This window comes from Centroberyx gerrardi, chromosome 23 (assembly GCF_048128805.1).
Source record: "Centroberyx gerrardi isolate f3 chromosome 23, fCenGer3.hap1.cur.20231027, whole genome shotgun sequence".
Lineage (NCBI taxonomy): Eukaryota > Metazoa > Chordata > Actinopteri > Beryciformes > Berycidae > Centroberyx > Centroberyx gerrardi.
This window is the reverse complement of record NC_136019.1, coordinates 7,025,365-7,093,818: the sequence shown is the minus strand read 5'-3', so window position 1 is coordinate 7,093,818 and position 68,454 is coordinate 7,025,365. Positions and strand designations below refer to the sequence as shown.

The following is a 68,454-nucleotide window of genomic DNA, read 5'->3' as shown; positions in this document are numbered from 1 at the left end:
AGGATAAGTTAATTGATTTTGGACCTATATATAATTTGTCTTTTAGTACTTGGACCTGCAGAGAATATTAGCTCCAGAGTCAGCTGTCGAAGCGGCGAGTTCCCGTTGCTAGGCCTCTTGCTGCCAACACTCAAACAGGGTTTGTCAAAATATCTCCAAAAAAGCCATTTGTAGGCTCCACAGGGGAGTTGAGAGTAAATGGAAAAGTTACAAAGTACATAAATTAAAATTAGCTCTGATTTCATGACACAGTTCCTCCATTATGCAACATTTACTAATCAGGAAATCACAGAACTAATTTTCCCTGACGCAGCACAGACTGCTGTGGAGCGAAAGTGCATTACAGGCGGAATGATCTAGCTTTGCGGAAAATTGTAAACAGTAGAGTTTGTTAGAAGATGATCCACTGAGTGGAAATGGTGCGGTGCTGCTGCTTTCCGGGCCATGGATATAAATATGTCAGTTGGTCAGCATATCGTTTTCACAGACTGGCTTTTTTGGAGATATTTTGACAAACCCAATTTGGACTGCTTCTTAGCAGCAAGAGGCCTAGCAATGGGAGCTCACCATTTCAACCAACAGCTGACTCTGAAGCCAATATTGTCTGTGGGTCAAGTAATAAGAGGCAAATTATTTATAGGTCCAAAATCAATTAACTTATCCTTTAAGCCCACTTAGACCAATGAATTTCAAAAAAAACAATATGCAAAACCTAAATCAAGCAATTCAATGACTTAACTAACGACATAACTGTAGCTCCTCGTCCTTCTGCCAAGCATAATAATAATAATAATAATGATGATAATAAATAAATAAAAAACTACACAGTGCTTCACAATCAGGGTGTAAATAAAATGATGAGTAATGGGTGTCAATGAATATAAAATAACAATAACGGCCAAAAATTGACATCAATGATTTGTTCAATCATCTTTCAACAGGAATTCAGTCAAACTTGCACACTACCAGAAGCAAAAAATTGGCCGAGCATCCCTGTTTACGAAGTGGATTTCCTGGGTTTTATACGAGCCTCCCTGATTAAGGCAAAAGATTTCATCAGCCTGGAAGTGAGACAGCAGTCAGCCGTTGGTAAGTTGTTTTTTACATAATGCTTTAATTTTCTGAATAATGAATGGTGGGTTAATGGTGCAATGGCATACATTTCCCAATGGTGGAGAAAGCATGCTGGGATAGGCTCCAGCCCCTTGTGAACCTGAGAAAAAGATTAAGCGAGTAGAGAAAATGAATGAATGAATGAATGAATGAATGATAATATTGGTTGTTCAATAGATCTGATATGGTGCCACTGAAATTATAATGGGTGATTTGATCAAAACAGAGCCATTTTTATCATTTATCTTTTTTTTGTCATTCATCATTTATCATATCAACATTGTTTTATCATATTCAAATTATGTTCTCCTATCTTCCCTTGCAGAGCTCAAGAAAGTGCAGCAATTTTCAGGTATGACATTTTTTCTTGCTAGCACTAATAACTACTACAACAAACATACTATAAGGTTTCTGGACGGGCCTTGAATGGTCTAGAAATGCCTTCATTAGAGCTCCACTACCAGCATCGCGTCGCGTTGCCATCAGCGGTGTGCCAATGTGACGTTCTCCCTGCTCCACAGAGCGCGTTGACTTTTGAATGGATATACCAGAAAACAATCAATTCAACTTTATTTCAACTAGTGCAGTGCCCGTTTGCGCCGCTGCTGCACAGAGCGCTGTTCACCCCGGCCCGCTGCTGCACAGAGCGCTGTTCACCCCGGCCCGCTGCTGCACAGAGCGCTGTCCGCTTGTTTATTCAAAGTTTATTAATATAGAACATGTCGCAATACACCCGCCAAGTGTGAAGTCGATCGGACGAACGGTTCTCGAGAAATGCGAAGAACACACAGACAAACAGACAGAGATTCCTTGCTTTATCGTATGATGAGGGAGAACGCGTGCGTCAGCCATCGAGAATTGAACCTCGGCGATTTTGTAGCTTGGACGCAGCCATCGGACGCAACACAACGCAACGCAAGCAGTGGAGCATCTTTCAGTGCTTGAATCATTCTTTCGATGGCAGACGGCTGATGGCAATGCCTGACGCCCGATGGCTGTAGTGGAGCAGGGCCGTTAATAGGTCTTCAGAACACATAACTATTGCCTTTTAGTCCTAAATACCAGTGTGTTGCTCAAAGTAGTATATTAAAAAAATACTTTATTCTCAGAATTCTGAGTTTAAAGTCAGAATTCTGAGGAAAAAAGTCAGAATTCTGAGGAAAAAAGTCAGAATTCTGAGATTCTAAGAATAGGGTCAGAATCCTGAGTTTAAAGTCAGATTTCTGAGAATAGTCAGAATTCTGACTTAAATCTCAGAATTCGGACCCTATTCCCAGAATCTCAGAATTCTGACTTTAAACTCAGAACTCAAATACATTTTTCACATGTGGCCCTAATCCTCTTCCGTACTTTTCAATACAATATGCATATGGTGTTTGTTGGACCCTGATTGTACTAATAGGAAAGTATGGACGTAATCAGTTATATAAAAAAAAATTAAGAAATAAAAAGAAATATATACACAGATATCGAGACTATAGCACTGGGTTTTGAACACCACAAGGAAAACAGAAAAAGCTGTACATGAGTTGCAATGGTACATAAGAAGAGTATAAATAGGTTTAAATATGTAACTGTACAGCCAGTATTGACTTAAAAATGATGTTTCCTCTATGTTGTGTACCATTTTCTTAACGAGAAATCAACTGATTGGACTATGCTTTTATTATTTGTACTAAGCCTTGAAAAGTCTTACATTTAACCCTACAGACAGTCATTCTTACTCCCTGTCTCCTGTCCTAACAGAGGACATCACCATCGACCCCGACACCGCAGGACCCTGGCTTATCGTGTCTGAGGACGGGAAAGAAGTCAAACAGTCTCCAAAGAAGCATAAAGTTCCCAGTAACCCGGCGAGGTTCACAGAGAACCCGTGTGCCCTCGCAAAGCAGGGCTTAAACACGGGCAGGCACTACTGGGAGGTTGGGGTTCAGGACAAATCCAACTGGGCTCTGGGGGTCGCTGCCGACACCGTGAAGAGACAAGAGCATGTGACGCCCTCCCCGGAGAAAGGCCTGTGGACTGTAGGTCACAAGGACGGAAGGCAGTACGTGGTGTTTGCCCAGAAAGCGTTCCCGGTAACGCTGTCTCCCCGGCCCAAGACGGTAGGGGTGTTTGTGGATTACGAGGAGGGTCAGGTGTCTTTCTTCAACGTGGAGGCCAAGACTCACATATTCACGTTCACAAAGTGCAACTTTGCCGGGAAGGTTTACCCCATATTTGATCCCTGTTTGGCCACAGAGAAAAAGGAGACCGCTCCTCTCCAAATTAAGACCTTAGAGATCACAAAATGCATAACTCATCGAGGTTCACTATCCTAGGCAAAGGTCAAGGTCGCAAAATGAACAAAAACAAGATCACTTTTATCCGTATATAATCAGAAACAGATTTGCATAATCAAGTCACTGAAAGCTTGAGCCAAGAATAGTGGAATTGCATGTAAAGGCTGTATGTTTTTCATGTAGCTCCATGGTGTTAAGCATTTATTTTCAATGTGGTAATGGTTTTGTTTGTTGGAATTTTCTCAGTATTTTGCTAACTGTTAATATAGCCAAGATGATGGTGACTGTACATATGTGGGCCTATATGCTGCATGGATATAATGTAATCATTCTGAGGAGGGAAATCACTACTACTCTGTACTATGTTGAGTTACTGTTTTCACGTTTTAACAGTGGTTCCTTATGTTCCAGTGTGTATATTCATTAAAGGACCACCATTCAGTCATATACTGTGCTACAAGGTACAAAGTGCAGTACCTGACAATTTTGTCAACTGATGTTTTTTTCTTGAAAATACATATATGACATGTTTTCTATCTTGTTTGTATCTTATTTTGACTTTATCTGATGCTGAAACCCCAAAGTTAAAAGAAAAATACACCCTGAAACACTAAAAAATAAAACGATTGACGATGTGCCTTGCAATTCCGTGCCCATTTTGTTGTTTGGTTTGTCTATTTTTCTTATTCCTGCAGATGACTGGCCAAATTTAGATGATCTGGCATCACATAGAGATATTTCCAGTGCAGCTACAATGGAGGTTGCTAGTGGAAAATGCTTCAGTTATCTAAAACATCATCGGTAAATGTCACATTTTGAATACAATGCAGCAACAAGACATGTAGCGTTTTGAGGAAGGGGTACGACCAACATCATAGACATGTCCTGATGTTCACGATACGCACTCCTTTGATTGATAGCAACAAGTTCACGTCCCTCCTCTGTGGGTTGTTAAAAGACATTCTGGGAAATGTAGGAAATCACTAAATGAAGGAGAAGTAGACAAGGCAGGTTGAGGGAAAGTGGGTGCACCAAAAAAGTCAATTACAACACTTTATCACAAAATAACTCCTGGAATATAATTACAAATTGATGATATCTGACAGTGTAAGAATATCAATTGGTGGATTTCTCTTTTTCTTTCTTTTGCACTAGTGGAAACTTAAAAAGCTAAACTTTTTAAGTAGCTGCTGCAGTCTGTCTTTGATTCCCATGCCATTCATTTAGCTGTTCAGATGCCCCATTGATAACAGCTATTATAGCAGCAGCCTTTTCATGTGTGGACCTATTCAAATGGAGAGAATACGTCACGTCCTTTGGTTTAGTTTTTGCATATCTGCACTGAGGGGCCGCAGAAATCAGAGCACGATAACAAAGGGAGGGCATGTGTGGAGGTTGGGTGTGTCACACTGAAAGTGGGAGGGCCACCTGAGTTTCAGGAAGACTTACCTGTTGATGATTGACTCACAGCAAAGCACACAGCGAAAGACTGCACTGCTACAAATCAGAGGAAAACATGCAGAGTGAGTTATATTTCATCTTTTCATTATTGGATTATATCTCTTGGTTTGATTGTTGGTCATGTTATTTTTTGTTTACAGCCATTTTGCCTACGATCATATTTCTCTGTTGATTTGGTCACATACCGTATGTAGAAGTGAGATGAACAATCGGTGCAAAATGAAGTTGGACACACTTATTTAAAATAAAACCTTGAGAAAAGCAGAGTAGAAGAGTACTTAGCATTCAGAAAATTCCTATGTGGCTTATATGACATGATCAATACCTGATGATTTTGAAACAATTGCTCATGTTATGAAGCTGTCTTAATGTTCTGAAATGATACTATGGTGGCTTATATGGATTGTTTCAGGTTTTAATTTGGTGTCCTTTTAGAGTTTCAGTGGCTGTTGGATGAACAAAGGGATTTGTTCATTGGACTGTATTCTCAATAACCTACCTTAACATAGTGTGTTTTTATATTCAGTTTAGTCACTTTTGTTAGATATCAAAACAGTCAACATATGAAAATATATGACTTGTTTGTGAGGAAGATATTCTCATATACTGATTTGGTAAAAATCAAGCTAATTTGGACTAAACTGATGAGCTATTGAGGCCTAAATGAAAAATGAATCACCAACAGTGGTTGTTTATTGTATATGGTAGACTGTAAAATGCCAGTGGACGTCATGTGTTTTCTTTTAAACCTGCAGTAGGTGCTCTCAAGCAGAAGGTCCTGCATTTCTGCATTCCGTAAATAGTTTCTTACCCACCGCTGGAAAGAATGACTCTTTCATAACTGCTTCCTGCTCACAGTGAAACAGCATTGTTTTTTCTGATGCATTTTATTGGTATTGTATGTTAGATAACTTTTAATTATCTAGGTATGTCACTGAGATCAAAGAGCACTGGCCAATGTAGCAGCACTGTATATAGCACATGTAGTCACAGACAGAAAAATAGAGAAAAAGACAGCTTCTCCTGTCCTCTATCACCCATCATTCATCTTTTTTTTGTTCACACTCTCTCTCCCTCACTCCCTCTCAAAGTATACTTTAAATTTTTGAGCGTAGTCACATTTGTCTTTGCTGTCTTTCCCCATACATGCATCCAGTTCCTCCCATATCTATCTATCTATCTATCTATCTATCTATCTATCTATCTATCTATCTATCTACCAACCTGTCTAACTACATGTATGTATCGTCTGTCTGTCTGTCTGTCTGTCTGTCTATCTGTCTTCCTATCTCTACCTACCTACGTACCTATCTTCCAACCTGTCTATCTGCATGTATATATCATATGTCTGTCTGTCTGTCTGTCTGTTAGACAATAACTATTTTAGAACTGTAAGATTTATTCTTAGAACTTATGTCGTTTGCTTCTTCTTGATGTTATTGTTAATGTTTTATCGTATTATCAAGATGAATTTCCTAAATGGATATTAAAGTTAAACTTACCTTAACTACCAACTTATCCAGCTCCATCCCTGAGTCTCTAACCCACACAGCCCCCCCCCCCCCCCCCCCCCCCCCCTTACTGTCTGCCAGGCATCAGCTCTCCGGGAGGCCGGATCCTCTCCGAGGAGCAGTTCCAGTGCTCCATCTGCCTGGAGGTTTTCGTGGAGCCCGTCTCCACCCCCTGCGGCCACAGCTTCTGCAAGGCCTGCCTGCAGGGCTACTGGAACCACAGCAAGAAGTTCACCTGCCCCATGTGCAAGAAGAGCTTCTCCAAGAGACCCGAGCTGAGCGTCAACCGGGTCCTGGCCGAAATCTCCTCCCAGTTCCAAGGGCTGGTGCTGGCCGAGGGGAGCGGGGGGGCCGGGGCCGCCTCACGGGGATCTACGCTGAATCTGAGTTCAGCTCCCGGCCGTGGAGACTCCCCAGCGGTAGACACCGGGGAGTTCGCCCGGGCGGGGGAGGTTCCCTGTGATGCCTGTATTGGCAGGAAGTTGAAGGCGCTGAAGTCTTGTGTGAACTGCCCCGGGTCGTTCTGCGAGGCCCACCTCAGGCACCACAAGAAGGTCAGTTTGTGTCTTCACATTTTTTCCCCATTTGTCTTTACACAAACACAGAAAAGTAAGGATACTGTGCCTGTGTGCCATATATACACAATATATACATGTATATGAGCTTGACATTCAAATTAATGTACATGACTACACAAGAAGTAATCGGCAGTGAATATCTACTGTATGTCAAGATTACTTCCTCTTGAGTTACTAATTATTACTTTATTAATTAAATTTTTTTTTTTACAATTTTTTTGTTTGTTATTTATTATCAGTATTGTTATAGTTTTATACTTCATCACTGTATTATTTATGTTACATTTGAGGTTGGTGTCTATATTATTAGCAATTACCTACACTTAATGCCAGAAGACATAGATACAGATAAATGTTTTATTGTGCAACTCATTATTTCAGACCTTATACAATTTTCCTTCAAATGTCTAAAATATACTCCTTTCAACATCTCCAATATGGTAATTTCATCATTCCTGCTCACTCATCCATTCATTATTTAGATTACCATCCTCTTCTCTTGTTCATATATGCATGTTTTTTTTACCTTTATTTATCTAGGGAAGGCTTGCTGAGCATGCATGCTGTTTTTCATCAATGCCTTGCTCCATATTTTTGCACTTCAGACACATTCAGGCCTGGGAGCTGCCTGGCACAAACAGCCTACTGCTGTTAGCCGCTGAGCAGCAGATTCACTGGAGCTGTTGGGGGTTAAGAGCCTTGCTCGAGGGCAAATGAATGCAGTTGTTGAGGGATTTGTTCCCAGACAGTCTTGCAGTCACAAGCTGGCTTCACCCACATTTATGAATTATTCGCTCACCTCCCTCCATGCCATTCTCCCCAGGTGAAGTCGCTGACCTCCCATCGTCTGATCGAACCCACTTTCCACCTGGAGGACAAGATCTGTAAGAAGCACGAGCGCCTGCTGGAGGCGTACTGCCGCACCGACCACACCTGCATCTGCACCGCCTGCGCCGACGCCACGCACAAGTCCCACGACATCGTCTCCACTGACCGCGAGTGGAAGAAGAAGATGGTAAGCTGTGGTCATTCATTGAGTAGAGTTATGAAATCTTCAATTAAAATCACAGGTACCTCATCTAGATGATAAAAACTACTACTACTACTCATATATTATTACATAGATTTTCTAACAGCCAATCTGTAAAAATGTGTTCAAGAATTGATTTTCCACATTAATGATGGCCTTTGTAGCAACCTGAAACCATTTATATTTTCGACATTTACTGCCCTTCTTAACCAGAGCGCCTTACAATGAATGAACAGGTATGGATTCTATGTGTTGCTCAAGGGCCCTTTAGCAGGACCCATGCCTGTTGATGGCCACACTGAATGACCTGCAACCTTCAGGTCATGGAACTGTATCCCTATTGCAACCACTAGACCACACTTCCAAACCACTGTTATATATTTTACGCCATTTCCCATTATCTAAAAAAAAACAACATCCTGGCTGTTTTCTCTTCTTCTTGCAGAGTAATTTGGGAAAGAGGAGGTCGGAGCTGAAACATTTGATCAAGGAGAGGGCCAAGAAACTGGAGGAAATCAAACAATCCATCAAGGTCATCAAGGTGAGTGACTGACCTGAGTGTTGCAAAGTGCTGCTGATAAAGGGCAAGTGAGCTCAGTCAGCCTAGCCAAGGTAAATAAAGGAAAACAGAGGCATGTTTGTAATTTTTGGTGTCAGTTTTCAGCTGTTCAGGGTTTGACCAGTACAGGTTTTTGAAGGCTGATACCAATGCCAATCTTTTTGCCTTGAAGCTGCTGATAGCCCTTACATGAATTCACTGTTTCCACCAGAATTTTAGCTATACATATTCATGCATTTGTTAGATTCCAAAACATTAGTGCAGAATCAAATTTTATAACAATAGAATCAATACAGGTTGGATTCCTATAGACAACCAGTGTAGCATTAATCAACTATAAAATATATATACAAACTGCATCATATCAGAGGGGGACGATTCTGACTGACCAATATCCGAATTTTAATACATAAAAGGCCAATATCAGCTACCAGCCATAGTAGTTTAGAGCAGATACATGCAAGTTTGAAATCTGTGTTTGTGAAGTAGCTAGTCTCTAAATAAAGATGCTGTTCGAGCATTTTTATGAGCATGAGCATTTTTTTTGATTTAGGACAGATTTTGATCTTTGTTTACGTTTCCCTCATGTACTGCATGTTAAATATTTGCCTAGTCTACTCTACTACTTAAGTCATTTGCATTTTACACTGCAAAAAACACTCTTAAACAGACAAACTTACAAATAGTGAGCAGGTAGGGGTTCAGGGTGCCGCACTTTGACAGGACACACAGCTGTCGATGGGATCAAACCTGTGACTTTTAAGTTACAGGACATTGTTGCCCACTAAACTGATACTGGAGGTCTATGTTGGATAATAAAAAACACATTTGGCAAGAAATCTGTCCAAGTATGATGCAGCACATCTTTCTCATGCCTCTCATGCTTTGTGGTAGCGGAGAAGGAGGCCTGCCTGTGCGGTTTGTTTTTCTCTTGTGTATATATGCTGAGATCCACGGCTGAGGCCGTCAGACTGGTGTGACCAGTGTACACATTTACCTTCAGTTTCCCACACCCTGTTTGTAACTACAGCCTGTCTAGAATTCCCTCAAAGATAAGTTGGGCAAAAATAATAGGATTACACTGCTTTTGTTCATATACACCAAATACAGAGCATTGTTTATACAGGAAATACAAATAGAGATAGCAACAGGCTGAAATGTAATATGATTTAATCATTATTGAGAATTTGGATGGTTTACATTAGTGTGTATGCATGAGAGTAAATATGAGAGTGAGAAATTGTATTAAAAGTAAAAAGTTAATTAAAGAAAATCAATTACATAAAAGTAAAAAGTATCAAAAGAGTATTTTACTATAAATCTGTACATTGACCCACTCTTCATCAAATAGAAACACATTTCCTCATATACCAAACGAACAACATGATGCAGAGTTCTTCAGAGCATACAGTATATTTAGCTACAATTCTGCTGATTAGCAAAATTTCCCAGGATCAATGCTACTCTTGTTTGCTGGTTTCCTGCTTGGTTATTGACTGTAAATAGAACAGTGTGAGAGAGTGAGGTCAGCTTGATCGGCATTTCAAAATACAATGAGGATGCAGTTACTAAGGGATTGGATATCAGCGTGTGTTGTGTGTGTATGTCTGCGCATGTGTGTATGTGTGTGTGTGTGTGTGTGTGTGGCCGCAACTGCATGTTAGTAGAGTCAGAGAGATAAAGAAAGAAACATATCATCGAATAGTTTTAAATTTCAAGACACCATGAATGTCATTCTACACTCCATCAACTTACAACTTTACAATGACTCTTATGCACTTTCTGTTAGGGAGGGTTGAGCATGTAATTTGAGCAGAGAAAAATGTTAAAAACCATGCAGGGGTTCGTCTGACATGAGGAGCTAGGTGGTTTCCTGTGGCTGGGTGGGGGAAAGCGTAACCTGTTTGGCCAGTTGTACAACACTGAATCACACAGGCGAAATTTCTCAATCTCACAAAAGACCCATGATGGTTGCTGAAACTACAGCACTTCACAGCTTCATCTCTTACTGTAGAAAAGTGTGAATTGTGTTTTAAGGTTTTAACAACAATAGGTGTGGTACCTATATGAGTCACAGGTTGGAGAGAGAGACAGACATACAGACAGACAGACAGACAGAAACAGAGAGTGAGTACTGTGCAGACAAATGATTTAGATTAAACTTTAAAGCTGCACTAGGCAAGATTTTTATGTAAAAACACACCCATCTCATTAACTTAATCACAAAGTGGGGCTGCAATAGAGAAGAGCATCCCATCCAACCCAATTGAGAACCCATAGATTTGCCCTTTTAGCCTAAATTAAATTCAGGTATCAGGTTTTCTTTACCTATAGGAAGTGGGTAAATTGAAAAGTGGTCTAGAGAACATTTTTTTGACGTCTTGGACTCATCTTGTCTTGGTCTCGGCCACTATTGGATGTTGACTTGACTATTTCCCGCCTATCCGAAATTGTTCAAAGATCCGTTTTTCTCCACGTGATCCACCTTTGTTTATTTCGTCTTTAGTATAGTACGGAATGCGTCCTCAAACTTCTGTGCATTGATTAGCTAAAATCCTATGCATGAATTAGTTGTAGGATGTTGAAGAGGATAGTACAGAACTACTACAGATCTACATCTCTATAATGCTTAAGAAAGTCTTTAAGCATTTTATGTACTTTTGGAATCTTGTTCTTTTGGAATTTGGAAAGACGTGTGCAGTGCTTATTGCTTATTTTGGTCTTGGTATTGAATAGGACTCGATTTGCTGAGGTCTCGGTCTTGACTTGGTCTCAACCCCCTTTTGACTTGGTCCCGACCCCCTTTGGAGCTGATCTTGACTTCAACTCGATTGGATCTGGTTTGGAATTGACTAATGTGGTCTTGACCCTAATGTGTATTCACATTAACCTGTCCCTTGTGTTCCCCTCCTCTGCAGACCAGTGCTCAGAAGGAGTTAGAGGAGAGCTGGCAGGTGTACGCGGACCTGCAGCGCCTGGTGGAGCAGAGTCAGGCCGAGCTGGTGGAGCAGATCGCCACGCGGCAGCGCGAGGCGGAGCGCCACGCCCAGGAGCTGGCCCGCGGCCTGGAGAACGAACTCAGCCAGCTCAGGAGGAGGAGCAGCGAGCTGGACGCTTTCGCACAGACCCATGACAAAGTGATCTTCCTCCAGGTAGCTTTGATGGAGAAATACACACAGAAAAGTAAAGGTGCCGAAAATGGTTCTTCGGAGTGATGCCATAGAAGAACCATTTCTGGTTCCACAAAGAACCTTTCAGACCAAGGTTCTTTAAAGAATCATTTCTGCACTTATTTGCTTAGACATCTGCATTGTGTTTATGTTTATCTGTTCTTGTATAGTCTCATTTGCAATTGCACAATATATACTATGGAGGGGCTTGGTTATTTTCCACATTTATGCCATCACCCACCATCCAATAGAAGTTCTTTGTGGAACCGCTCCGAAAAAAAAACATTTTCTGTTCTAGTTCAACACAAATGAATAGGTGTAAACAAATACCCTTTCCCCATTTTTCAGCCATAAGTATAAGTCTGATAATGTGAACAGCCACACAGCACACTGTCACGTCTGCTCTGTAAATCTCATAATACAGATAGCCAATGATGCACATTATTATCACACTGCAAATTGATAGATCTGTATAGTATCGACATCTGTTAATCTGTGAAACTGTAAACCTTTAAATCTGCCAATAGTCAACATAGAGAAAGAATTGGAGCTGTGTGTTAGCCTGATATTCAATATGTTCTGTTTGTTGTATTCTCAGCTAGATCCTATTCTCTGCTGCCGGAATGACCCAGTTTCCCCTGAAGGATCATTAAAGTTTCATATTATCTAACCTTTCCTCTTCCCCTCCTGGACTTCCTGTAGAACCTGACGACGCTTCCTCCCGCACCGGAGCCTAATGACTGGTCGGCGGTCAGCATCAACACCGACCTCTACCTGGGAACCATCCGCTCCTCTGTCAGCAGCCTCATCGACAAGTTCCAGGTCGAACTCAAAAGACTCTACGGAAAAGGTGAGGGCATGCGTGGCCAAAGTTAATTTTCCGCTCCGTTACGGTCAAATTCGGTGATTTGTAAAAGATTCACTGTGTCTGCAAATGGAATAAAGAAGCAGGAGTGTCTGTGCAGGGGACATAATGACAAAGTACAGGGTTTACAGGACATACTGACACATACTGTATGATACAAAGACAACAGGACAACACATACAGTGACAACAGATAGTGCAAGGCCTACTACTGATATATAATGTGTGACAAAAAAACATTTTACATAGAAAAAGATCAATTAAAGGCACTTTAATTTATTGACCCCTATTATGTAATATGCTATTTTAAAGGTCTGCATGCATAGATCAATAACCTATTAACAACAAAAATCTATCCCCCGAAATGGGCCTGTTTTTCCATGTTGGGTCACATGTACTACCGTAATTGAATTATATATGGAAAGGGTCTATACATATTGTATACTGTAGGCCAGTGATTCTCAACCTTTTTCATATCAAGGACCCTAATTTAGTCCACATTAGGGCCACGGACCCCCATTTGATGAGAATCCAAATCTGAGAATATTTTGATTGTTAGATATGATTTTGCCCAGAATTCCATGACTATCTGTATTGTAGGTAGAGAGATAAAAGCGAAACTATGATCAAAACAGTGTTTCTTCTACATTCTCTAATTGTGTTAACTTCTTGTAAATTAAATAATGGTGAAGTTTAACAATTTATCAATTTGCTTTAGACCCCCTGGAATCCCCTCAAGTTGAGAACCACTGCTGTAGGCTATACTTTCAACATAAGAATGGGTACAATTCAAGAAAAAAAGGTTTCACTGCTGTATTTTAACAATTTGGTGTTGTCAGTGCCAGTGTCAAATGTAAATCCTTCATATCAAGCATGCATCGCTAGGTGTTCTGTAGCATTATGTATGCAACGTTAGCATTCAACATCCACTTCCTCTGCTTAACCCCACTTCTTGTGCAAGATTCAGAGCAGTGATATGTAGGTTACTAGACTACCACTTTGAAATAGAAAAGTGACTCATCATTGCACCCCCACATGCACAAACACACACACACACACACACACGCACACGCACACATTTACATATGCAGGATCACTGGGCAGATGGAGATAGTGCTAGATGCCAGAGTTCAGCCATCTGGAAATAATGAAGAGGCAGTAGCAGAGGGCTGAGTGACAGCACCACATGTCTGGAGCATTTAGAGCACTGGATTAGCACAGTATGTTTACCTCCCACACGTGCCATCTGCTTTGACTTTGACTCTTTAGACTTACTGACTTACTGACTCTCTTGGTCTCTCTCTGTCTGTCTCTCCCTGTCTCTCTCTCTCAGAGCTACGGAAGCTGCAGAACTATTCGAGTGAGTACGACCTCTATTACTTTCATGAAAGTGGTGGTTCTTGAAAATTCGACGTCATCGGCGGTTTGCAAATATGCTTTGCTCAGGGAAGAGTGTCATGAAAAGAGCAGGACTATTTGGCAATCATGCCCCAATATCAACTCAATATGACGTTCAGTCTGCTCAGTTCCTCCTTTGTCCACAGGATGGCAGCACTGAACAATTCATAGAAACACAGTGACAAAAGCCATTTCTCCACAGCACAGACAAGTGGGACTTGTGCAAGCCAGGAGCCCACAGCCGAATACGATTGCTCATGCCACATGATCAGAAGTACCATCAACAAAGCAACAAATTTCAAAAGATTCACATTCACAAGTTTGTTTTCGGTGAAATTCAGTGACACAGTTAGCCCTGATTAACACTGGAAACCAGACTAGTGAAGCCTTCAAGGTTCAAGATGAAAAAAATCCCCTTAATAGAGTTGAAATTATAGGGTGAACTAGGGTCCAAGCACATTCTGTACAATCATGTTGAGTTTTGGGGGTTTGTGATTATCTATAGTGCCCATCAGGCTTTCTTTACCCATTCTCTCTGAAGAAATGGTCAGTTTTAACTTTTTAGACAGGTTTGCAGTCCCCTAAATGACTGTTGAAGGGACCGATTCTAATGTATGTTGTTTCATGCCTCTCTCTCTTTCTGTTTCATTAACGTTCAGGCATAAGAAGTACACTCTTAGTAATCTCCTGATCTTCTCATAATAAATGTTAGTAACTCTTCTCCCAGTCTCTTATTCTGTCCTGTTCTATTATTTCCAGGTGAGGTGTTCCTGGACCCGGCCACGGCCCAGAGGAACCTGGTTCTGTCTGACGACGGTCGCCATGTGCGGTATGAGGAACGCAAAACGTCCCAGTCTGAGGGTCCAAAGCGCTTCAGCCCCGCCCTCTTTGTCCTGGGCCGAGAGGGCCTCAGCTCGGGACGTCACTACTGGGAGGTGGAGGTGGGGCGCAAGACGGCCTGGACGCTCGGCGTGGCCAGCGCCTCGGCCCGCCGCAAGGGTGAGATCAAGCTGAGTCCCGAGGGCGGATACTGGTGCCTGTGGCTGAAGAACGGGGAGGTGAAGGCCCTGGCCGCGGCCCGCCTGCCGCTCATGCTGCCGTCGCCACCCAATAAAGTGGGAATCTTCCTGGATTATGAAGGAGGCCAGGTTTCTTTCTATGATGTAAAGGCGCATCTGCACCTCTATACCTTCGTGGATACCTTCAACGAGAGCCTGTACCCCATCTTCAGCCCCTGTCTCAACCAGGAGGGGAAGAACTCCGCTGCGCTCATCATAAGTGCCGTCAAACACACCTGACACCAACAGCCAGTCAAAAGCAAATCAAGTCAGCTCAAGTCAGGTTACATTTATTTATAATGTGCTTTTGACAGAACAGGTTTGTCGCATTGTGCTGTACACTGCAAAAAATATTAATTTTGAACGGATGATTTAATCATGTATTCAGTCTTAAAATATTTTTCTCTTAAAACAAGTGAAAAAAAAACTGCCAGTGGATAATTTCACTTGTTTCCAAGTTCCAAGTTTCAATACCAGATAATTTCATTAGTTTCCAAAGCACTTTTATGCCTATATAATAAAATAAAGTGGGCCTAAATCATTTTGCATCAAGATAATGTCACTTGATTAGAAAATGCAGAAGTGCAGTTGCATTGGAAACCAGTTAAACTATATCACCCCATAGGCAGATTTCTTAAGATTTTAATGTTAAGTAAAATCAGGTTTTAAGGACTGAATGCAAGAATGTTTTTTTTCATTTTTTTGTTTTTTTTTGCAATGTACAGAGTAATGAAGGAAAACAAATGCCCTAACCCTGACCCCATCAAGGCCACTTCACATCACAGTCGATCATTCATGGTTTGTTTACTGCCCAATCACAACTTTGACCCCCCTCTTTCTGTATCCATGCCAGATTAGCTCAGATTATCTGTGGTTGAGGTTCCTGCTAGCTGTTTCATTCTGATAAAAGACTTCACATTTAGATAAGGGCAAATCTTAACTGAACTTGGTTATTTAGAAATGTAACAAGTAGCCATTAGTTTCTTCTTCTACTCTCATGTCATCATGGTGTTTGTTAACATGCATAAGAAAATCGTCTCAAAATTACTGCTCAAATGTTATTTAATTGCATCAAAAATGACCAAAACGAATATTACTGTAAGGAAACATTTGGAGGAGTAAAAATATATTTTTCAAGGGCCAAATTTGGCCCGTGATCCTTACTTTGGGCAGCCCTGGTTAGCTGAACATGGTTAAGGGATGCTTGTTTGAGTAATACTGTACCTCTGGCACTTTTCCTTACTGTGTAAGTCTATGTTTTACTGTGTCAAGCTTTTGGAGAGTTTAGAGTAAAGAAATGAAATTATTTACAAGTGATAGATGTAATTTTAACTTCTATAGGTTTGATTGGGCTTGCCTGGAGAGCCAAATGAGAGATATTTGCACATAAAACTTTATTCCACTAGACCAGGCAAGTTCAACCAATCACATATAAGCATTTTAAAATATCAAAAGTAAAATATTGGCCCTTTGAACTACTGTACTTTTATATGAAATGTTTGCTTTTGTACTTTTATTCTGAACCTGTTCAATAAAGATGTTTACCATAACTCACAATCACATACAGGATTTTTTGTGATACTTTATCGATCCCCTGAAGGTGAAATTTGTCTTTGCATGCTCGTGTCCACAGAGAGGACAAAGTGCAGCGTCAGCTACCGAACAGGCCAGGGAGAAACTCCTGGAGCTGGTATGTTCCTTCAGGATGCTTCAGGGGCTTGAAGAAAAATAATTCAAATGTGTGATTGAGCGAGGATTCACTGCAAATCTGAGAGGAATGAGAGTCGAGAAAAATAAGAATTGAGTGCAATAAAAAAATTATCTCAAAATTACTCCTCAAATATAATTAAATTGCATCAAAAGGGACAGAAGCGGAAAAACAGTATTACTGTAACAAATACTTCTTAATACATATTTTAGCCTGGTTAGGTGACAGATGGATGGAGGTTGCCACTTTCGACAAAGACTGCCAGAAAAATTGACAATCACAGCAAAGTGTTAATATTAGTAGTATTTTTAGTGAGAAAGTGAATTTCCTCACTGTCAGGTGAAAACCTTATATCTCCAAAATGTCAACAAGAAAAATAACCCTAATTATCCAATGGATTTTGAAAGGGTTTCATAGAGATCAGAGGATTTTCTCAACTCATAGAGGAACGTGTAATACTTCAATTGAAGTAAAAACATGAAAATCAAAATCACCAAAATTGGAGTTATGAGGTTTTCACACCACAACAGCGATTTGTACTTTTTCTGTGACTTGACCTGACACTATCTGAATTTTTCTTATATGGTAAACATCAACCTCACACTCCAAACTGATCAATTTCAAGCAAACATTCGTAATTATTCGCTACAACTATTTGACCCAAGTCTAGACAGAAGTATGAGTATTCTCTGAAGGGTTGAAGCCGTACCTCAGAGGGCCAAGCCAGAGGAGTGTTATTTGTATCTGGGGTAAAAGGAGAGGGAGGGGGGTATATTTTGGGACTGAGGTGTGTATGTGTGTGTGTGTTGGAGCGGGGGGGGTGTTAGATGTGGTGGTGGTTACAGCCTGTCTCGTGTGTCACAGTGTACAGTGGAGCCTCGGAGGCAGCTGCTCTCTGGTGAGTGTCCCCATATCTACTTTTTCTTTCTCGCTCTCTCCTTTCCCCCTCTCTCTCATTCTTTCTGTGCTTGCTCTCTCTTGGTTTTCTGCACTGTCACGTCTACACATGTAAAGGGTTTCTCTACCCACCAGTATGTCTCTCTGGGGAGTGTTGTTTGGATTTTGTATTTTTTTATTTTTTTTTTAAATAGCATATGGCTGGTTGGAGCTGAGACCTGGAGGTGCTTAGCTATATTTGTGTATGTGGTTTTAAAAAAAGCTCTCTCTCTCTCTCTCTCTCTCTCTCTCTCTCTCTCTCTCTCTCTCTCTCTCTCTCTCTCTCTCTCTCTCTCTCTCTCTCTCTCTCTCTCACTTGCTGTCTGTCTCTTGCTCTCTCTCCTTTGCTCTTTTCAAATGCCGTTCTGATTTTGTACAGTAAAGGGTTAGATCAGAATATAAACACCACTGCAGTACAGTCCACCCCTACTAAGGCTTCCGTTGCAGTCAATTTATTAGCACCGAGCAGATCGACATTTCAAGAAACAACTGCTCTTCGTCAGAGTTTGATCACAGCTATAACAGTTTATCTTTTTTTGAGGCACTGCGGTGATTAAATGCCTTGAAATAAGACAGAAACATGTTCTTGTTTAGAAGAGGGAAGCAGCACTGCAAGATGGGTTAGTGGCTAGACCAATATTTTTGGAAAGATGTTAGCTATTCGTGTCTGGCCTGCCATGAATAGCTAGGCTTTTTCTGGCCCTGTATTCATAATCTCTCTCTCTCTCTCTCTCTCATCGTGCTAAAAAGCAGACTCACATAATAACAGCTCCACAGACATGCTGACAGTGTATATGCTAATTAAACTTGCACACTATATTCAGCTTGAGGGGCAATTAAAGATGCAAATGTCAAAAATGATCAAAATTGAAACATCACAAGTGACCCTTTCACTAAGAACTATTCTTCATAAAAGGACAAAAAACCACGATGGGACAACACTCCTCAGAGACTAGTTGGGGCTCATTTATAAATATGTTCTTTGATTTTATCTTAGATTTCTGATCTGATAATGCAGTAATTTCAAAAATTGTGTCAAAATTGACAGAAATACCTGTAGCATTAACACCTTAGGTGAGGGCAGAAATTCGTTTTTTTGTGATATATTTAAAACTGTTTAAAAAAAACAGTTTTAAATATATCACAGAAAATTGGAGAAAATCAACATAACCCATTGTTTTGGAATTTAGATCAATTCAATTCATTCAGATCAACTCACCTTAAAATTCCTAAATGCTTGGATTTAGGATTATAAATGAGCCCCATTGTGCTTTGCTTAGTAGTTTGGCATGCAAATGACCCAAATTAAATTAATGCCATCTAACCCTAGCGACCTCGATATCACAGCAGGTTCGATGCCCCGTCCAAAGGCGGGTTGATTATGCTGAAAATGACCCTGCCTCTCCGCCGTGTAGGAATGGCCACTACTGGCAACCTTTCTGAAGAGCAGGTGCACTGCTCCATCTGTCTTGACGTCTTCACCAACCCCGTATCCATCCCCTGTGGACACAACTTCTGCCAGAGCTGCATCCTGGGATACTGGAAGACCAGCCCTTTGTATCAGTGCCCTATGTGCAAGAAGTCCTTCTACAAAAGGCCCGATATTAGCGTTAACACTGTTCTGAGGGAAATCGCTGAGCAATTCAAAGAGATCAGGGTTAGAAGCGTGGAGCAACAGCAGGAGGTAAAGGCAAACAAGGAGGAGGAACAGGTAAAAGTGGAGAAAGAGAAGAAGTGGACCATGGACAGAAGGAAAAAGGAGGATGAGGAGAGGCTCCTGGAGAAAGACCAGAAGCAGCAGGTTCTGGAGGAGCTGAAACAAAAGCAGGAGGAGGAGAGGAGAAAGAAAGAGGGCTCAAAGGAGAAACCGGCAGAGAAGAAGCCATTCATGGGACTGCAAGAGGAATTACCACCGTTGGTACCTCCGCTGCATGTGCCCAAAACCTCTCCACCGCCATCACCATCATCTCCACCTCCAGGGTGCGAAATGTCACCTCCAGCCACGCCTCAAGGGCCATCACCACCGCTGCCCCAAACGACGCCCCCGCCCTCACCACAAGTTCCCCCGCCTCCAGCTCCCCAAACCTCATCTGCACCACTCATCTGGGAGGAGGTCCTCTGCGATGTGTGCCTGGGGGAAGACAGGCCGAAAGCTGTCAAGTCCTGCCTGGTGTGCCTGACCTCCTACTGCGAGGAGCATCTCAAGTCCCACACGGCCAGGTTCACCAAGCACAAGCTGATGGAGCCTGTCGCCAACATGGAGGACAGGATGTGCCCGAAGCACGAAAGGCTCCTGGAGCTGTTCTGTAAGAAGGATCAAACCTGCGTGTGCGTACTGTGCACCGAGACGGACCATAGGGCACACTACACCGTCCCTGTAGAGAGGGAATGGACAGAGAAAAAGGTGAGAGGGATTTAATGGCTTCTACTCAAATATGCAGATTGGAGTTTTAGTTATACAATCATTTCTCAGACACAGAGCTGCTCTGGAGGCAGAAATAATCTCATTGGTTTAGTTAAACCTCAATGGGTGGAGCCAAAGAACCACAGTTTTTCTGGTAACGAGACTGGTGAAAGTCCAGCGAAAAAAGGCAACGGGCAAGAGAGGAGACATCATACTAAGTTGGTTAGCTAGCCTATCTTATCTTCCAAGTTAAAACTAGCCATACTAGCCTATAGCTATGCTAGTTAGCTAGCCTTCTGACCTTCTAACATCAATACCGTGATCTTGAATGAATGAAAAAATAAGTTATTGCCATTCATATTTGTTTATTTATATTTTGACCAGAGTTCCTACTTTGACATTCAAGTTAGCCAGCTAAGTTGCACTCAGAAAAACTGTGGTTCTTTGGCTCCGCCCATTGAGGTTTAACTCAACCAATCAGATTATTTCTGCCTCCAGAGCAGCTCTGCTTCTGAGAAATGTTTATATAGTCCAATCTGCCACAGAGATCATTTTCTGATGGCGACCAAGCATTTTCTATCTATACTACCCAGTAAAGCAAAACCACTTTCTGTAATACTGACACACCAAACTTTTTCTCTTACTTTTTGTGTTACATAACGTTAAATAACATGAAATACCTCTTCCTATAAGACTACGATTACGATAAAAGTGCAGTTCAGCACAGATGTTTTGATCAAGTTAACAAGTGCGCACTTGTCATTGTCACTGTCATTGCAACCTGCTTGTGAAATCATCTTGTGCAGGCGCAGCTGAAGAGGACAGAAATAGACGTCCAGCAAATGATCCAGGACAGACTGAAGAAAGTGGAGGAGATCAAACACTCTGTGGAGCTCAACAAAGTGAGTCTCATATGGGATCAACATTTCATGGGATCAAATGATCAATTGTCATATGGTTTGCAAGTCTGTATGTGGTATAGTATGCTAATAGTGTCAGTAAGTATATTTACATGGAAATTAATATTCCACTAAAGTAAACAGCATATCCTGTTTACAATAGCCCAGATAAGATTATACCCCAATGATGAGAAACCAAGATATGATAGTTGAGATACGCCCAATATTAGCTGAAATACTGAGGTATATAGGTTCTTTATCCATTTAATATTTGGCCTTTAGCAGTGTAAGTTCTGTTTTCATGATAATATTCAGAATATTCTATTTATTCTTATACGCAGGGATATTTGTGATTGGGATATGAGGAGGCAGAGGAAGAGCTTATCCCAAAAATACCCTATAATTGGGATAAGAGCTGGGATTCAGAATTCAACGTTTATGTAAATGAATTCACTGACAGGTTTTGTTTACATTTGATTACTTTTGATTACAATGTTATGAGGCTATAACAATACCTACTGCAATAGCATTTCTGTCCAGAGAAGACCAAAAAAGACCAAAGCTTGTGTGCTAGAGTTTAAGCTTTGTGTTTTCTGTGTCCCCTGGCTATGATTCCCTAGAAATTATGCAGGATTGACTTATGGCAAAGATAGAGCCTCAACCAAAGCAGGCAGTGGCGAGTGAAGTACAGAGATGTAAAACACTACCACCAAGGGACTCAAGGGGTCGCCAAAGTCATCAAAATTCAAACTGGTATCAGCTCTAAATAAAATGTAATTCAACTGACATCCATGATTGTCACGCTCCACTCCCAGGCGAGCGCCCAGAAGGAGATAGCGGACAGCATGCAGGTCTTCTCGGAGCTGGTGCGCTCCATCCAGAGGACGCAGGCTGAGCTGGTCTTGGCCATAGAGGAGAAGCAGAGGCAGACGGAGAGGTGCGCCGAGGGCCTCATCACCGAACTGGAGCAGGAAATCACTGAGTTGAAGAGGAGGAATACAGACCTGGAAAACGTGGCGCGCACCGACCACATCCATTTCCTACAGGTGAGAGAGCGTTTTGTTTTGACGAGCAAAGTTGGGTGTCACTTTTGTATAAAGTTGCCATATGTGCCAAAGTTATATATTTGGATCATTTCGCCCTAAAAAAAGGCTTTAAAGGTGCGATGTGTAGCATTTTTAAACATCAATGGTCTTGAAGATTGGCCTCTATCTCACACCAGTGGTATTGTTAGTGCTAGTGTTTCTCAAAATTAAGACCACATCTCCCATACACCCTGTTGCTTTCTGTAGAAGACAACTGCTACTTGTCCTTCCTCCGTGGCATCACTCCCTATTTCTCTTTTGCTTTGACAAGAAGGATAAACAAGGTGGAAGTGATGTTTTCATCGACCTTTCACTCGTTCAGACTATCTGTCATTGCAAGGAACTCTGAAAGCTTTAGCTTTGTTTCTGCTGGAACAACAGCGCCCTCTTCCTGTTTTTTTGCCGTAAAGCAATTCATTCAGATTTCCCACCAAATCTGACCCGGTGGCACACAATGCAAAATGCACAGTAGAGGCCGGTAGAGGCTGCCAATCTTCTCAGCAATGGTCTTGTTTGTTTATTTAAATAAGATCATTTGAAGGGTTTAATTCCAAAATACTGTATATCCATTTTGGAAAAAAGTTTACTGATATTTATTGCTTAATATTTCTAAAACACAGATGATTACACAATTACTATATTGTAAAAGTTTCTATATTGTAAGCAAGGGAGCCCATGCTCATTAAAATTGTGTATATCTCATTTTGGATCAAAACCTACTTATATTTCATTTATTGTACTGTATTTCTCTGTAGAGTTTCCCAGCCCTTAGCACTCCTCCATCTGTCAAAGACTGGTCTGGGACCAATGTTCCCACTGACATGTGTGTTGGCATCACCAGGAGAGCTGTGTCCAAACTGCAGGCAACATTAAATGAGATGATAAACAAACTGGCTGAAAGTGGTAGGATTTCCCTAAATAATCCCATAGCCCATTTATGTTTTACTGTTTATTTTTTATATCAAATTGCCTAAAGCTGAACTTAGCATGTCTAAGGATAATTTTTTACTTTGATGTTACAGAGATCAAAAAGATTCTGAAATACACAGGTAAACATTTTTTGCATCCATCACTCTTTTTCACCTTCACCGTTGTACTCACAAATATGGAAAAACTCCTGTTACAATTGGCACTGTGCTAATCACCTTTCTAAGATCTAACAACCCTCACAAAACTCTCTGGTCCTTTTGTATCTTTCTCTTCTTTCAATCCTAGCGGATTTAACTCTGGACCCTGACACAGCCAACCCGTGGCTGCAGCTTTCTCAGGACAGACGTCAGGTGAGGCACCTGGGGGCGTGGCAGGACCTCCCAGACAACCCTGATCGCTTTGACACGGTGGTCATCGTCCTGGGCCACGAGGGCTTCACCTCTGGGAGACATTACTGGGAGGTCCAGGTAGGGGACAAGGACGACTGGTACCTGGGCGTGGCTAGATCCTCTGTCAACAGAAAGGGGAGGATCTCTGTAAGCACCGCCCAAGGCTACTGGGCTCTGGCCATGAAGAAAGGCCAGGAGTACCGGGTGTCAACGTCCCCACCGTTACTGCTGACCCTCGACAACAAGCCCAAACGGGTGGGTGTCTACGTGGACTACGAGGAGGGGCAAGTGTCGTTTTATGACGTGAGGGCCCGGACCCACATTTACACGTTCAAGGATAGATTTATGGAGAAGATCTTGCCCTTCTTTTACCTGTACTGCTGCGACAAAGCCTCTGACACCATGGTGATCTGTCCCGTCAGCGAGAAGACTCTAATTAAGCAAAGCTAAGGAAAAAGTTTGAGAAAAACTGGAAAGCTCTTGTGAGAATGAAAGCTAAACTGTTTTGTGGTAGACAAACCTTTTAAACCTATTTTCATGAAAGACTGTGGTTTGTTGGTTTATTTGTATGTATATTTGTAATAGTGTAGCTTGACAAATATATTAATTGTACATTTTATGCATCTATGTCCAACTCATGCTGCAAAGCCTTGAATGCATGACACTTTACTAAATCATAACTGAAAAGTGAAGAATGAAACAGTTTACTTTTTACTCCTCTGGTTTAATGATTTGCATGTTAATTTGATTTAGCCTCTTTAATGCGCCAAATGTATGTTGAAGAGAAGTGTGTTCATGGTTTACAACAATAAATATCGTGTCAAATGTTCCCAAAATTTCAGAAGCTCTGGTTTAATTTAAGAATATTTAATTCAAGTTGGATTGATGGACTGTTGGAAAATGCTTTAGGTTTCTATTCAGCAAAGTGATGTCACTTTACCACACCCACTCAAGACTGGAGCGACTAGAGCTGCCCCAGCATCTGAGGCTTGTGTTTAACCACTTCCACGTGAGAGATGAAGAGTATCGAATTGTTTGTGGGGCCGTAATTAAGTTCTTGTATGTGTAAGTAGGAAAATCTCCAAACGTTGCAGAAGAGCAATCAAGAGTCGGGTGAGTTATTTTTCCATCCAAATGTGTTCCGTTTTGTTTTGTTCCATTTTTCACAAAATACAGAACATTATGTCTGTATGAATGGATTCGGGGAAGAGATCTGCAAGCTGATTCATGGCAAGTGAGTCATCGGGCGGGGTCAGCATTCACATTGTTAACATCCTAAAAATAGACTTGATTCCAAAGTTGACTATTCATCTAAAATTTTGCCTTATAGTGTCCTTATCTTTGTGTTTATGCCCATCATGTGTCATGCAAACATGGGGCTACAACATACTGTGCATACTGTAAAAGACCTCAAAGACCAGAAACATTCATACAAAGCACATTTCTTCCCGTAGAAATGTCATCACTTAGTATTCACGCCGTATTGCCGGAGGATCAGTTCAAGTGTTCGATCTGTCTGAATGTCTTCAGCGACCCGGTCACCACGCCTTGTGGACACAACTTCTGCATGGCCTGCATCAGCGAGCACTGGGACAACAGCGAGTTATGCCAATGCCCGAAATGTAATAAAAGATTCTACGCAAGGCCCGAGGTCTCCACAAACTCAGTCATGGAGGAGATTTCGGTGCAAATAAAGAAGAGGAAACTTGATGTACCCGAGTGCATTGCCGCAGCTTGGGAGGTGACGTGCGATGTTTGCACGGAAATAAAGCTCAAGGCCCTGAAGTCCTGCCTGGTGTGTCTGACCTCGTACTGCGAAGCCCACCTGGAGCCTCACCAGAGAGTTCCCTCCTTGATGAGACACAAGCTGATCGACCCGGTGGAGAACCTGGAGGAGAGGGTGTGTAAGAAGCACGAGAGATTTCTGGAACGTTTCTGCAGAGACGAACAGTTGTACGTCTGTGTGTTGTGCACTGAGACAGACCACAGAAACCATGACACAGTGCCCGTTGAAGAAGAAGGGGCTCAGCAGAAGGTAAGATATTAATTTATTCAGTTAAATGTGCAGGTGGAAAATATCCCAGAGAGCTTGTGGGTGTGCCTCAAAGGATAGTGGGATTTGATCCAACTTTTCATCTTGAGATTCTATATTTTCTGTCTATAGGAGAAGATTGAGTCCAAAATAGGAGAGATTCAAATGATGATTGAGGAGAGAATGGAAAAGATAGAGGAAATCACACGGTCCCCTGAGATGGGCAGAGTGAGTACTGGGAAAACTTTCTGGATGTTCACAATTTTGTTTTGCCAAAAATGTTGCATTTAATATAAAGCTCCACTAATGACTTGATTTTCTGTTTTTTTATTATTATAGGAGATAGCAAATAAAGAGATGGAAGACAGCAATAAGCTCTTCACTGATCTGATGAGTCGCGTTCAGTCGATGCAGACGACACTGCAGGCGTCTATCGAGGAGAAGCTGAGAAGCTCCCAAAACAAAGCGGACGCAATGATTCAAGAGCTGCAGGAGGAAATCACCGAACTGCAGAGGAGACAGTCGGAGCTGGAGCAGCTCTCACAGACTGAGGACAACCTTCACCTTCTGCAAGTCAGTCAGCACTACTATGAGAAAACAACATACAATAACTCTACAACACTCTACAATAACATTCTTCCTTTCTTTCTGCCTACTTTGTTTCTCTCTCTCTCTCTCTCTCTCTCTCTCTCTATCACCGAGGCAAATGAGGAAAAAATGCTTCCAATGTTCTTGTCACACAATAAGTTGATTAAAGAGCTTATTTGCCAAAAAGATTGTATATTCAAACTTTTTTTTTTTTTTTTCAATGACAGCAGGTCACGTTGCGGAATGACTCTTCGGGTACAGACAGTTGAGATTAAAATAAAACATAATCAAAAATAAACCCATGCCATTCATGATCATGTGTTTCTTAATCATCTTAGACATCCCAGGCCCTCTGCACCCATCCAGCTACCAAAGACTGGTCTGAGATCAGGGTTTACTCAGATGTGTGTGTGGGGATGGTGAGGAGAGCCATGTCTCATCTTGTGAATGCGTTTCAAGCAGAACAGAAAACTCTGACAAACATGGGTGAGCATCTGTCGCATCTGCTTTATCAGTGAAATGTTGCTACAATCTCTGGCTTAAGAGTTTCCCAAATAACTGCTGTGTTGTGTTTGTACATGTTACAGAACTGAACAGAATGAGAGAGTTTAAAGGTGAGATCAGTCACTTTAATTGACTTTTAAAAATGTTATTTGCAATTAATTGCAATTATGGTAATTGAAAATGAGAGCTGCGCTTTAACTAAACTTCTTTTTCTCAGAGTCAGTCACCCTGGATCCGAACACCGCTAGTCGCTACCTCTCTCTTTCTGAGGGCGACACACGTGTGAAAATGTCAAAAACTGCAAATCTGGTGCCTGATAACCCAGAGAGGTTTGACCGTCCCATGGTTTTAGGGAAGAAGGGCTTCAACTCTGGGCGCCATTACTGGGAAGTCCAGGTGGGCCTGAGGAATGACTGGGATGTCGGCGTAGCCAAGGAAACAGTATCCAGGAAGGGAGAGGTCAACGTGACAAGAGAAAATGGGTTCTTTGCCCTGGAAAAGAGTGGCTTTGATTACGAAGTTAACAACACTCCCTACAAAACCCTTCACCTGAATCCCAGGCCAAGAAAAGTAGGAGTTTATGTGGACTATGAGGAAGGCCGGGTCTCTTTCTATGACGTGAATGAGAAGTCACATATTTACTCTTTCAAAGGAGAGTCTTTCACTGAAAAACTGTTCCCCTACTTTTATGTGTACAGCAAGGCAAAAAAATCTGAACCTTTGGTTCTTATAGGAGATTGTACAGCGTATCTCCTCACTCGCATACGCTCTGCCTCTAAAGCTACGGAATAACTGCATAGCGCTGTTGTCAGGTGAAACCTCGCAACTCCAATTAGGTCCTCTATGATTTTATTAAACCCTTTCAAAACACCTTGCATAATTCAAAAGATGCAGGGTCGTTATACTGACAAAAAAAAAAGCATTAAAAAAGGGCTGAAATATGAGATTGATTATCTCTCCCAGTTCTAAAATCAATCATTCATACATAAATGTTATTAATGTTTCATCAATATTATTTTTGCATTTTAATTTAGATGAGGGTATCTGGTCAGCTACATGATTGATAATTTTGTAATTTCCTCATTAACATGTTTTCCTTTTAAAAATGGTTTTAATATATATATATATATATATATATATATATATATATACTTTTTTTTTTGAGGATCTATATATTTTCTTTGTCAAAATAAAGGTTGGTTAAGGAATAAATATATTTTAAGTGTATTATACTGAATTACATTTGCATGAATTGAAGGATTACATCCAATTAGGAAAAACTAAAAAAAAAACCAAAAAAACACTGCATAATTTAAAATATGTCGGGCCGTTAATCTAAAAAAAAAAAAAAAAGGCTGAGATTTGAGATTGATTATCAACATATTGTGGAATCTCCTAGTTCTAAAATTGATCATTCACACATAAATGTTATCAGTTCCCATCAATGTTATCTTTACATGAGTAGGCACAGCAATGAATGTACACAGCTTATTATTTTAATTTAATGGATGCAGGATTCTCATAAAAGTATGGATGGTATCTGGTCAGCTACATTGCAAATAATTTGTAATTTCCTCATTAACATGTTTTCCTTTTTAAATGTATGTTAATATCTTTTGTGAACATTTATCCAATTTGCCCATCAAAATAAAGATTGGATAAACAATATACTCCATATATTATGCATGAGTGCATTTGTATTAGTGCTGAATTATGCATGAGTTCAGTGCTTTTGTTTTGATCGTGTGGACTGTAGATCCAGCTGGTTTGTTATGAGGAACCACACCTGCATTTCCAGGTAGAGTTTATGAGCATGGAGGAAATGACAGAGGGTTTCATAGTCCAACAGTGCCGCCCTCTTTCCCAGTACTGATAGGTGTGTCCGTGCCTAGAGAGGAGGAACGGACCAATAGGAGCGTCACTTTACTCAGCACTGTTAGAGCCACAGAAAAGACAACCTGTTTCTTACACAAGACAGGTAAGTGAACTGTCTATTTCTATTCTAATATTCAGTTCTGTGTATGTAAAGACTTGAGATTTTGTTTATTATTGCTGTAGGCTTTTGTCAAGTGGCAGTGATGACTCATGTTTGTTGACATTCAACGAGAATCTATATTTGTCTGCAGTGAATGTTTTGGATGTAAGTTTTAGTCAGTGGTGGGCATTGTGCTGATTTTTCATAGCTATACATGCAATTTCTGGTAACACTTTTTGGATAGTTCAATGTTAATACTAAACTAACAGATGACAAACAAGAGATGTTCAACAAAGTGTCACTTGCCTATTTGTTCCATCTACAGACTATATAACCCTAACCCTGACCTAAACCTAAAGATTTACCGTAACCCATTGAATATCTATAGACTACTTTTCACACTACTGTGTCACCTGAAACTCACTAGACTTTTTAGTGACGCATTATAGTCACTTGATAGTAAGTTGAATGTCAGTATTGGACCATCCCAAATGAAGTGTGACCAAATTTCTCATCTCTGTTGTTATTTTATTATCTTTTATTGTCTCATTTTGACTCATGTCAAAACGTGACTCCAGAAGTGACGTCTTGTATTCTGACTGTTCCAGAATAACACATTTATCAACAAGTATCAACAGGCCTTAAATCAGGCTAGCTGGCTGTCAGGTGTAGCTGTATTTCTCTGTGCTAAAACGAAAGTCCTTGTTTTCTACAGATACACGTTGAGCAATCAGTGGAATAGTGCACTGCCTTGTCTTGGAAATCTGTGAAAGTTAAAACCAGGCCATATCTGACCTCAAGTGGTGTGAATGTGTGTCTGCGCGCACACACACACACACACACACACACACACCCACACAAAGACAGTCACTGCCTTTTGGCTTAATGTCAGAGCTTCCCAAGTGCTGCATCTGCCTGGATGAATTCACCAGCCCCGTTTCCCTCCCATGTGGACACTGCTTCTGCCTGGGATGTATAGGAGAATACTGGAGGCTCCATGGGGCCTGCCAGTGCCCCCTCTGCAAGGCCTTGTTCCCCACCAGGCCACAACTCAAAATGGACCAAACGCTACCTGCTGGTGCCCTGAGTGAGGACGCAGCTGTCCCTTTAAGAGCTGGAGAAGTGCCTTGCGATCTTTGCCCGGCAAAGCATCGAGCAGTTAAGTCCTGTCTGGTGTGTCTGGCCTCATACTGCGACGCTCACCTGGAGCCTCATTACCGGGATGCGGTGCTTGGGCGCCATCGTCTCATCAGTGTGTTGAAGAACCTGGAGGACTCTGTGTGCCGACTGCATGGGAAGCAGTTAGTCAGGTTCTGCAGGAGCGATCAGACGTGCATCTGCGCCATGTGTGTCCAGACAGACCACAGGGGCCATCACATTGTTTCTATCACCAAGGAAGCTGCAAGGAAGAAGGTAAGGTCTAATCCAGTGATTCTCAACCTTTTTCATATCAAGGACCCCTACTTTAGTGCACATTAGAGCCACGGATTCCCATTTGATGAGATTTTGTCTCTCTGACCTAAATCTGAAAATACTTCTATTGTTCAGATATGATTTTGTCCAGAATTCTATGACTGTTTATAGGTAGAGAGATAACAGAGAAACTATGATCAAAATAGTCATTCTCCTACATTCTCTAATTGTGTTAACTTCTTGTAAATTATATAATGGTGAAGTTTAACACGTTAGTTTAAATCTGCTGGATGGATTTACGGCACAAAATAGGAAGAGGGCGCTGTTCTTCTACTGTAAACAGCAGACAGTGTTCATTCTCTTCAGTGAAGCAAAAGAGAAAACAAAACCACACAGAGGGGACAAGTATCAACATACTCTTTGCAACAGGAAGCAACAAGGTTTATTGGAAATGTGGTCTTAATTTTGAGAAACACAAGCACTAACAACACCACTTGTGTGAGATAGAGACCATCAATCATGTCGACCATGGTCTCACTTGATTATGGTTATTATACAAAGGCATCACAATTAATTAATTAGGTAATGATAAATTTATGTTTAAAAGATTTTACACATCGCACCTTTAAAGAAATTATAGTATTAGTATCAGTATGTACTTTTTCTGCTGATGTATTTAATGTTTTTCCCACAGGCTAAATTAAAAATGAGAAGGATGAAACTTCAGCAGATGATTCAGGAGAGACTGGGTGAAGTTGAATGCATCAAACTATCTGTGGACCTCAATAAAGGAACTGGAGAAAATCAGAAGGAGGCATGGACACAAGCTGAAGGGCTCGTCAAAGAGCTGGAGGAGGAAATCACTGAGCTACAGAGAAGAGACGCTGAGCTGGAGCAGCTCTCTGACACCGAGGACAACCTCCACCTCCTACAGGTCTGGGTTAATGACATTTAAGCACAACGCTGTCTTGTCTTTACAGCGATTTATGCACCTACCTAGACACCTAATGGCTGGTCACAAGTGATGAGGACTGCTTCAAGAGTTGCGGGACAAACTTGTTTTGATCCTGAAAGGATTAATGATATAAACTACAGTGACTGACTAAGAGACTGACATGTCTGGTTTACCGATTGATTGGATTCATATGAATGTATTGCCTATATATTATTCTTTTGGTATTGATCTGTATTTAACAACAACCATGTAACATGCAAATAAAGAAAATGCTATTGACTTGCATAGTATTAGACAGTGTGTAAAAATGTGAGGTAACACTGAAATTTCAATAACTAGATTTTCTTGTTTTATGATTTTTTTTTGTAGCGTTTTAATGTCAAATATGTCTTTTTCTTTTTTTGATGTTTTTGTTAGACCAGATGACTAAATATATGATATTTCAACATATTATGAGCCATGCAAAAAATAAACTGCTTCTTGGGGGTAAGAAAAAGAATAAATAGAAATAAAATGGTTAATGGTAAGTTTTTTAAAAGTTAAGGTAAGAGTTATGCTTTTACCTCAAAAATGAAAATCGAGGATATCATTCACTCTCAGCTTGCCAGTCAGATAGGCTTAGCATTAAGCTAATGACAGGGCTATAAACAAAAAAGAATGAATCAATAGCACAGCAAAGCCTCTTGGCAGGTCAAATGTGTGCTCTGTGTGAACTTGTTGAAAATGCAGCACACCCATGGACAGAGAAACCCTCCCACATCATTTGTTTGCACAATCGGATGCCGACCTGCCTCTTTCATTCAGAAAAGGAAATGACTAGCAGAGCTTTTCAAGAGAAATGAAACTTAACACAGGGAGGAAGAACTGAAATAAGGACACACGCTGGGGGGAGAGAGAGAGATAGACAGAGAGAGAGAGAGAGAGAGAGAGAGAGCGAGACCTGAAGAGCTTTTAGGTAAAGAGCATCTCAACAGCTATAAGGTACAGTAATGGTGCTATTATATTCCATATATAATAAGTAATTTATGAGCATATTCTATGCGTATACAGTTATGTCTTGTATCCTTTGAAATATGCTATCAATTTCCAAAGGGAAGAATGGCAAGCTAATTATTGTCTGTGATTTTTACTCTAAGGTCAAAAACTACTGAGGAAATAAAACCAAGTATTTACAATAAAAGGAGCTTTCTAACTCTGTGATTGTCTGTAGTTTAATAGATTGGGACTTTATAATATGCGGTTAAGTAACAGATTAAATGTTTGTGGTTTCTTGTGTCTCAATCCTTTCGTGACTACCTGGTAGGGCGAGTACACACAGCGCCCAAGGCTGAATTATCCTGTGGGTGTATAACTGGTTATACCTTACAGCTATCACAGTATTAGCGTACACTCAAACATATTTCACTGTTGTGCACAATGCTGAAAGAAAATATGCCTATTGGTAAACATTCAGACTTTTCTAGTGTATTGCATCTCTTTATCTACTAAAACCCTGCTGGTTAAGGTAATCTATGAACTGTATCAGCCTCTATTGGTAACCAATAGGAACTGCAACAATATTGATACAACTTCTCTCCTCCTACACAAGTCTCTGGAACTGCCCCCACCCCTCTCACCCCTCCCGTCTCTTTTTACAGCAGAGACAAGTAAGCTAGCTAATTAGAGATCCATTATTAGATCCAACAGAAACATCCAGTGAAGGGGTAACACATGACGATGTGAAATACTGTAATAACAACAATGCTTTGTCATTTGCTTTTGGCTTAGACCTTAGAACCCATAGAGAGCAAGCAAATACTGGAAATATGCCCTGTTAAACATTGCAAAGTTGCACAAGAGGAAATACAATTCAAATGATAATTGTTAATCATTGTTCACTTAGATAAACATTAATCCTTGAGTGCTCTTCAACTATTGACAACCTTATAACTCCAGCTGTAAAAAGCCACTCTGACCTCATATCTACATCAAAATGTGAAGAATTTGCAGTGTTCTTCAGAAACAAGATTACAGAAATCAGGTTGGCTATAAACCAACCCTCTGCCTTTTCTCACAATAACGATGAATAATTTTGCTGTAGTTGATGATGAAATGCTCAGGAAAGCAGTAATGCACTGAAGTAAGCCTTCCTCCTGCTCACTTGACCCAATCCCCACCACTGTTAAGACAGTGTTTAGAGGAACTGGGTATAAGTTGAGGTCCTACTTGCATTCCCTGGTATCTTGCCTCTGGCACTGAAAGCTGTGATTGTGAAACCTCTCCTCAAGAAAAGTAACCTAGATCCTTTCAAATCTTTCTTTTTTAAGCAAAATCCTTGAGTTTTAAAAAAGCTAAACACTTACTTTACTATTTTCTGTACTTTATTATGGTTATTATGATTATTATTATTGTTATTATTTTTTACTATTAATATTTTTATCATTACTGTGATTATTAATACTATTAATATATTATTCTGATGTTCATTATTGTGTTCTATCGCTTTATTGATCTTCTTATCTTCTTAAGCACTTTGTATTGCTATCTTGCACAAAAGGTGCTATATAAATAAAGTTTGATTGAATGATTGATTTGAGTACACAACAAAAAAGTCATCAGTCATAATAACATAACATAATAATCTGAAACTGAAGCCCCACATGACATCTCTGAGTAACCTTATGCCGCTCTATTCAACCAGATATGGCCTCCTCTCCTGTGCCATCCAGCACTCCAGTGTCACTGGAGCAGCATCTGGCCTGCTCCATCTGCCTGGATGTATTTGAGGAGCCTGTCACTACAGCTTGTGGTCACTCGTTCTGCAAGTCCTGCCTGCGCCGCAACATCGTCTACAACGACTTGATGTGCCCTCTGTGCAAGCAGCATCTGAGTAAAACCCCGGAGGTGAATATTGTCCTGAGGAACCTCGTCCAGCAGCTGAAAAAGACCCCAAAAAAACAGGACGGTGAGTACACTGGGGCGCCCGGTGAGGTGGCCTGTGACATTTGCACCGGAAAAAAGCTTAAGGCTGAAAAGTCCTGCCTTGTGTGTCTTGCCTCATATTGTTCGATCCACCTGGAGGCTCATTCATTAACCAAAAGGCTGAAGGGCCACAGGTTGGTGGAGCCTGTGGAGAACTTGGATGAGAGGGCCTGCCTGACTCATGGTCGCCCCCTAGAGTTGTACAGCCGGAAACAGCAGCGATGCATCTGTGCGCTCTGCATGGAGGAAGGTCTGGAGGTTGTCTCCATGGAAGCGGAGTGGGATATGAAGAAGGTGAAGTAATATATGGGAGACATGTGGGACAAATTATTTACTTGTCATTACTGATTCAAAAGTAGTGTGTATTTTGTTTTAATACGTTATGGTATATTAGTTGTATGCATTAAGTACATGCGTAAAATTACAAACATATCCAAAAAAGGTGCAAATAGACAGCAACCTGATGAAGGCATATAGCCCAAACACACTGATAAAACGTCAAACTGTTTTATTGGTGTGGAGAGAACATTGGATTTTCATTATTTTGTATTACAGTACGTACCATGGAAAGTAAAAAGTTTGATATTGACTTGCATGTTTGTCTGCTACAGGCTGAGCTTGACAACACCAAGGCAGAGTTGCAGCAGAAAATAAAGAAGAGGGAAAATAAGGTGGAGGAGATCAGCACATCTCTGAAGGTTTGCATGGTAAGCTCTATGAGAGACATACTGAAATCCTGAGCTCATGAGATCCTACAAGTCCTAATAGGACTGACCAAAACCAGGATCAAAGGGGGCCAAGTCCAAGTAAAGACCAAAACCAGAAGTAATCAAGTCTTTTTTTCTCTTAGTTTTTTTATATGTTACGTACTCTAGACCACAGGACAGGACACCCCAAGTGAAGTCTTTTTCAACACTCCAGCATTTAAACAGCAAGATATATTAAACAAGTAAACATGTTTTCCCCCACAAATGATGCAGGTACCCCTTGGGCAATCAGTAACAAGATGTGTCATCCCTCCAAATTTCATCAAAATTAGGTGCGATTAACACCTACAGTCCGTTTTCTTTGGTCCAAACTATAGTTCAAAAGTTAGAGATGATTGGAGAATTCTCCAATCACCTCTACCGGAGCAACAGATAACAGAGAATCGCCAATTTTGGGGTTTTATCATGTCCAGGAAGCTACACAACCCAAGGTACTACCAAAGTTCAACATCACTTTAAAACTGTATGGAACAACGATCAAACAATAAACAACATACTCCAACCATGTTTTGGGGTTGTTCCTAGTTGGTACGATTACGTTCTCACTTCTAACGAACCGCACCACAGTCCACTTGGAAGAGGGCTGAGACTCGCATTTTCAGGTGGTCTCAGTGCGGTAATTTGGTACACACCTGAGTTCGAATGGAATTGTTCTCACCTGCCCAAACAACCCGAACTAAAGGAGGAAGCGCTCCAAAGTTTGATTGAAGTGGTCCAAACATTTTTGGTGTGAATGTGCCCCAACAATCAAACAAATGAACAATGCAGTATTTTCTCCCATTTTTAGGACCAGCTGGACAGTGAGTGGTGGGAGATCGATGCTGTGTTCACGGCTGTGATCACCGCTGTAGAGGAAGCCCAGGAGAGAGCTCTTCAGCCACTGAAGGACAGGAGACACGTTGTGGAAAAAGAGGCAAAAGAACTCACAAACGAGCTGCAAGCAGAGATCAGCAGTCTCAGGAAGACCATCTCTGAGCTGGACAACATATCTGCTCTGGAGGATCACATTCATTTTCTGCAGGTGAGAGGAATGGCACTGGTGGTTTTAATGACATATTAATATAGTTACTTTAGCTAACGTTAGCATGCTTGTTACTTAACTTGGCTATAGCCATTGCTACGTTACTTGCTAATGTGTTTTCATACTGTTAGAATACTTGGAACCTGTTTGGAACAGTTACAATATTTTTTAATGTTGCAAAGTTGCAAAGTTATAGAACTGGTCTGGATATCTTAGTTTGCTTACCGCTTAGCTAGCTAGCAAGCATGGATTTCATACTTTTGTGTTGACCCAGAGACATCATGCCTAATGTTGACCCGAGGACATCATGTAGCTATGTCTGAGTGTTGTGTACACAGAGGGTGCATTGTTTCAGGTATTGAACAGTCACACTCCAAATTCTTTAAATTGGTATGCTGCAAGATTCACGCTTTTTGGATTTCGGTGACATCTGTGGTGCTAAGCGCTCATTGCTGTGGTGTTTCTGCACTGCACGTCCCACAGATCACCTGTCAATCAAACAGTGTTTTCAGTTCTGTGAGGTCTTTTTCCTTGGATTTTCTGTTGATAAAGTTTGGGTTTCTGTAGGGACCACTATTTTCTTTGTCCGTTCAAGAAAGCTGCAGAGGTTTTCTTCCATTCATTCCAAACAAATCACTGTTGCCGCTGCCAGAAAAATAGAATACACTTCCTGTGTGCCAGTGGATTTCTCCCAGGAAAGACCTACCTTAAACCGGGTGTTTAGAACAGCAAATGTAAGAATATGTATGAAAATGTCACCAACTTTAACTTGACTATTAAAATGGACTCGTATGCTCCCTCATTATATGTAATAAAAAGTGAAAATGACAACTATCTAATTGGTTTTGCTCTCATTTGTGTCCTCTGCTGGCTTGTATATCTCTTTATTTTCCTACTGTTTTTGTCCTTTCTGCTTCTGCTTTCTGCTTCTTTGTTTGTCATCTTTTGTTGTTGGTGCATCTGTCTGTCTCTCTCTCTCTCTCTCTCTCTCTCTCTCTCTCTCTCTCTCTCTCATGCTCAGACCTACCCATCTTTTTCAGATCAAGATGACGGCAGAGATTGGACAGAGGTAGCTCTTGATACGTCACTCTCCTTTGGCGCCATGAGAAAAATCACAACCACCATGATGGAACAAATTCAAGAGAAACTTGAGAAGCTGACCTCCATTGGTAAGAGATGAAATATGAAGGTAAATGGTACTCAAACTATTTGTAAAGGTAGGCCTAAATGTTCTAATACTATTGTTTTACTTCACAGAACTTCAGAGATTTCCAAAGTTTGCAGGTGTGTTGCATACTTTATGTTTTCTAAATATCTTACAAAGGATAGACTTTCAAATTTGTTCTATCACATCATACAATAATTTTCCATATATGGTTTGCAGTGGATGTAAAGCTGGACCCAACCTCTGCACACACACACCTTATTCTGTCAGATGATGGGAAGGAAGTGAGAGACGGAGGTGAGATCCAGGAAGTACCTGATGCTCCGGAGAGATTTGATCTCTTTGGCAGTGTCCTGGGTCTCAACAAGTTGAACTCTGGGAAGTCATACTGGGAGGTAGAAGTCACCAACAAGACAGGGTGGGATTTGGGGATTGCAAGCAGTGACGCAAACCACAAGGGGGAACTATCCCTGAGCCCAGACAACGGTTACTGGGTTACTGTACATTATGAGGACAAACAGTATGCAGCCATGACAGACCCACCAATTCGCCTTAACCTGATAGAGAAACCTCAGAAGGTGGGAATGTTTGTGGATTACGAAGAAGGCCTTGTGTCCTTTTATGATGTGAAGGCTTGTTCTCATATGTACTCTTTTACTGAGTGTTTGTTCACTGGCGAGCTCTACCCATATCTCAGTCCACATCTTAAAGAAAATGAGAAAAACTGTGATCCTCTGATCATCTCTGCTGTGAAACACCGTTAGAGATTCTTCATGTCATGAAGAATGTGTGTGTGTTTGCAGGTGTGTTACTGGTGTGTTGTAGGAGTTCTAATGCATAGGATCTGCAATACAAGAAAAATTCTAAATTATCACTTATATTCACAGTAATGCAATCAAGTCTGTTTAAAAAAAGCAAGTAACGTCTGCTGGAGTTTGTTTATGATAGATTTTAAATTCATAAATGAAAATGATTTTGATGTGTTCCAACGAGTTAAACATGCTGGAACCAAATGCAGCTAAGTTGTAGCAATGGGATGTCATCCTGTTCTTTCACTTGAAAAACTATAATCGTCTAATGGCAGAAACCCCAGATCCCAGAAGTTTTTGAGATACTGTATCTTAACTAACAAAACAGACAAATAGACAGACAGGGTTGAAAACATAAACATAATAACCTTCCAATTTTGTGGGTGGGGGTGATAAAATTTGGCTACGTTTTTCCTCTGCAAACTAAAACAAAATTGTGTCTCCAAGACAGATTTTGAAGAGGGGAAAGTATGGTTATGGCAGCCAATCAGCGATATAGGCTATAGTCCCTAAAACCCATAATTTCAATCAGGGATGAGTCCAATAACTGATCAGTAAATTCATTTGTGGAGGTGCTGCAGGGCCCAGCCCTGACTATACACATACTTTTTCTTCAAGTAGATAGTATATCTCTTTTGACTGTTACTCTGCTAAGCTGGGCCAAGGGATGGCCACATATGGTGCCTGGTCGACACTTAGAAGGACTCATATAAGGCTAGAATGACAAGGTTAGATCCAGAAGTGCAATAGTTTTGCATTGTGTCGTGGCATCTCCCTGCAGAGAGACAAAGTGGGATACCGGCTTGGTCGTGCTGTGGGTGCATTTTTGGGGGTCCCTGCTCTTGCTTTGAATGGTTCTAAAAAATTATGCTTGCACGGAGTGATCGAAATAGAGCCTGATGACAAAATAAAGTCTGCATTTACATTTATTCTCAATAAAAACTTTCATACTCAATATGTGAGTTGTCTGACTGAAATGAAATAAACCACAGTGACTGGTGATGCACTGATGTTTCTGATTGACAAGATTCTGAGCCATCATTTCAGAAGTGAGGGGGACAGGCTTGGTTCAAGACTAATTTTATTTTTTCATTTGTTTATTTATTTACCAGCTTTGTGGAATGACCCTGCCCAATTAGATTTGTAAGTGTATCCTGCAAAAAGATTCAAATAATCAATGAGATACTGTAGGCCTATTCTGCTCCCTGCTCTTCCTATTAACAGTGCAGGAAAAAATGCTGAAAATGAGTTTGTATGAGTGAAAATTGACAAGCCTATCCCTATAATTGTAATGAATGCCTTGATTGTCAACCAGCTAACTGTATAAAGCCTATCTGTAACAAGTTAAATCAAGCAGAATATTAACTTTATTGTCATCTAATCCTATAGCAATTTGGCCAGCTAGTTACTCCTCACCAGTGCAGAATCAGCTGCTGCTCCCTGCTCCTCCTATTAAAAGGGCAAAGCAATGGTAAAATTTACAGAAATTGATAAAACTATCCCTAAAAGGTATTAATACCATGACTGCCCACCAGCTAACTGTATAAAGCCAAGCTAAATAGCTAGCTAATAATGGCTAATACCAGAAAATCTTAGCTATTTCCTTTGACCATGGCCTACTGCCCCCTGCTCTGCTTCCTGCTCTTCCTATTGTCAGTACAGGAAAATAATAAGTACCACACAATGTTGGAATTTGGACTACCATTTGAAAAGACTATGCCCTACATACAGTATATACTATGGCTCAGAGAGCTTTGAAAAATAAACAAATAAAAAACAAAAAATGATTAATGTAAGTTTATTTGGAGTTATGCTTTTAGCTGAAAAATGGAAAGGATATCATTCACTCTCAGCTTGTCAGTCAGATAGGCTTAGCATTAAGCTAATGGCAGGGCTATAAACAAAAAAGAATGAATCAATATCACAGCAAAGCTTTTTGGCAGGTCTAATGTGTGCTCTGTGTATTGTTCAAAACTTGTTCAAAATGCAACACACCCATGGACAGAGAAACACACCCACATCATTTGGTTGCTGAGCTGCCTCATCCCCCATCCATTCCATAAAACCACGTGACTGGCAGAGCTTTTCAAGAGAAATGAGACTTAACACAGAAAGAACAAGGAAGAACGCATGCAAGGACATACACTGCGAGAGAGAGAGAGAGAGAGAGAGAGAGAGAAGACCCAAGGAGCTGTAAGGAAAGGAGAATACATATGGTAAGTACATGTGATTTTTAAGGTCAAAAGTAGTATGTTAAGTAAATAAGGAAATTAAAGCAACACATTTACAATAGAAGATGCTTTTCAATTTATTTTTACTTACTTTTACGTGCTTATTGCAAGAATGACTGCCATTTAAGATATTGCTCAATAAAACTCCAGTGTGACTGTCTGTATATTATAGACTGGGACTTCATACTTCAATGCGAAGTTAGGTAACAGATTTAATGTTTATGTTTTCTTCTGTCTCAATGCTTTCGTGACTGCCTGCTAGGGTGAGTACACACAGCGCCCACGGCTGAATTAGCCAGTGGGTGTGTAGCGATAGTTACACATGGTAACTCTAGTTCTATGATCACAGGTGGAGCCCTCCAACGGGGCTCTATTGGCTTAGCCACTCATCTAGTTGCCTCAGCACACTGAAGATTTGCATGCACGTGCTGATCCAATCAGGTAAGCCTATTCAACCCCATGGGGCTCCACCTATCCACCGCTCCCCAGAGCTGCAGTTGGAATGCAATGACAGCAAGGCAGAACGCAACAGCATTGTTTATAACAATAAGCATTTTACCCCTTCACTAAAACCGCTACATCCTTTAACCATCCTCATGATGCTACCTGTGCGCTGTCATCTCTGTGTTTGACAAGAGACAGACATGAGTAGCAGGCTAACCATCTCTCTCGGGCCCACACTCCATCGGCTAGTTAGGCTTGAATGTTGAATGCAGCGAGCTCTCACAGAGAACACCACTGATTGGCTGAGCACATGCATGCAAACATTCAGTGGGCTGAGGCAACTAGATGAGTGGCTAAGCCAATAGAGCCCAGAGGAATGAGCTTCATGGCAATACAGCCAGTAGAGAGCAAGCAAATACTGGAAATATGCCTGTTAAATATTAAAAAGTTGCAAGTACAAGTACTCACAATTCAAATGATCATTGTTAATTATTCAACCAGATATGGCTTCCGCTCCACCATCCAGCATGCCTGCCTCACTGGACCAGCATCTAACCTGCTCCATCTGCATGGATGTATTTAAGGATCCTGTCGCTACGGCTTGTGGCCACTCCTTCTGCAAGTCCTGCCTGGACTGCAACATCAACTACAATGACACGAGCTGCCCTCTGTGCAAGCATGATCTGAGGAAAACCCCAGAAGTAAATATTGTCCTGAGGAACGTCGTCGAGCAGGTGAAAAAGTCCCAGGAAAAACAGGACAACGAGTACACTGGGGCGCCTGGCGAGGTGGCCTGTGACATTTGCACTGGAAGAAAGCTTAAGGCTGAGATGTCCTGCCTTGTGTGTCTTGCCTCATTTTGTTCGACCCACCTGGAGGCTCATTCTTCAACTCAAAGGATGAAGGGCCACAGGTTGGTGGAGCCTGTGGAGAACTTGGATAAGAAGGCCTGCCTGACTCATGGTCGCCCCCTAGAGTTGTACAGCCGGAAACAGCAGCGATGCATCTGTGCGCTCTGCATGGAGGAAGGTCTGGAGGTTGTCTCCATGGAAGCGGAGTGGGATATGAAGAAGGTGAGGTAATATATGGGAGGCCGTGTGGGACAAATTATTTATTTATTGCTGTTACTGTTTCAAGTCTAAAAAGTAATATGTATTTTGTTTTATTATGTTACGGTAAATTAGATCAATGCGTTGCCTGAGACATATATTCCAAACATAATTATGAGATGTGGAACAATTTTATTTGTGTGCTATTTTGTATTACAGTACGTACCATGGAAAGTAGAAAGTTTGATATTTACTTGCATGTTTGTCTGCTACAGGCTGAGCTTGACAACACAAAGACAGAGTTACAGCAGAAAATCCAAAAGAGGGAAAAGAAAGTGGAGGAGATAAGCACATCTCTGAAGGATTGCATGGTAAGCTCTATGGGAGACATACTGAAATCCTGAGATCATGAGATCCTAGAAATATTTGTAGGACTGAAAGACCAGGATCAAAGTCCAAGTAAAGACCAAGACAAGAGCGAGTCAAGTCTTTTTCAACACCATGACATTTAAAAGGAAGGATATGTTAAACAAGTAAACATGTTGTCCCCCACAAATGACCCAGACACCCCTTGGGCCAAACAATGCAAAACGCATTTTGTTATGGACTTTCAAATTTTGACATTTTGACGATTAATTATAGCACCCTCTTCATGCCATTCAGTGTATTTTTTTTAAATGCCAGAAAACAGGGCCAAAATGTATCATCCCTTAAAGTTTTGTCAATATCGCACCAGTAGTATCTGAGATATCATGAGTTAATTGTTTTTTTTACCTTTAATTGTGGCGCCCCTATTAGGCCAATCAGTGTATCAATTTGTAAGGACAGCTAGAAGTGTGAAACAAATTTTGTTTCAATCAGACTTACAGTGTAGGAGTTATGGCCTATCAAATTTAAAAAATGTTTACCTTTAATTATAGCGTCGCCATTAGGCCAATAATGTTCTTAAATGCCAGACTACAGTGCAAACATTTGTCATCCCTCCAAATTTAATCAAAATCAGACCAGTGGTGTCTGTGATATCACATTTGAGTTATAAATTTTGAACTTGAATAATAGCGCCCCCATTAGGCCAATCTGTATTTTAAATTCTACGAAGATGCATCACCCCTGCAAGTTTCATCAAAATCAGACCAATGGTGCCTTAGCCCAATTCATAGGACAGGGAGGAACAAAAAAATATGTTTGTAATATATCAATTTTTGGAAATCAATAAGATGAAACAAACAAGTGGACAATCCTGCATTTTCTCCCATCGTTAGGACCAACTGGAGACTGATTGGTGGGAGATTGACGGTGTGTTCACGGCTGTGATCGCCGCTGTTGAGGAGGCCCAGAGGAGAGCTCTTCAGCCGCTGAAGGACAGGAGAGACGTTGTGGAGAGAGAGGCAAAAGAACTCACAGACAAGCTGCAAGCAGAGATCAGCAAACTCAAGAAGGCCATGTCTGAGCTGGACGACGTATCTGCTCTGGAGGATCAAATCGATTTTCTGCAGGTGAGAGGAAAATTGAAACCTAACCCTTTAGATGAGACATGTTTTCAGATCTCAGTATCTAAAGACTGTGAATCTGAATGTTGTGTACACTCACAGTTGAAGATGCGAGAGGGTGTGTTGTTTCAAGTGCTGCACAATAGTCACACTCCAAATACTTAAAGTGGTAATCCATGCGATTCACACTTTTTTGATTTTGGCCTTATTTTTGGTGCTATGGGGTTATTGCTGTGGTGTTTTTGCACTACATTTCCCAGAGATAACTTGGCAATCAAACAGTGTGGGTGGTACTATGACGTCTTTTTCCTTGGATTTTCTGTTGATGAAATTTAAATTTCTGTAGGTACCGCTCTTGTCTTTGTCTGTTCATGCAAACTACCAAGGATTTCTGCTATTTATCCCAAACAAACCACTGTTGCTGCTCACACTAAAACACATCACTTTGCGCATACCAGAGAATCTTTCCTGGGAAAGACTTAACTTAAACCAAGTGTTCAGAACAACAAATGTAAAAGTTTTCATGAGCCGGGTATAGGTTGTGTCAATCAGCAATAAAAAGTAGCAAAAAAGAGATTTATTTATCTGAAAATGTCACAATTATGACTTTATGTTGACAATACAAATGGACTTGAATGCTACCTCGTAAGTAATTACAATGGCGGACAGTGACCAAGATGGAATATTATCACGTCTTTCCTATTGTAATTATTTTGCTTGCTCTCATATCTGTCCTCTCTGCAACTTTTTGTCTTCCTATCTCTCTGTCTGTCTTTCTGCCTACCTGTTTGCTTGTCTGTCAATTGGTCGGTCTGTCTGTTGGCTGATCTGTCTCTCTCTCTCTCTCTCTCTCACTGTCTGTCTCTCTCTCTGTCTCTCTCTCTCTCTCACTCAGACCTACCCATCTCTTTCAGGTCTGGTTGATCACAGAGACTGGACAGAGGTAGCTCTTGATATGTCACTCTCCTTTGGCACCATGAGAAAAATCACCACAACCATGATGGAGCAAATTCAGCAGGACCTGGAGAAGCTCACATCCATTGGTAAGAGATGAAATATAAAGGTAAATGGTAGTAAAGGTATTTGTAAAGGTAGGCCTAAATGTTCTAATGCAATTGTTTCACTTCACAGAACTTCAGAGAGTTCCAACGTTTTCCGGTGAGTTGTATACTCTTTTTTCTAAATATCTTACAAATGACAGACTTTCAAGTTTATTGTATCAGATCATAAAATAATTTTCCATATATGGTTTGCAGTGGATGTAACGCTGGACCCAACCACCGCACACACACGTCTCAGCCTTTCTGATGATGGGAAGGAAGTGGGAGACAGAGGCGAGATCCAGGAAGTACCTGATGCTCCGCAGAGATTTGATCTCTTTGGCAGCGTCCTGGGTCTCAACAAGTTGAACTCTGGGAAGTCATACTGGGAGGTAGAAGTCACCAACAAGACAGGGTGGGAGCTGGGTGTGACAAGAGGCAATGCAAACCGCAAGGGGAAACTCTCCCTGAACCCAGACAACGGATACTGGGTTACTGTACATTATGATGACAAACAGTATGCAGCTATGACAGCTCTACCAATTCGCCTTAACCTGAAAGAGAAACCTCAGAATGTGGGAGTGTTTGTGGATTACGAAGAAGGCCTTGTGTCCTTTTATGATGTGAAGGCTCGTTCTCACATCTACTCTTTTACCGGGTGCTCGTTCACTGGGGCGCTCCACCCATATCTCAGTCCACATCTTAAACACAATGACAAAAACTCTGATCCTCTGATCATCTCTGCTGTGAAACAACGTTAAAGATTATGTCATGAATGTCTGTGTGCGTGTTTTGCAGGTGTGTTACTGGTGTGTTTTTAGGAATTCTAATGCTCTGTAAGATCTACAATGCAAAAAAAAAAATCCTTTCTATGTCAAACCTTAGCTTTTATTTTTCATCTTTTTCTAGCACGTACATATAACATATGCCATTTAGTGGAAACTTTTGTCTAAATCTCCTTATAGCTCCTTTCAGTACTATGATTGCATAACATTTTTAGCATGGGTGGCCCCAAATGTTCAGCTGTAGAGCCTGTGGTGCTGCAGTGGGGGGAATAGTGGTACTGATCTGCCCGGGGCCCCAAGCTGAGGAGAAGGAGGCTGAGGAAAGGCCCCTAAGGTATCTGGACTGCATTTCTGTATGTGGTCCTTCTGTATGTGTATATTTCTAACTATTGATTACTCTCATTTCACACTACTGTACACTACTGTCTAATGGCGGAAATCCCAGATTCCAGAGGGTTTTGAAATATCTTTGCTAAAGCACAGCCAAACAGGGGTGAAAACATAACCCCCTTCCAACGTAATAAAATTTGGCTAGGTTTTTCCTGTGCAGACTAAAACAAAATTGTCTTTCCTAGGTAGACAAGTATGTATGTTAGTGTTATCAGCCTAGTACCTAACACCCATAATTTCAATTAGGGTGACCCCAATAGACCCCACTACTCTCTAACCTAAGATCGTGCTAGGTATCTTGTCAGAGCTCTACCACTCTGCCTCCTGCACTCCTCACTCTTGGTTGCTTGTGATGACGATCTAGGAATAGAAGCTTACTGTCGCACTCTATCAATTGTCACTCTGGATAACAGTGTCAAATAAAGGCCTAAAATGATACAGATATGCAAAGTATTGTATGTTTGTAAGCTGTTGTTTCTGATATTTGGCATCCTTTCTGTGTGTGTGTGTGTGTGTGTGCATACAGTATGTAGGCTATTAAATCCCCACACTGTATAACACATTTTGTAATTCATGAACATTTATATCACAAAAATACAGATTCATCACAATCCAAATAAAAACCAACGCAAATCAAACTTTGTTTCTTTTTTATGGTCTTTGTATTGACTCTGTCACAGTATTTAAAATGAATTGTAAAGTCACCACCTTTTTGACAGATTAGTGTTACGTAAAATTTACCATAAGATATGTTACAACAAGTGTTGATGTGCTTGGGACAAAGGAAGTGGGTCGTTTCTTTAGGCAGAAACGAAACTGAAAGTAAGTGTAACATCGACAGAGTAAACAGACAGACAGAGCGAGGAAACTGAAGACAGACAGACACAGAGGAGCTTCGGGTTAGTGAGCGTAAGGTACTGTACAATTGCTGCTTCTTCTTCTTCTTCTTCTTCTTATTTATTATTGTTAATGCTAATACGCTGCGGGATGTGTAATACTCGCAATATGTGGTTCAAGACAATACAATAGACATTACAGTCATGACACACGTTAGAAATATATGAATATAAATATTTGCGATTGTAGATGTAGCCGACTATAGGCAAAATGGCATTTTAGAATGATTATTATATTTTTATATCTTACAAACTTTAGCAGCCTGTGATCGTGTGCATTTTTTTGTATTGTATCAATTGCTCCTTGATGTACTGATTCAAACTTATATAACTAATTCCATGGGAGTGTCATTCTGCTTAATTAGGCTATACCATTTGTATTTCACTGTTGCGTGACATTACAGTAAAAGGAAGGAAATGGGCACGGCAGCAAGGTAGGCGAATTGGTGAAGCATAAAAACCTTTCGGTGGAAAGAATACTAGAACGTCCTTGTTATATTGCTGATATTTTTATTATCAGTAAAGGTAGCCTACTGGTGTAAAAATCTACTAAAAATAGCTCATTTAAAATGTACTCAGAGTAAAAATTAGAGTTAGGCGTTTTTTTTTGTTTTTTTTTTTAGAAAAGAAAAAGTTGTTAGCTGTGATCTTTTCCACGCAATTCTAAAAGGAGGAGAGTTCAAACTAATTCATTTTAATTGGGAAAATTTAGAAGTTACAAGAGTCACAAACTACTACTGTGGATGTGATTTAAGATGCAGTGAAGTAGCCTACAATACTTCAGTAAAAACGTACTTCTTGAAAAGATAGCCAACTCAAAAAAAAGTACAGCTACACCAAAAAGCTACTCAATTACAATAACGTGAGTACATGTAGGCATAATTAGTTACTTCCACCCATGGTCACTATAGACACAGGTTGAAATACTGTTCCCCAGTGTAAGAAATAGATATCTGTGTGTGTGGTGGGGTGGAGCGTTGTCTTGTACTGTAATCAAGACTGGTTTCACCTTGGCCCTGACACACCAAACCGACATCAAAGAACCAGCGGCGACGAAGGCCGACTGTTGCGTCGCCTCTCGTCGCCTGCGTCTGGTCCAAAAAGTTGCACTTGGAACACACCGCAAAGACTACAGCCGACGGCCAACTAGCACGTACGTTCTGCGCCTGCGTGAGGGGAAATATCTCTCCATAACATATGTCTGATAAGAAGTTGCAAATGGCACTGGCGTTGTCAGCCCTTGGTCTTTTGGTTGTCTAAGAAGAAAGGAAGAGGCGGAGGCGAAAAATAAGGAGAAACCGCACTAAATGGGTGAAATCATGGATACTCCAGAGACAGGCTCAAAGGCTTTCCCGAACCTGTGTCGAGAGCTGGAGATAAATGAAACCTTCCGATTTAAAAAAAAAATTCGTTCGGCTCTTTCCTGTTCAGTGCCACATGTTGAAGGAATTTATCAGTCCAATCATAAAAAACAAAACACGAACTACGAATCAGAGTGATCTCTCTCACCGACGGGCTCAATCGGCCGAAAAGACGCCGACAGGAGTTCGACTAGTGCCAACGGTGCGGGACACACCGCAAAAACTAAGGACGCAGAAGGACCGACCGTGGGCCTGGTGTGTCAGGGCCTTTAAAGACCAGCGATCGAGCGGGCGGTGCTTTCATGTCCTGCTCGAGGACACTTCAGAGTCCACCGCCTCGCTGTCACGTCAAAGCATTACGCCGACGAGGATGGGATTCGAACCCACGCGTGCAGAGCACAATGGATTAGCAGTCCATCGCCTTAACCACTCGGCCACCTCGTCCTATGAAGCTCAAGCTTTTGCTAAAATCACAAAAAATAAAAACTCACACAAAAAACGTTTTAATTGAGTTGTAGCCTAAAAATTCTGACTAGAAAATAGCCTACCCACATTTTCCAGGATGGGATTACCTATGTAAAAAATACTGATACCCTACGTCTCATGAAAATGTTTCCTCCCCACAAATCAAAATATGGCCTTTTGAAACGAAACCCTCTACATGGTCTGTGATTTGTCACCATGTTGGAAATGACATGCTATTTCTTCTAATCGATTCCCAACAAACAACTCGTGGACAAGTTCAAACGAACACAAAACTTAGACGTGATATTACTGAAAAATTCTTGAAAAAAAGAAAGTAGGTAAATAGCTTTTGAAATTGTTTGAACTGATATCAGAAAGATATTTCGGTCTGGTTTTTTAAAAAATGGTGCTGGTAACAGAGCGCCTATGGGCGTCGTCTCAACTTTAATTTCGGCTCAATATTTACACAGGTGTTCAATGTTGATGCAGACGTTGGTATAAACATCTATTGAATTAATTTGTCCATTTAACCGCAGTGTTTACTGCCTGTGTAAATTGAGACAGGGTCTGGTGAAGAGATGAGTGTCATATTTATTTCTACCGCTAGAGGGCGATCAATCACTGTCCCATCTCAGTTCACTGTCTACACAGGTAAACAGCACCATCAGTCATCACTAAACAGCACAAACATTTAAATGAAGCCCCTTCAATCATGCTTTGAGAACACGCTTGAGGAAATGCATTATGACTCAGTACTTCACAATATAACTAGAAGCTTAGATATCAAAGATCAGCATGCTCTTCAAAAAACATGTTTTCCAAAGAATTGTCAGGGAAGCTTCTGAGAAAGTTTTTCACCTGTGAAATGGAGCAATTGAGGCAGAATCATGAAGTAGCCTACACTCACATCCTAAGCTGGTAAATTTTCTTCTGAAAGAGAAAAAGAGGCCTGTACTTCAAACTCATCAGACATGAGCTTCCTGATATGGGCCCAACATGAGGAGAAGTGGTGCCTTTAAGTATGAAAGATACAGAAGTGAAAAGGCAAAAGCTGGACTCTATCAGTGTCTATCTATCAAGCCTGTTGTGGAAAATCATTTTCCTCCTCCAGATAATGAATATGACTTCACATGTCTGGAAAAATAAAAATAATAATTTACCAGTATTTACCAGTTGAGAAAATATGTCTCATGTTGAAGTAACACTACTCAGACAAAAGAGTCTCCAGGTTTGCCAGTGTTACCAGTCAAAAGTGAACATATTTTGGAAGGGCAATTGGTCCAATTATAATATATAGTGGAGGCACAACACTCTCAGTATCAATAAATACGGAAGCCCATTGGGGACATGTATTCATACATTTTATTTACGCCGTTTTCCTGTGATAAGTTCATTTTCTTTGTTTTCTCGAGATATCAAGTTATTTATTTCATTATCTCGGGATAACAAAACTTGTTTTCCCGAGATAATGAGATCATTTTCTTATTATCTCGGAATAACAAGAATTGTTTTCTAAAAATTAACATAACAGCGTAAATAAAATGTATGAATATATGTCCTCATTGGGCTTCCGTAAAAACAAAAATTGCCTATTTATTGGTAAAAAAAAATAATGATGTTGTTACACAGACACACAGCAGATCAGACATGAGCTTCCAGGTTTGCCACTGCGGCTGGTCCAAGATGACAAGTTACCAGGGCCTGAGAATTCACCAGGGGAAGATGGGATGCACACCGATGGGAATGAGGATCCCAGAGAGTGAACAGCACCTCTGGGGAAATCAAGGACTTCCAGCCAAACAGAAGGAACCTTGGCTGGATATCTACCCCCCTATCAAGGATGGTGAGTATGCATAGTGTCAAATCTGGTGTCACAGGGTATGTAGATGGTGTGATAGTTTCTAAAGTTAACTGTGTTTTGTAGCAAAACAATTTCACTGTGCATTCAAAAGTCAAATATTTACCTCAAAAATATCCTATATTTTCCTCACTGGCAATGCTCTGGTTGCACACGCACCCTACAGCACTCTGGTGGAAGACTCTGCTTGTTACTGTGGGGTGCAACCAGAGCATCAGTGAGGAAAATACAGGAGGTAAATAATAGACTTTTGGACCCACAGTGCAAGTGTTTGTCTACAAAACACTTTGATTATGCTGCACAAGCTATTTGGAGAAATTAGATGGACATTGAAGCTGTAAAAAGATGGCCTTGTTAACTTCACTAGTTTGGAAGAAAGCTGATATGGACCAACAGCAGCTGACTCAAACTTCAGTGGAGTAGATAATATCTGAATTTTCATTTTGAGTTGAACTATTCCTTTTAACGATCAACTTTAGGTGTTGTTTTGTTTGTTGTTTTCTAAATTGATAGCATTTTTGGAAGTTAACTCTTCAGTTATGCCTCAAACAGACACAACAGATTCCTCAGCCAACATGAGCTTCCAGGTTTGCCACTGCGGCTGGTCCAAGATGACAAGTTACCAGGGCCTGAGAATTCACCAGGGGAAGATGGGATGCACGCCAACGGGAATGAGGATCCCAGAGAGTGAACAGTACCTCTGGAAGACGGGCGGAGTCCAACAAAGGCCCGTTTGGCAGGGCAACAGTGGCCCAGTCAAGACAGAGGTAAGTTCAAGCAAGCACAAGAGGCATATTCAGACCATACGGCTATGAGAACTGGCAAAGGCCAGTTAGCAAAGCAGTATGGTTCTTTTATACATCATGACATCTCAGTTCACTGAATCTGCTTTGAGTGTATCATCCCTTTGTCTAGAAGTCATTCATTCATTCATTCATTCAGTCATTCAGTCATTCACTCAACTTAATTAGGGTAATCAGTGCAGGACAAAATGAAGAATTTTAGTCCAAATCAGAGAAGTAACACAATGAAATAAAAATAATTATGGATAGTTATTGAAGTCATAGCATAATTTAATACCTTTGCTATCATGACAGAAGTGTGTTTTGCAGACGTATTGTATTTGTCGCTGCTTATGTATTATCCTGAGTAATTTAATTTTTCTTTTTGTTTCTTAAAAAAGTGAATATAAATACCACTTTGGAGTGAAAACCTTTAAATAATTATTACCCTTCCACCTTTCCCCCTGACAGAATGTGAGAATGTCACCAAGCACCAGCACCCAAACTAATCCTGCACCAGCTACGGCCACAAGAAAGGATCAGACCACGTCATGTAAGTACCAGCATTACTGTTTATTCAAAACAGGAGATAGCATGACACTCATGACAAAAATGAGGCAGCTGTGGTTGACGGCGACCATCTCCTTTCCCCACAGCGCTTGGGACGGATGAGACTCCACCCCGCGCCCGCCAAAAAGCCGCAAACGTAGAGGCGGTGCGTCGGGCGCTTGATTTCTCCACTGGTTTGCAGGTACACCAGATTTCTCCAGATAGGCTTTCATGTACTTTGTTTTTACCTAATTTATTCTCACATTTACCTCTATTTATTCTTTGTAACCCTGTTGTGGCTTGTGATGTGCACCACTTTTGTAGTTTATTTTTTTTAAATTTGACTTGGTCCATTGCTGACTGTTTTGAAAAGTGCTGTATAAATGAAGTGTATTATAATATTATTATTAATTTATTGGACCCAGCATGAGTTCTTAATATCTTGCAGGTGGAGCAATTGGTCTGGGAGCCTCCGACTACTACATACCAGGAAACAGCAGTCCGCCCAAAGGAGAAAGACAGGGAGAACAAAAAACTCTCACAGGTACCAGACCCACTATTGTATTGTTTTTAGACCCTTTATAGTATTTTAGATTTTCTTACTTACTAAGGAGCCAAATGGGAGAAGCTTGCTATAGAGCACAGAAGACATTACAATGATCGCGCAAAATTTTAGACATAACAGAAAAGTATTCGCAAGTCAATTTAGTATAAATTTTGATTGACCACTTACCCAACACCTCTAAATTGCACTGATATGGTAAACCCCACCCATCTGGTACTCGAAGCACATTAAAACAAATGCTAATAATTATTTGTAGCTACAGTTGTGACAGGCATGACAATCACCCTCCCCTTTCAATCCTGCGCTATTTTAAATGTGTGTGTGTGTGTGTGTGTGTGTGTGTGTGTGTGTGTGTGTGTGTGTGTGTGTGCGTGTCGTCCTCACGTGCATGTATGTGTGCATACACTTATATACCTTTTTGTGTATATTCATTCAAGGCAAGACAAGACAAAATCAAAGCTGACTTACAGCAGAAAATGCAGATGAGAGAACAAAAGGTGGATGAAATCAAAGAATCTGTGAAAGCCTGCAAGGTAAGCTGCAGCACAGATTCAGATCTTTTTAAACATTTTATTCTGAATTTGATTTTCTATGATTTGATTACTCTTCCTTCCCTGTCCATCGCTCTTTTTAGGGCGGCTTGGACCGCGAGTGGGTGGAGATCAACACTGTGTTTTCAGAGGTGATGAGAGAGGTGGAGGAGGCTCGGCAGAAGGCCCTCCAACCTCTGGAGGACAGGTTGGTCCCTTGTAGCTCCGAGGGTAGAGCAGGGCTGGGACGATAAGCAATCTTGAAAAATTGATATATTGGGACAATTCGGTTGGTGCTGTGTGTCTCAGTATAGTGAACAACAGTTACATTTGCAGTAGTCTACTTCTAAGACAGTTTTCATTTTCGCCAGAGGGGGGCGACAAAGCCTGAGTCCCGACGACTAAACACATGAAACCTCTCAACTCTCTCAACTTAAGGAAATCTCCTTAAAACTCCTGACCTGTTGAGTTAATTTGATTTATTAAATTTGGTAAAAACTACCACCATGTAAAACTATTATTTGAAAAACACAATGGTTGCAAGTGACATATCTATTGTCCTCTAATTTTTCAAAATGCTGCCACACATCAGACGGCATTTTTCACTAGGCAGCAAATCACAGCAGAGTACATCAACTGTTACTAGGTAAACCAGGACTGAATGGATGTTTGGATAACCAATCAGCAAACAAAACATTTATTTATCCATACAAAAGAACTTCCTGGGTTAGGAGTTTCATTCCCTGTGTAGTTCCTTGGGTGGAGCCAGGCACTGGGTCCATCCTTGCTAAAAATGTACGTACAGTACGACCACCTAATGTCATATGTTGTTTGTTAGGCGACGGAGAGCAAAGAGAGAGGCAAAACATCTGATCCAAGAGCTGCAGACAGAGATCGACCAACTCAAAAAGACCATCGCTGAGTTGGACTCTGACTTGCAGGTGAGGCTGCAGAAAAAACAACTAGCGTCAAAATGATCAATAATATTTCTGTTTCTGTTTTTGTATTTCATTTGATTTAATGAAATTAATTGGCAGTGACGATGTAACTTGGTATACTTTCCCCTTACACACACACACAAACACACACACACACACACACACACACACACACACACACACACACACACGTAGGTTTCTCCTGTAACAGGCCTGGACGATTTTATAGACTGGAAAAAGGTAACTGTTGACACTTCCTTCTCCTTCGGTACGTTGAGAACTATAACATCAACCATGATGGAACAAATTCAACAGAAACTGGAAAAGCTCTCTTCTGTTGGTAAGTTCTTAAGTTGACCAAGGTTTGTATTTAATATATGCACTCATTTTAAGATAATAATCAATATTGTTTTTTTCCACAGAGCTCAAGAGGATTCCCAAGTTTGGAGGTTAGTGGTTCAAAACATTAAAGAAAGATTGTGGTAGTGAAACCTAAAGTAGAAGGTGCTCTTCGGTGTGGGGTCAGTACATCAGGAAGGAAAGCAAATCCGAGGTATTCTTCATGAAAAAGTTAAAAAGCCTTCAAATCCGTTGGCTTGTTAAATGAACAAGGTTAAAAACGTACAGAGTATCAAACATGTTCCCATTCAGTATGGCAGCTGGCCATATTGTATATAAGTGTGTGGTTATATCTTCCATTGGTCCAACATTGCTGCTTGTACAGTGTTATTCATATAGGCATGTAGACAAAAATATTTAAAACAACAAAACTTGACAGTATATACATCAACAATGATAACATAGATCAACAATCACATAACAACCTGGAGGCTCCCACTATTGACGATGTTGCACCCGGATATTACGTACCTCTGGAATATATCCATGGACTTATCCAAATCTTTATTTATTTATTATTTGCATTTATTTGCACTGTCTATCATTTGCGTTACCTTTTCTTTTAATCTGGAGCAGAATTTTACAGATTTTCGAATCAGATAGGATCATTCTGATCCAGACATCCCAAGATCAAGATTAGAGAATGTAAATTTGGAATCTTTAAATAGGCCTCTATTTCGCCATCTGTTGGACAAATAAAGTTACAACATGTGGTTAGGCAAAAAGAACCCAAGTGAACTAGATGAAAAAGTTTAAAGGGCAGTTTGTATGTTACTTTTATTCACTTTGCTGCACAAGTATATAATGCATATGAACTTGAAGACAAAATTAAAAGTGTCATTAGATTGCAAAAATAATTCAAAACAAAACTTCCCATTTTTCTGCAAACTGTTTTCATTCATTAATTCAAGGATCCTTTAAAAAAAAAAAAAAGATTCACAACAGGATCTCTCATTGACCATCCAGCTGGTCCAGCACTTGGTATGAGACTTTGTTTTGAAGGTTTTGTTGATTTAGAAAATGTAAATTTCAAATGTTTTATCAGTATAGGTTGTATTATCCCATCCTCACCAGTTACATCACAATTTCTTGGTTATATATACCAATATACCAATCTAGTTTAACTCTACTCTGATGTAACCTTGTTAAAATGTGACAGCTGGTCACCAACAAAATAAACCAATCCTAAATCTCCTATGCAGTGTGATTGTCATCTGATTATCAATCTCTGGCTGATTGAAGAGAACTTCACATGGGAAATGATCAAAATGTAGCCATGATTATGTATTTTACCATGTTCAGCAGCAGGCCCATCCAAGTTAAAGTGTGTTACTACAGCCCCAAACAACTTGTGAAGAGAAAGCTGTCTTTGTAACAGGACCGTTCTGGTGATAGAGGTGGTGAGAGCCCCTCATGCTGTAGTTGCAAGGGAGCTGTCCAGCCTCACTACAGCTGTACAGGATCCACATCAGTAAAGTTAAGTTTCAAAGTTATTTGACACTGACAATAATAAATAGGACTGGCATCATTTTCTCTACTCATTTGGCTAATGTAACCTTGTTAAAATGTGACTCGTGCAGGATCACAGTAGCCCACCAGTACCAGAAGATAAGCAGCCAAAAACAGATCTTGTTTATCATTTATCGGGGTTGCTAATGTTTGTGTGTGTTGAAACTCTGTCTCCCCTGTCAGCAGCAAAATAAAACTCGTGATGGATTTCATCACCCTACACCACCAGTCAAATGTTGATAAATGTCTGCTGTGGCTGGTATGAAAGATATGTGCTTTTAAGTGTGGTCCAAAGTAGCCAAAAAGGTTAAGAAAGCAGTCTGGTGTATCATATCATGGTTAACAGACATATCAACCGGAGATTAAATTTATCAGCATTTGACTGGTGGTGTAGGGTGATGAAATCCATCACGAGTTTTATTTTGTTGCTGACTGAGGAGACGTGGTTTCAACACACACAAACATTAGCTACCCCGATAAAGGATAAACAAGATCTGTTTTTGGATGGTAATCTTCTGGTACTGGTGGGATACCGTGATCCTGCAAGAATCACATGTTAACAAGGTTACAGCTAAATGTGTAGAATAATGTGTAAAATGGTCCTACTTATTATTCTCAGTGTCAACTAACATTGAAACTTAACTTTATTGATGTGGATCCTGTACAGCTGTAGTGAGGCTGGACAGCTCCCTTGCAACTACAGCATGAGGGGCTCTCACCACCTCTATCACCAGAACGGTCCTGTTACAAAGACAGCTTTCTCTTCACAAGTTGTTTGGGGCTGTAGTAACACACTTTAACTTGGATGGGCCTGCTGCTGAACATGGTAATAGACATAAACATGGCTACATTTTGATCATTTCCCATGTGAAGTTCTCTTCAATCAGCCAGAGATTGATAATCGTACGACCATCACACTGCATAGGAGATTTAGGATTGGTTTATTTTGTTGGTGACCAGCCGTGATTATCACCAAAAGTTATATATCCACCATAGCACTTACTACTAGTGTGATCTAATGTTGCCAAGAAGCCGAGTCAAAATGATATTGCTGTATTGTACTTTCACTGCCACAGCATACAGACATGAACTTGAACCTGTATGGATTGCACATTAACAGAGTAGTTAGCTAGCTAAACATCATGCATCTAGCTCAAAACATCTTAACTCATCCATATTAGCTACATATTATAAACACCAGTGGTAGGAAACATAGTGACATCGACTGGTAAAAATAGGCCTAACTGTATTGCTAAATCTCCATAGGGCTGTCAAAATGTATGTGAGACACTTTGTTAAAAACATGGGGCTGTCCGGTCCATGTTGAGTCTCTCTGTCTTCTTGTAGTTGTTCCTCTTCTTCTATGGCAGTAACAATCTCTGCCAAAGATCCTCTGCCACAGTGATAGCCCACTCCAACACTAGGAAGGCTTCCATCTGGCCATTTTCAACTGGTGGAGTTTTTCATGAAGAGTCCCTTGGATTTGGTTTCCTTAAGGATTGGTATTATTGTTTTTAGAAGTAAAGAACATTTAGATTGATTTCAAAGTAACATGTATAATCCTTAACATATGTACGTATAGTAAATACAGTTTATGCATCACCATTTTAGCCATATCAAGTGTTGTGTCATGATTGTATCTCAACTGTAGTGGATGTAAAGCTGGACCCAACCACCGCACACACATGTCTTATTCTGTCAGACGATGGGAAGGAAGTGAGAGATGGAGGCGAGATCCAGGAAGTACCTGATGCTCCGGAGAGATTTGATCTCTTTGGCAGCGTCCTGGGTCTCAACAAGTTGAACTCTGGGAAGTCATACTGGGAGGTAGAGGTCACCAACAAGACAGGATGGGATCTGGGTGTGGCGAGAGGAAATGCAAACCGCAAGGGGAAACTCTCCCTGAGCCCAGACAACGGATACTGGGTTACTGCACATTATAATGACAAACAGTATGCAGCCATGACAGCCCCACCAATTCGCCTTAACCTGATAGAGAAACCTCAGAATGTGGGAGTGTTTGTGGATTACGAAGAAGGCCTTGTGTCCTTTTATGATGTGAAGGCTCGTTCTCACATCTACTCTTTTACCGGGTGCTCGTTCACTGGGGAGCTCTACCCATATCTCAGTCCACATCTTAAACAAAATGAGAAAAACTCTGATCCTCTGATCATCTCAGCTGTGAAACACCATTAGAGATTCTTCATGTCATGAAGAATGTGTGTATGTGTGTGTTTTTTTGCAGGTGTGTTACTGCTGTATTGGAGTGTAGGAGTTCTAATGCACTGTTGGATATGCAATACAAAAAATGCTTCTACGTCTATCCTTAGCTCTTATTTGTATCTTGTTGTAGCACTTACATATAACATATGCCATTCAGTGGACACTTTAATCCATTTCCCCGTATAGCTCCTTACAGTACCATGAGTGCATACATTTTTAGCATAGGTGTCCCAAAGTTTAGTTATACAACCACTTCTCTTTCACATGATGATCTCTTGGTTACTTGTGATGATGGTGATTTAGGAAGTAGATTTACTATTGCACTAATTGTAATTCACTCCGGGTAATGGTATCAGCTAAATGCCTAAAATGTAAATGTATGTATGTGTCCAGCTTACGTGTGTGTGTGTGAGTGTGTGTGTGTGTATGTGTGTGTTTTGTTACACAGCTGGGGAGGTAATGCATATATTCTATTTTGGTGTCATTTGAATACATTTACAATGTATACAGTATATTTTCTGAATCATGGACAGTTATACCACTGATCACTTTTGCTGTTAAACACTGGCTTGTACATACAGCACACAAGAAAAAAAAGCTGATATTATGTTTTATGGTACATTTAGTAGTCTTGTACTCAAGTGGTATATCGAGTTCAATTATCCACATTTTAATAGTGAAGGAGATTACATGTAATATAACTGGTGTTAGGGGTAATTTTCTATATTCTGGCCATTTCTTTTTCCTATAATACAGATTTGAGGGATACTGACCTTTTATAATATATATATTTGTATTCAATTTGTATTCTCTATCATCAAGATCACAAAAGGCTGATTTATTCAGACAAATAAATTTGCAAATAAAAAATGTATGATATGAAACATAACATACGTTGTTCTTGTAAATGACCATTATCATCATATACCATTTAATAGAGCATGCTTGATATATTCTGTATTTCGAGTGTTTCACATATAATTGAACTCTATAACTGAACTTCTCCATAACCTAGAATCCAAGAACAGCAATAGCATTTCAACATACTTACTGTTGATGCTATTGCATTTCAACACCCACCGTGACACCTTAACACATGGCTGACCACAAAGCAATATTTCTCCATTCACTTCTCCATTCACTGGAATCAGCTGTTGATTTACTAAGTACTTACCAAACACTTTTCGGTTCAAGTCAGGTTAAGCTGAGGTAGGAAATATGAAAAGAATAAAGGAGCAAAAGAAAAGAATATAACTTTATTAGCATTATTACACAAAACCACTTACAGTTTTTCTTTACACATACCTTTGTGTACACATACACTGACCTACTCAAATTTAAAAAGCTCCTTGAGGGTGATTATATGCTCCTCCTCATTGGTGTTAATAGCCAGGTAAACCAGTTGTTTCAGCAAAAGGGAAGCTACTGTTAACAAGTGTGATCTCAAACTGTATGCTTTACACAGGCCAGTGAAGGTGCAGCTGGGGAGGCAGCGGGGAAGGCATCAGGAAGAAGTTAGTTCAACTAGAGTTAGTTAGTTCAAACATGGCCGACAAAAGTTGACCAAAGCTGAACTTTTTACACTCATCAACTATCAACAGCCAGATTTCCGCGTTTCTTGTTTCCCTACTAATGTGATTTTGTATCATGATCAATAGTTCAGCCTGGCAAGTGCAAAATGGAGGAGAAGTTGTCATTACAGCCATTCAGAGCTTCCCAGTTCTCTGCAACTTTTATTTGAAAGACTACAGGAATAAACATCTCAAAAACGATGTCTGGAGAACGGTTGCATCCACTATTGGGGTAGATGGTAGAAGTTAGCTCTTCTATTTAAAACAAAAATAATATGACACTAAATCATGATAAGAATATATCGAAATGTGTGAATACATAGCTTAGTTTCCTTGGTCAAAACTTACATGAGACCAGTACACAGATTCAATCGGAGGCTCTCGCCTCCCACGTTAGGCTAGTTAGCTATTTGGGAGCAGGCAAACACAAAAGACTGTATATAACTGGGATCCAAAAGTTGTGGCGGTATTGATTTACCTGCCAATGAAACATTTTACTGCCATTTGGCACTTGGCTGGTATTAATTTCAGACCCTGCAATTGTCAATTATTCATTTTGTTTAGTTGATTTTGAAACAACAAATTAATCCCCCAAAATTCTCTGCAGTTTTTCAGAAATGGAGAAAAAGAATGCTAATTTTCTCATTGATGCCCATGAAGTTTTCAAATAATACAATTGTTTTTTTATAGGTTTCAAGGGCCACAGGGTCATAAAACTTGTAGCCTGTAAATAACCACGGACACTCAAAGCCACCAAAATTAGTTTCATGCAATTCCTGCAACAGGAACAATGTGATACTGTGATAGCCATTATCGAGGTTCCCCTTAATCCAAAAAGATCCTCTGGGGATGGAGCAACAGTGCAGCAGTAGTTTAGCAAGCATGCTGAAAACAGCAGGACTTCTACAGTGGATATAACTCTATATAGTCAATTTGAGTGTACCAGTGATCTTTGACAATATACTTCCATGCATGCAGAGGACCTGTGCTAGCAGAAACCTGGCTCCTGAAAATAACCAAAAAAATGAGAAATAGTGTACTATCCAAATGTGATAAAATAGGAGGTGTGGTGTGATTGCGTCAGTGAAGCCCTGCATATATAAACCGGTCAGTACTTCTACCTCCACAGCTTTCTACCCAAGAACAGACCTCAGACAATATGTTCCACATAGTTTATCTGCTACTGTTTCCTCTGCTCTCCAAAGGAGAAGTGAGCTTGTTTGGAAACTGTCCACAGTTCTTTCTGAATGGTATCCCACCAACAATCCTCGGAAACAACAACCGCTACCAGCAGATATGTCAGTGTCTCCTGGACCAGAACAACCAGCCGCAGTACTTCTACGCTTCACTCTACGACACAGTGAACAGGATCCCAGTGTACTCTGCTTATGAGTTTCAGAATCCACCCGTGACCAGAGTTGACAAATGGTACATCGAGCCACAGGTATTGTTGCCTTAACTTCAGGTGTTTAATTATTTTCAGTTAAGTTAAACTATGTGTATTGATTCTAAAAGTTTTGCTCCAGAGACCTGGTTAAATGTCATTAAACAATGCTGTTTTCAAACTTCAGAAGCAGGTCACTGTTTCAGCTCATTCTGCTGGGAATATCTACAAGTGAATAGTGAATTTCTTTCTTTTGGTCCACCAAAAGAACAATGGGCCTCATTCACGAAACGTGCGTACGATCAGATTTGATCTTAAAGTGTACTTACGAACGTTTCCACGAACATTTCGGCATTCATCTTTTTTTTTTCTTACCTGAATTTGTTCTTTGGTACGATCAAAATCTACGCGTGTTTGGAAACATGCGTGGGGCATTACGCATGAAGTGGTTTCTGCTTAAAATGCCTTATTCTTTAAGGGAAATCTATTAAAGCAGTCCCAGACCTCATATCAACAACAAAATGTGTTTCAGGCCATTTGTAAGCCTAGTGATAATAACCATATTAACAAAGCTAGGCCGATATGAACAAATTCATAGGCAATTCTATTCAATTGGAAACATGAGTGATTAAAGTGATTAATTAGTATCGTATATATATTATCATATTATATTATTATATTATTTATTGATCAATAAAGTTCTATCTTATCTTACCACAGGAGCAATAGACTGTGCACATCAAAGCACCGTCTCCAAACGCATTTCCCTATTTAAATCGCAAACAATAACACACCATAAACATTCAATTAATTTGTGACGCCATCCTAAACCTCCTACATGTGGTTTCCAGCTGTCCAGGAGGGATCCACGACTCGGTGCTGCAGAACAGCAGGGTGTCGTGCGTCTTGAGCAGGTGCTGCTGGAGACGCACGGCTGAATGGAAGTTAAATTAACCAGAGTCTCAAGACTAACTAGTTTGTCTCTAGGTGATAGAGGTTCTGCCTTGACCACATTGCTAATGACACACCTGATAAACCTTCAGACCCCTCAGCAGCGTTCATATAATTATCATACGTGCACTCGCTCCGCCACAGAGCGAGCGCAGCATACTGAGCTGGAAGGCTGTTGGATGTGCTTGGACACCGCAGGAAGAAAGCTCCTGTCAACAGCTACAGTCAAAACCAGCAGTATTATTATAAAGCCTAAAGTCTGAGCTTACCATCAGATGGAGATGCTGCTTGAATTAAACCAGTGTCCTGATGACTGGACACCTGACAGCACAGTCTCCATATTATTTCCCCAAACATTTTGGCAGCGCCCTGCCGTCCGCCTGGAGCTAATAAACTGCATCTATTTGGAGTTAGACTATCGCCCTCGCTTTTTAGATTCTAACTGTAAGTCAAACGGTTTCTTTTTAATTTAATTCAAGGTGTGTGTTTCTGATGTTGCAGCATCGACAGCATCAGTAATTTCTTGGCATGTTTTCTTTCTCAGTTGCTGTCACTCCACCGCTTACACTTTTAAAAAGGTTTTTTTTTCTCTCACTCCCGAATACAACACTTCTATTTCAGAGTTTGAATTTTTCTTCTTGGGTCTGTTTGCCATTCTCCACCACTCCAGTAATGCTTTCCATTTGCGCACGACCCTTCAGACAGCAGACCTTTTAGGGCGTCTACCTATGCTAATCAGCATCAACAGGCACGCGCATCCAATTAAGGAACAATTGGCATTCATCATCAGATACACCTGGAATACGCAAAAATCGAGACTCTGCGCATGCTTCATGAATCCCACGTTGGTTTTGCGTAGGCATGTTTCTTAAGAACAAAAGTAAGAACAATTTAAGAAAAGTTTTGTGAATGAGGCCCATTGTCTTTGGTTGAAAAATCTGGTAGATATCACAATAAAGATGAAAATACTCAAGGCGTGTCTTCCATGGACATATTATTCTCATTCATAAACGCCACTGCTGCTGCCGGATTTCCCTACTATGACGACTTCTGCTGCGTAGAACCCGGTGTGAAAGGGGTCTATAAGGAGCTCTGCAATGTCAATGTGCTCTTGAGCAAGGCACTGAAACCCAAATTTTTCCAGTCAAACTTCATTTGTTAACAGTAAAAAAACTGCGGTGCAGTAATGGGCATTTCCCAGATGTGAGGGTATTTATGTTAGTAAGCCCCTCTGACTTCTCAGCTTAGTCATCTTGCCTAGTTAAATGAAGTAATAATTTTCTGAAGTGCATTCTGTATGGTTTTTCTGTTACTGTCACAGCAGGACTTTGAAGTCTCACCTGTAGCGTATTCCTTAATCAGAGCAGGGAGGTTGGTGACAGGCAGCTCTTCCCTTTAAAAGCCTTACATCTTGTGTGTTTATGAGCTTCATTTTGTTGGGTGGGTGCACAATGTCGCTCTGTCCCACAGTGCTTTTTGTTTCTGCTGGCTGCTAAGAGGGTGACAGGAGAAGAGTCTTCGTCCCTGTGTTCTGTGTTTGTCTGTTTTCTCTGTGCTTCTTGTGTGATTGCTGGTGTGCTGTACAGCCTGGTGAGCCTGAGCTGTGGAGAGGCTGCAGGGGGCAGATTGGCAACAACGAGGCTGCGCACAGTACGCAGAGCTGAACTTTGACCTGCCCACCGGCTGTCCTGCTGTTACCCTGTGACATTACCAATACATGTGTACTGTCTGGAAAGTTTTCTTCAAAGAGGTATACATGCATGAGAGTAAAAAGCAGAAGAAAACAAGAAAGATCGTAAACTAACTAAATGTCTTCATAGCAGTCGCTGAAGCATGGCTACCTGTGTTTTAAGGGAACTATGAGCACGGCTGGAACACGTCTTTAACCAATCAGATTGGTTTGCTGAAACTACCCTGTTGTATAATAAGGTTTAAAAACACACACTATATCTGATAATATTGTTTCTTGTAATGTTCACAGCTGGATGGTGTTAACATCCCTTGCATGGCTCTATCGACAAGTGTCCCCGCTCCCCAACGAGGTCAGCACCAGGCTCTGAACAGAGACTACAACCACTCCGGCTATGACAAGGGTCACCTCTACCCGGTGTTCCATACCGCCACTCAATCTGCCATGTTGGCCACCTCTACCCTGACCAACGCTGCCCCTCAGGACAGCAGCTTCAACGGTGGCCAGTGGAGGCGACACGAGCTGAGCCTGGCTAACATCCTACGTGCACACCCCAACTCCTATGTAGTTACTGGTGTGGTTCCTGGAAATCAAATGATTGCTGCAGGGCGTGTTATGGTGGCTAGGTATTATTGGAGTGCTTACTGCTACCTTGACAATAATGGGACCTATCAGTCTTCTGGTTACATTGGGCCTGATCAAAACGGTAGAGTGCAGACTCGGCTTCTCGGAGATCTAGAGGTTGCACTGCAGGGTTACTATAATGTTCAAACATTCACTGTGTTCGGTGGGCAATGCTGATATAGAAATTCTCAGTATGATGAAATACAGTAAAGAAATTCAATGTTACTGATGTATGGTTGTGACTTGAATTATCTATCTATAGAAAGAACCTCTACTGTCTTTAATTTTAAAATAAAGAGAGAATAATGCAAGAAGGTCCTGGGTTCAATTCCTAACCCTTTCAGCGTGAAGTTTGTTCTCCCTGCGTTCATGTGGATTCCCTGTGAGTGCGCACACAATGCTTCAATACATATTTACATGCTATTGGTGTAAAAGGCCCCATTTATTTCAAAGCATCACTTACAAAAACGACCTAAGTCTCACCCAAAGGAGACTAGAGACAGGCAGTAAATTATAAATACCACCAGTCATGTACCTAGAAGATATCATGGTCACCTATAACCACAGCAAATGGGAAACACGCAAATTGACCAAGTTAAATGGTGAGGTGCACCTAACTTTAAAAGATTTTTGTATGGCCATAGTCTGTTATGTTTTATTTTTCTATTTTTCCTATTTTCTAATACATGGTACCTTTTCTATGCAATTACAGTCTCCTGAGTCTTCCTTGAATGTTGTCATCAGTGCAATTGCTCCTCCTTATTTCGTATCCAGAATCTTCTAATCATTCTAGTCCACATGATAATGTTTAGCTACCATACTTGCTGCAGATACATACAGTTGCAGTGCGCTACATATGTCTTAGCATTTTCTTGCACTCGTTCACACCTACCCTGAAACCTTCACACATGGCTGCCCACAAAACCATACTTCTCCATTTACTAGAATTAGCTGTTGCTTACTAAGTACTGTTTGGTTCAACAAAGTCAGCTGGAGAATTAAATATAATAAAGTAAATAACTTTATTAGCCATGTTACACAAAATCACTTACAGCTTTTATTTAGATATACCTTTGTGTACACATACTTTAACCTTAATAAATTTGGTGGTAATGATCATAGAATGATTTTGCTGTGTTATGATTGGCTATTAAGCTGTTTGCTTTGGGACGAGATGATTGGTTGTAATCAAACATAATGCAAGAGAGAGAGAGAAGGTATAAAGAGGGGAAGACATTTAGAGGACTTCTAGCAGAAACCTTGCATCAGCTGTTATCAAATCTCTCCAGACACATCGATTCTCTCCATACTCATTTTTTGGGCTGGCTGATCTGACAGTTTAAGAGTAAGTGAGAATACTTCTCTCTCTCTCTCTCTCTCTCTCTCTCTCTCTCTCTCTCTCTCTCTCTCTAATTCTTATTGCTTGAGTAAATATATTATTATGATCTGATTTTGTTTGTGATTTTGTTTTTACAGCTGAATTAAATATACTCTTTAACCTGCATTTAAAGAATATCTTCTCTGAATATTTTCTTCCTCCCTTGGCAAGACTAGCTCCTTGAGGGTGATTATTTGCTTCTCCTCACTGATGTAAAATAGCCAGGTCCGGGTCCTATAGGTCCTGAAGGTTCTCATTGGTTCCTTGTAGACTCGATAAGTAACATACTATCGCTAAAACCCTATTCTAGCAATCAACAGTTGTTTCAGTAAAAGGGAAGCTACTGTTAACAAGTGTGATCTCAAACTCTATGCTTCACACGGGCCAGTGAAGGTGCAGTTGGGGAGGCAGCGGGGAAGGCATCAGGAAGAAGTTCGTTCAACTAGAGTTAGTTAGTTCAAACATGGCCGACAAAAGCTGGCCATGGTTTAACTTTTTGCGGTCGTCAACTATCAACAGCCAGATTTCTGCACTTCCTTGTTTCCCTACCAATGTGATTTGATATCATGATCAATAGTTCTGCCTTGCAAGTGCAAAAAGGACAAGAAATTGATTACAGCCATTCAAAGCTTCCCGGTTCTCTACAACTTTTATTTGAATGATTACAGGAATAAACATCTCAAAAACGATGCCTGGAGAACAGTTGCATCCATCGTTGGGGTCGATGACAAGCTCTGAAGTCATTTTACCATTGATTTTCGATCAATGCCAGCTAATTAGTGCTATCAAACTTGATAGCTTGATAGCTAAAAACCTAATATCAAATAAAGTTAGCTGCTCTATAAAAACAATAACAATACATTTCTAAATCACTATGAGAACTATGTGTGAATACATAGCTTAGTTTACTTGGTCAAAACTTCTAGGCAACGACCAAAGACTGTATATAACTGAGATCTGGCTAATTAATCTGTTAATTAATCTGGCTAGATTAATTTCAGATCCTGCATGTACAACAGTTGTCAATTATTCATTTGTTGTTGGTTTTGAAACATCAAATGAATCCCCCCAAAACACTCTCTTTGTCTGTCTTCTCTCTCCACAGGATGAACATCACTCTTCTGACCGCCATCCTCCTCCCTCTAGCTCTTGTTCAAGTGTGGCAGGGAGTGGTCAACTGTAGCCATGGCAACAACATGACAAGCAGCTTGGTGTCACCTCAGTACAATCGACGGCCTTGTGAGAAGAGCAGCAACAACAATGCATTCAACCAGTTTGTCTACAGGCATTTCCTGAAGGAGGACTTTGACAGAAAGTCGAAGCCTGCATGGACAAGGTGAATTAGACAGTAAACCAGGCATGAAAAAGCCAGGAAACAATACAGTTGCACATTAGATTGTACATTAATGAGTGAATAAGAAGCATTTATTTTTAGTCACATATCAGCGCCTTTTGGTTGTGATGCAAGGGTCAGTTTGGTTTCCTACAAATGAATTGTGTTATCATAGCCTGGCAGGTAGGCAGAAGATCTCAGGTTCAATATGGCAACAGCTGTGTGTTGTATCAAAGGCCTCGTTTCATTTCTCAGCTTAACCTGCCCTCCTCGCCTTCCGCTTGTCTCCCTGCTGCCGTCCTAAGTGCCATTTCATCAATCATCTGCAATCATCTTACTAATCATTGCTCCGAGTATTGATTACTATTGATTATTTTTAATTATGAGGCCTGCTTAATAAGGGCAAGTGCGTTGTGTTTCAAATACTCCACTCCCCGCTCGGACCCTGCCCTCTGCTCTGCAAGTGACGCGTGACGTAGGTGCTACATGTCATCAAGTATGAGGGGAAGTGGAGGAGGAGCTGTTAAAAAAAATAAGTACTGAAACAGGGCCAGAGAGTCCATGAACAGCTGAGCGACTAAAACGTAACGTAAATAAATGTCACTTCCCTCGGTCAAAAACTGCATATCAGTCATATATCCGTTTTTCTCATTGATGCCCATGCATCTTTTAAATGATACAATTGTTTTTTTTATAGGTTTCAAGGGCCAAAGGATCATTAAACCTATGCAACACATTCTGTAAATAACCAAGGACTCTGAAAGCCACCAAAATTACAGTTGCCTGTAATTTCTGCAACAGCAACAATGTAATACTGTGATAGTCATTGTCGAGGTTCCCCTTAATCCAAAACGATGCTCTTGGGGATGGAGCAACAGTGCAGCAGTAGTTTAGCAAGCATGTTGAAAACAGCAGGACTTCTACAGTGGATATAACTCTGTACAGTCAGTTTGAGTGAATTATTGATGTCATTCTACAGCTACCTGAAGAAGAAAAACCTCTGCCGCAGAACTCCGCTGCAGACCTTCATCGACAAAAGACAGCAAGAAAGCGTCCTAGAGATCTGCCGCAGCTCCGGCACTCGGTACGAAGGGAACAAGTGCATCAGCACCAGGCGCATGCCGGTATACGTCGTCAGAGTGGACACGTCCAGCCTGTCTTGCACTATTAAGAGTTTAACTAAACGCAGCCAATATGTGACTGTGGCTTGTGATGCTATTGAGAATCTCTGCCTCCCTGTCCATTTTGAGGGGGGCGTCCAGCGGCCAAAGCCCAATGCTAAGAGCTGCAGTGGTATCAAGTAACCCTACATTTTTGGGATGGTACACATTTGATTTCAGTCGTCAGGCTCATTAGTGTCCTGACAGCAGAAACCTCTGTCAAGCCAAGCTAAATCAAGCCTTTTTCTTTTCTTCAAAAATTAAAAAACATATTCAAATGCCATTTTGTTCATGTGCAAACCCAATGAGCTCCATGACAGTCTCTCTTTTTTTTATCTTTCCAGCCTGGTCTCACCAAATTTAGTGAAATGAGCCTGATGTCTTAAAATGCAAGTAACATACGGCGTACATGAAAAGTAAGAAAAATTAATTTCCCCACCACATAGAGGCGTCCTGGTAGGTCAGCGGTCTAAGGCGCACACCGTGTAATCATGATGTCTTGGGTTCCGGCCTGGGACCTTTGTCACATGTCATCCCCCTTTCCTGTCTCTCTCATCTGTACTGTCTAATAAAGCAGAAATACCATAAAAATAATCGTCTTAAGAAATAGTGCAATAGAAGGGGACAGTAGAGGTTGGGGTGACAGATGGGTCTCTACAGTCACCTTCAAATCCTGGATTCACTTCCTTCATATGAAAAAGTTTTCTTCTGTGAGTGTAGTTTTCATTTTCAGTGAACACTTTTCTTATTAAACCATGACCAAAACCTTACCCTAACATTAACAAAATTGTTTTAGTTGCCAAACATTATTACCCTACATTAACCAAAGTTGTTTTACTTGGCTAAACTTAACTGTTGGCTAGCCGTTTCATGTGACAAATGTGAAAATGCTGTGTCCAATTTGTGCTATAATCTTTTCATGGTGGAGGAAAGTAATCTTCCCATTATTTGTGTCCACAACGCATAATCTCCATTTCAGAGAAATTTTGTGAGACTGTTGCAATCTTTCCTGTTTGTTTTTGCTATATACTCTTAAGTAAAACAGAAATACCTGATATTAAAAAAATAAAAAATACAATACTATCTGGGGACAAGGTACAATCTATAAGATGTTTGTAGGAACAATTTGATTTGAGGTTTGATGTTTTCATGTTTTCTTATTTTCAAATAGTTGTATAGACCACATAGCCCACAAAGAACCCTTGAAAAATCATGTTTACTGTATAATTTGGAGCAAAATTTTATGTCACAAACTTCTGTTACATACGAACAATAAACAATGTGATGTGTGCAG

At 40.7% G+C, this 68,454-nt stretch overlaps 9 protein-coding genes and 1 non-coding gene across 11 annotated transcripts in view; 9 read left to right on the top strand and 1 right to left on the bottom strand.

The window, feature by feature from the left end:
• The window catches only part of LOC139920839 (uncharacterized), a 19,651-nt gene extending 4,387 nt beyond the window's left edge, over window positions 1–15,264 (top strand). Inside the window, exons 5-15 of the mRNA XM_071910926.2 lie at window positions 942–1,089; window positions 1,439–1,465; window positions 2,860–3,433; window positions 4,866–4,918; window positions 6,449–6,921; window positions 7,769–7,960; window positions 8,421–8,516; window positions 11,453–11,686; window positions 12,407–12,554; window positions 13,902–13,928; window positions 14,726–15,264. Coding sequence (XP_071767027.2) covers window positions 942–1,089; window positions 1,439–1,465; window positions 2,860–3,433; window positions 4,866–4,918; window positions 6,449–6,921; window positions 7,769–7,960; window positions 8,421–8,516; window positions 11,453–11,686; window positions 12,407–12,554; window positions 13,902–13,928; window positions 14,726–15,264 — 2,511 coding nt within the window. The remainder of the gene's footprint in view (window positions 1–941; window positions 1,090–1,438; window positions 1,466–2,859; window positions 3,434–4,865; window positions 4,919–6,448; window positions 6,922–7,768; window positions 7,961–8,420; window positions 8,517–11,452; window positions 11,687–12,406; window positions 12,555–13,901; window positions 13,929–14,725) is intronic.
• A 3,821-nt stretch (window positions 15,265–19,085) lies between these two features.
• On the top strand, window positions 19,086–24,154 carry LOC139920840 (E3 ubiquitin-protein ligase TRIM39). The gene is made up of 6 exons (XM_078281824.1): window positions 19,086–20,072; window positions 20,879–20,974; window positions 21,787–22,017; window positions 22,812–22,959; window positions 23,079–23,105; window positions 23,272–24,154. The coding sequence occupies exons 1-6, from the start codon at window positions 19,086–19,088 to the stop codon at window positions 23,823–23,825; spliced, it is 2,043 nt and encodes a 680-aa protein (XP_078137950.1). The 3' UTR covers window positions 23,826–24,154.
• Window positions 24,155–24,384: 230 nt separating this feature from the next.
• LOC139920858 (E3 ubiquitin-protein ligase TRIM39-like) lies at window positions 24,385–27,334 on the top strand. Its single transcript, XM_071910945.2, has 7 exons — window positions 24,385–24,488; window positions 24,830–25,410; window positions 25,540–25,635; window positions 25,747–25,980; window positions 26,334–26,481; window positions 26,583–26,609; window positions 26,717–27,334. The coding sequence occupies exons 2-7, from the start codon at window positions 24,832–24,834 to the stop codon at window positions 27,289–27,291; spliced, it is 1,659 nt and encodes a 552-aa protein (XP_071767046.1). The 5' UTR covers window positions 24,385–24,488; window positions 24,830–24,831; the 3' UTR covers window positions 27,292–27,334.
• A 1,096-nt stretch (window positions 27,335–28,430) lies between these two features.
• LOC139920832 (E3 ubiquitin-protein ligase TRIM47-like) lies at window positions 28,431–31,341 on the top strand. 2 transcript variants are annotated; one of them, XM_078291567.1, is made up of 3 exons: window positions 28,431–28,477; window positions 29,190–29,887; window positions 30,582–31,341. In XM_078291567.1, exons 2-3 carry the CDS (start codon window positions 29,360–29,362, stop codon window positions 30,840–30,842), a joined length of 789 nt encoding a protein of 262 aa, XP_078147693.1. In that variant the 5' UTR covers window positions 28,431–28,477; window positions 29,190–29,359; the 3' UTR covers window positions 30,843–31,341. The 2 variants fall into 2 exon arrangements, with proteins under 2 accessions (XP_078147693.1, XP_071767014.1); XM_071910913.2 differs by lacking the exon at window positions 28,431–28,477 and having other exon boundaries at window positions 29,056–29,887.
• A 26-nt stretch (window positions 31,342–31,367) lies between these two features.
• LOC139920859 (E3 ubiquitin-protein ligase TRIM21-like) lies at window positions 31,368–38,565 on the top strand. Its single transcript, XM_078291559.1, has 7 exons — window positions 31,368–31,823; window positions 33,523–34,097; window positions 34,415–34,510; window positions 35,358–35,591; window positions 36,613–36,760; window positions 36,849–36,875; window positions 36,976–38,565. Exons 2-7 carry the CDS (start codon window positions 33,525–33,527, stop codon window positions 37,518–37,520), a joined length of 1,623 nt encoding a protein of 540 aa, XP_078147685.1. The 5' UTR covers window positions 31,368–31,823; window positions 33,523–33,524; the 3' UTR covers window positions 37,521–38,565.
• Window positions 38,566–40,743: 2,178 nt separating this feature from the next.
• Window positions 40,744–45,430, top strand: LOC144537837 (E3 ubiquitin-protein ligase TRIM21-like). Its single transcript, XM_078291560.1, has 6 exons — window positions 40,744–41,313; window positions 41,565–41,660; window positions 42,552–42,785; window positions 43,675–43,822; window positions 43,911–43,937; window positions 44,036–45,430. The coding sequence occupies exons 1-6, from the start codon at window positions 40,744–40,746 to the stop codon at window positions 44,578–44,580; spliced, it is 1,620 nt and encodes a 539-aa protein (XP_078147686.1). The 3' UTR covers window positions 44,581–45,430.
• A 427-nt stretch (window positions 45,431–45,857) lies between these two features.
• Window positions 45,858–57,899, top strand: LOC139912591 (putative E3 ubiquitin-protein ligase TRIML1). The gene is made up of 12 exons (XM_078291558.1): window positions 45,858–45,908; window positions 49,346–49,559; window positions 50,127–50,341; window positions 50,828–50,909; window positions 51,013–51,107; window positions 51,354–51,449; window positions 51,908–52,003; window positions 52,105–52,208; window positions 52,839–52,941; window positions 53,134–53,278; window positions 53,361–53,387; window positions 56,498–57,899. The coding sequence occupies exons 2-12, from the start codon at window positions 49,364–49,366 to the stop codon at window positions 57,040–57,042; spliced, it is 1,704 nt and encodes a 567-aa protein (XP_078147684.1). The 5' UTR covers window positions 45,858–45,908; window positions 49,346–49,363; the 3' UTR covers window positions 57,043–57,899.
• trnas-gcu (transfer RNA serine (anticodon GCU)) lies at window positions 47,614–47,695 on the bottom strand. Its single transcript has one exon. It is a non-coding gene; the product is annotated as a tRNA-Ser (tRNA).
• A 1,885-nt stretch (window positions 57,900–59,784) lies between the features above and the next one.
• On the top strand, window positions 59,785–63,983 carry LOC144543517 (endonuclease domain-containing 1 protein-like). Its single transcript, XM_078291566.1, has 2 exons — window positions 59,785–60,084; window positions 62,957–63,983. Exons 1-2 carry the CDS (start codon window positions 59,800–59,802, stop codon window positions 63,464–63,466), a joined length of 795 nt encoding a protein of 264 aa, XP_078147692.1. The 5' UTR covers window positions 59,785–59,799; the 3' UTR covers window positions 63,467–63,983.
• LOC144543518 (uncharacterized) overlaps window positions 63,976–68,454 on the top strand; it is a 4,780-nt gene continuing 301 nt past the window's right edge. The window contains exons 1-3 of the mRNA XM_078291568.1: window positions 63,976–64,634; window positions 65,773–66,003; window positions 66,980–68,454. The exon at window positions 66,980–68,454 is cut by the window's right edge and continues 301 nt beyond it. Coding sequence (XP_078147694.1) covers window positions 65,774–66,003; window positions 66,980–67,304 — 555 coding nt within the window. The 5' untranslated portion in view covers window positions 63,976–64,634; window position 65,773 and the 3' untranslated portion in view covers window positions 67,305–68,454. The remainder of the gene's footprint in view (window positions 64,635–65,772; window positions 66,004–66,979) is intronic.

Excerpts from the sequence above, each read along its gene's own strand:
- LOC144543517 (XM_078291566.1), top strand. The coding sequence starts at position 59,800 with ATGTTCCACATAGTTTATCTGCTACTGTTTCCTCTGCTCTCCAAAGGA. Across the intron at positions 60,085-62,956 it reads AATGGTACATCGAGCCACAG|CTGGATGGTGTTAACATCCC; the intron begins GTATTGTTGCCT and ends TAATGTTCACAG.
- LOC139920858 (XM_071910945.2), top strand. The coding sequence starts at position 24,832 with ATGTCATCACTTAGTATTCACGCCGTATTGCCGGAGGATCAGTTCAAG. Across the intron at positions 25,636-25,746 it reads GGTCCCCTGAGATGGGCAGA|GAGATAGCAAATAAAGAGAT; the intron begins GTGAGTACTGGG and ends TTATTATTATAG. Across the intron at positions 25,981-26,333 it reads ACAACCTTCACCTTCTGCAA|ACATCCCAGGCCCTCTGCAC; the intron begins GTCAGTCAGCAC and ends TAATCATCTTAG.
- LOC139920840 (XM_078281824.1), top strand. The coding sequence starts at position 19,086 with ATGGCCACTACTGGCAACCTTTCTGAAGAGCAGGTGCACTGCTCCATC. Across the intron at positions 20,975-21,786 it reads ACTCTGTGGAGCTCAACAAA|GCGAGCGCCCAGAAGGAGAT; the intron begins GTGAGTCTCATA and ends CTCCACTCCCAG. Across the intron at positions 22,018-22,811 it reads ACCACATCCATTTCCTACAG|AGTTTCCCAGCCCTTAGCAC; the intron begins GTGAGAGAGCGT and ends ATTTCTCTGTAG.
- LOC139920859 (XM_078291559.1), top strand. The coding sequence starts at position 33,525 with ATGGCCTCCTCTCCTGTGCCATCCAGCACTCCAGTGTCACTGGAGCAG. Across the intron at positions 34,098-34,414 it reads CGGAGTGGGATATGAAGAAG|GCTGAGCTTGACAACACCAA; the intron begins GTGAAGTAATAT and ends TGTCTGCTACAG. Across the intron at positions 34,511-35,357 it reads CATCTCTGAAGGTTTGCATG|GACCAGCTGGACAGTGAGTG; the intron begins GTAAGCTCTATG and ends TCCCATTTTTAG.
- LOC144537837 (XM_078291560.1), top strand. The coding sequence starts at position 40,744 with ATGGCTTCCGCTCCACCATCCAGCATGCCTGCCTCACTGGACCAGCAT. Across the intron at positions 41,314-41,564 it reads CGGAGTGGGATATGAAGAAG|GCTGAGCTTGACAACACAAA; the intron begins GTGAGGTAATAT and ends TGTCTGCTACAG. Across the intron at positions 43,938-44,035 it reads GAGAGTTCCAACGTTTTCCG|TGGATGTAACGCTGGACCCA; the intron begins GTGAGTTGTATA and ends TATGGTTTGCAG.
- LOC139912591 (XM_078291558.1), top strand. The coding sequence starts at position 49,364 with ATGAGCTTCCAGGTTTGCCACTGCGGCTGGTCCAAGATGACAAGTTAC. Across the intron at positions 49,560-50,126 it reads CTACCCCCCTATCAAGGATG|ACACAACAGATTCCTCAGCC; the intron begins GTGAGTATGCAT and ends TGCCTCAAACAG. Across the intron at positions 53,388-56,497 it reads GAGGATTCCCAAGTTTGGAG|TGGATGTAAAGCTGGACCCA; the intron begins GTTAGTGGTTCA and ends TCTCAACTGTAG.
- LOC139920832 (XM_078291567.1), top strand. The coding sequence starts at position 29,360 with ATGTCAGAGCTTCCCAAGTGCTGCATCTGCCTGGATGAATTCACCAGC. Across the intron at positions 29,888-30,581 it reads AGGAAGCTGCAAGGAAGAAG|GCTAAATTAAAAATGAGAAG; the intron begins GTAAGGTCTAAT and ends TTTTTCCCACAG.